This window comes from Dipodomys merriami, unplaced genomic scaffold (assembly GCF_024711535.1).
Source record: "Dipodomys merriami isolate MVZ:Mamm:240054 unplaced genomic scaffold, mDipMer1.0.p SCAF_21, whole genome shotgun sequence".
Classification (NCBI taxonomy): domain Eukaryota; kingdom Metazoa; phylum Chordata; class Mammalia; order Rodentia; family Heteromyidae; genus Dipodomys; species Dipodomys merriami.
In genome coordinates, this window is record NW_027203493.1 from 4,166,671 (window position 1) to 4,238,759 (window position 72,089).

Genomic DNA, 72,089 nt, shown 5'->3' on the forward strand with positions numbered 1-72,089 from the left:
TGTTGGGAGATGTATTTAGAGAATTAAACAAAGGTAGGCCCAAAAGCCGGAATGCAGGAGAAAGGATGCCATGTTGAGCAGCTGGCCTTTCTGACCAAAGGTAAAAATAATAGGGATGGAGGATGGGGGGAGGGAAAGTAGAACAAAAATGAGGGAAGGGGTAACAAGTTTGACAAGAAATGTACTTACCTTATTTATGTAACTGTAGTCACTGTGTACATCACTTTGATCTCTCTGATACCTCAACTGCAAGTTATAAAGGGGAGAAAGTATGACCTGATCATAAATGCTACACATACAAACACATGTGAACACCGACACATCAACACAAACACTAATACACACCACACACAGATATATTTCCTTCCATTCCATCATAATGTAGAAGGCCTTTATGCACACCAAGGCTGGGATAAACTTTCTCTTCTAGAGATGTTGCTATCTGGCTGGAGGATATAATTAAATATAAATATTGGAAGGTGATCATCTATGGGCCTAGCCATGAGGGACCTCATAACTGTCTTGTTTATATATTATAATGAAACATTTATTCATATGTTTCAGTGGTCCTGGGGATAAAAAGCCAGAGCCTGTGAAAGCTATGCATATATTCTCTAACAGTCTTCCTAAGTCACTTTGCCAGTGGGTGCTAAGATAGTCTCATAATTATTAGAGGTCTCCGTCAAAGGTCAGTAAACTTTGCAGTCCACTGTCACTCCATTATCAAATAAGGAGATTTGATATCATGTATGTTAATGTTTGCAGCTATTTTTGGTTTCTGTGTCCTCAGTGTCATAAGTGATGTCATTAAGATAAATACCAGGTTGCTTTTCTCTTGCTTTCTTTTCAATGTGTTAGAGTTGAAGGTAACATGCATGTCGTTGAACCATCAGGAATTCATTTTCATTCTTGGTTTGAGATCTGGTTTGATTTCGTTCTTTGCGGATGAGGGATGCAGGTGTTTTAACCCCATGTATTGAGGACACCTTTCCCATTGTTATTCTCACATGTTTTGTCAAGGCTTAGTGCAGTGGTTTCTTTTTTTTGGGGGGGGGGTTCAAAATTTTATATAGAAGTCTCTCTTGCTGATCGTAATATATTGAGTATTCAAGGCTTTGAATAAATCTGAATTTTTTTCAAAAAATTTCTGTAAAAATGACATCTTGGTATTATGAGAATGGAGATTACTTTTTTTTAATTTTAATTTAATTTTTTAAATTGTGAAAATACCATACATGGGGGTTACAATTACATGGGCAAGATAATGAATACATTTCTTATCAAGCATTGTTGCCTCCTCATTTGTTTCCCCTTCCCATCCCTTCCTCTCTGCTCCCCCCATCCTCTGCCCCCTCCCCCCATCCTCTCCTCTCCCTCCCAGCCAAAGTTGTAAAGTTTGTTTTTCGACATAACGTCTTGTACATCTCATTGTCGTAATGGGTCCACCTGTATCCCTATTTAAACAATTTGTTTTTGCCCTTCCCCTCCACAAATTATACCAACATCAAATACAGTGAAATCAGGGATTTTATACCATGTGGGAGGGACATACAAAGCAACAAAAAAATCATCTTATAAATATGTTAGAAACAATCACAAGAAAGAAAAAACATTTGAATCCTTATCTTGGAGTTCGTTTCACCTAACAACTTGGAGATTACTTTTCTAACCAGATAAGTCAGATCAAAATTCCACATGCTCTGTAATCAGGTGGAATCTATACAGAGGCTAGGTGTAGATAAACAAATCTTGTTTCATTTCACTTACTATGGTAACAGAGAACAGAGAATAGAATTGTAGAATTACAGGTCATAGAGAATAGAGAACAGAATTACAACACCAGAAGCTGGGAGGTGGGGAAGTAGGAGACTGAGCAATGTAAATACTCAGTTAAAGATAAAGCAGGGTGAAAGGCATAGCTCAGTGGCAAACTACTTACTGAGGATGAAAGATGATGATATTATCCTCGGCAACACACACAGAGATGCACATACACACAAATACACACACATACACCTGAATAAGTACTGAGGATTAAATGCATAGAATCTTGAGTGTACTGAATAACACTGAATACTGAATAACACTCTGTCACACAATTAATACACAGTGAAACACTTGAAACGTTCTTAGGAAAATGTTGGTATGACGTTAGCCTTAAGATGGCACGAAAGGACCAAAATATCATACTAGAGAATATTAACATGATTCTGAATTATACCATTGTTTAACTTAAATGGCTTCTTGGTGGAAGTCCAGCCATTATTGTCCCTTACGGCTCAATTTATTCCAATTAGTTAGACATTGTTCTTCTCTCCTGTTATAAAAAATACTCTGTTCCCATCCTCTACACAACTGACATTTCCCTGCACTTTCAGAAGTGAAGATGGCCAATTCAGGAAGTGTTGAGTACATTTGCCAAATCCAAAAGCCACCAGGTAATAAAGTCCTGGTCTGAACACACCCTTTCAGTTATGAAATTCCACCAAAGCCAGACCTGTCTGTGCTCATGGAAGACATGGTTCCCTTAGGTGGAGATAAGAACATACAGAATGGTCCCCACTAGTGCTCCTGTCTCTCCTCAGCTGAAGCCACAGAGGGATACAGCCAGATGAAGTCATCATGTAGCCAGCTCCCTCTGGCATATTGACATGGTATTGACACAATTCCAAAAGTGAACAGAGAAGCAGGAGGAGACTCCTGAGACTCAGGCTTGCAGTCCTTATGGGGCTGTGAATACTGCAGCCTATTGTTAGGCGAAATGAACCCTAAGATAAGGATTCAACTGTTTTTTTCTTTCTTATAAGATGGTTTCTTTGTTGTTTTGTATGTCCCTCCCCCACGGTATAACCCCTATTTCACTGTGTTTGATGTTGGTATAATTTGTGGAGGGGAAGGGAAAAAACAAATTGTTTAAATGGGGATACAGGTGGACCCATTGCAACAATGAGATGTGCAAGAGGTTATGTCGAAAAACAAACTTTACAACTTTGGCTGGGAGTGGGGGGAAAGGGATGGGGAGGGTGGGGGGCATGGGGAGGGGAGATAGGAAGGGAAAACAAAGGAGGAGGCAACAATGCTTGGTAAGAAATGTACTCATTACCTTGCCCATGTAATTGTAACCCCTTTCTACAGTATTTTCACACAAAAAATATACTTACTAAAAAAAAGAAAAAGAAAAAGAATGAAGCCAGCTTCCTTTTTCAAGGCAGAAAAATGAAGTCTACTCTTGAAATCTGGAAATCCACATAGAACTGTGGCTGAATTTTCTGGTCCTCAAATCTACAGGTGAAGTGTGCATGGATAAACATTTTCTGTTCTATTTTTCAACATAAGAGCTACACTAGTCTGTGATACTGAGATATGATTAGCACACACCCAAAAGTCAGAAGAGCAAAACCACAATTGTGGCTTTCATGTTGCAATCTGAATCTTTCATCAGGGTCTACTTACCTGAGAGATTTTCTGTAACACACACACACACACACACACACACACACACACACACACACACACACACACACACACACACACACACACACACAGATAAAACAAAGTAGAAACGTCTTATAAAAGGTACTCTGATTTCATTCGAGGCTCCTCCAGCTCTGAGAAAATAAGTTGCAATGAAAAATGAACTTTCTTGAAAAAAACTGATTGAACCTAATGACCTTGAGTTCTGTCTTTCAGATTAAGGTTCCATTTTGGCAATTCTTAATAAGCCTATATGAAATTATGCATGTCTCTCGTTTTAACTTTCTGAAGAGACTGGTCTCAATCGGTGCCAGAGGAATGGAGGTTTTACAGTTTCCACTTCAGTCTCAACAACTGTTCTTTTATTCTCTGAAGTACAATTTCTTTTTTTTTTTGAATCATACAGTTATTTTATTTGACAAAATTGATGCCAACCTCTATAGACATTCGTGTTTCAAAACCAGAGCTGCAGACACACAAACTGCTGTGAGCACAGGAATTCTAACAATGCTTGACACATGAGACAAAGTTTTGTTTTCTGTTCTTCTAGACATTTGTGGGTTTTGAAGTCATTCTGAAGGCTGAGCACTGTGACATCTTCATTTTCTGGCATGGCTTACAAAAATCCTAGAGGAGGGATGAGACTTGCAAGGCTAATACACTCTGTCCAGGTGAGGAGTGAGTGAGTTCAACAAACAGTACTTGGCCCATGATAGGGGCTCATCAAATGTTTTTAACTGGGACTAAAAATCTCAACGAAATCTATTGAGTATCTATAGTGGCTTTAAGATTTTATTAGCCTACCTGTCTATCTCATAAATGTAGCCAGTACAATTTCTTATAATGACTGTGGTTTAATCAGCTGTATGTTTAATATAATTTCAATGTTTCCAAAACTTTGAGACCTTCTGTCTCATCTGAGACAGCATACTACACTCCTGTTTGTTGATCACCTCATTTTCTGAAATTCATTGTGTGTTCTCCAGGTAAGACCTTTGTAAGTAGTTTTCTTGTGGTGTAGTGTTTTCACATTTTTTCTCTGTTGAGAATCATAGTTTTAAGTTATTCTTATACTTCAGGTATCTTTGTGTCATTTCAGTAGTTTTGTTTTGGAATCCCTTCAACATGGCCCCAGAAACTTCACCCATCACTTGCCTTTTCTGTGATTCCATCTAAAAATCGAAATTTATTATATCTTTATCTTTTCATTTTTTCTCCACCTTATATTTAAGAAAGATGTTGAAATCAAACTGAGATGCTTTTCCTTGTGCAAACATAGTGTAGTAAATTTTACAGTAACTATTTAGAGAAAAGTCAAAACTCAACTTTTCTACATTATTTAATAAAAATAACTGCCTAGGTAATATTATCTAAGCTTTAGTAGACTAAGAAGAAAATCAGTATTCAAAGGCTTGAGGGAACAATTTTTTGTTTACTTGTGCAGTTCCAGAGATTTGTATTAATATTATTATTTGGGGAAATCATTTTTGTCAATTGCCTGATTTAAGCTGAAAGACAAAGAATGATGTAAGACAGGCTTATAAAGATAATACAAGTCCACTGTAGAGCCACAAGTGGAAGCCTAAGTACATGAATTTAGGAGTCTGCACCATCTGTATTAAAAGAGGTAGATTATAAACTAATGGAGGATAGAAGTGTCTTTGGAACTCCCAGTGGTTTTTTACTATTATGCCTTCTCTGAACATTATCAAGTCTATTTGAATGATGATGACTAATTCTCACTTACTATGAAACAAAGCCCTTGTACCTAGGGGTAGAGGTCTTGAATCCCTTTTAGTTCCAACATTTACATTGGCTTAGCTCAAAGTTAAATGATTACATCATAGAAATCATCAATCACATTTTCTTGGTTTTCAGATTGTCCTCTCTTCTTTACTAGTGAGGGACCAGAACTGTTAGATACTCAGTTAAATTGTTCACAGGGTGATAGTTAGCAGTATATTTATTAGAAATTGATGTAATTAAAATAGGTAGTTTATTTGTTTATTTTAGAGCTTCAGGATATATGTTATCGCTTCAGTATTTTAAAATTAAAACTGAGTTGAGTCCTTCCACATGCTCAGGCACTGGAATATCAGGAAATGCTTTACTCAGCTGGGTGCCGCAGTGAATCTTGGCAATTTCAACTCTTCAAGAGGTAAAACCCATCAGGTCAGGTTATAGACCATTCTCATCAAATTTAGCCCTATCATTTTCTCAGAATGGTTTGAGTTCCTTCTCAGAAACATAGACATACACATATAACCACATACACACATAGATGTGTGTGCTCACATGCACACAGATATACACATATATACACATACACACATATATTTGTGCACTCACATGCACACATGCACACACATGCCTAGTTTCATCCATGCTTGGTAATCCTCATGCAATTAACTCAGAGTAGAATGGAACAAAAAGGACACTGAAGAAAATATTTTTGAAAATAATTTTAATTGGCAGAGAAAACTCATATTACTGGTTATCATCTCAGTGTGTTAACTATGACTGAATGGGAGGAAAAAATTATCCACTTCTAAGACTGATTCCTGGCTTTAAATTAGAAACAAGTGTTTTCAGTGAGGAAAATTCTGGGTTCATCTTGGGGCCACCCTGTTTATCAGTCTATGAGGGCTGACCTTCGGTTTAAATTCCATGTTTCAGTCTTGCCAATGCAGTAAGATTATTCTGCTCAGAGTAGTTATTGGCACATAGTAAGTAATGCAAATTTCATTTAATTTTTAATATCCCAGTATTGAAGGAGCACAGCAAATTGTTATTTGTACTGCATCCAGTGGCAAACACATAGGAAGTTCTCATTAACTTATTTAAGAATATTAATTGTTTAAATGGAAAACTGTACACCAGATACTGGGCTGAGAATTTTTTTCCATTAAAAAATAGCTTTTACTACTTATGGTTTGGATGTTTTAAAGTGTATCCTCCTGAATCAAACAAAAATGGCCAGAATATAACAAGCAGTAATCTCTTGAAATAAGTTATTTTTCTCTCAGTTTGATAAGGAACTGGCCTGGCATTCACAATAAAAGCCTTAATTTCAAAGATTTAATTCTTATTCCAATTCAGAAGAATTTCAGAGCTGAAAATTTAAATCAGATACAACTATTAAGTAATTAAATGGATAACTTTTTAACCCATTCATGACATTATTCTTTCTTTTCTTTTGTTGACAGTACTGTGAAATAAAACTGAGGGCCTCGGGTTTGTTACTCAAGTGCTCTACTCTTCGACCCATGCTTCCAACTATACTCATTTTTCTTTAGTGCAAATACCGCTAGCTTAGTCTTTCTTATCATCGTGTTGATAAGACTTTGTTCACTGTGGACATGGAGGTGGGAAATCGCACAGTCCTGACTGAATTCATCTTGCTGGGTTTCTCCGCCAACCCCCAAATGCAGCTGATTCTTTTCGGCTTGTTTCTCTTGCTCTATTTGGCAACCATGTGTGGGAACATGACTCTTGTGGTCTTAATCTTGATTGACTCTCGGCTGCACACACCTATGTACTTTTTCATTGGAAATCTGTCCTTTTTGGATTTCTGGTATACATCTGTGTACAGCCTTAGAATATTGTTCACTTGTCTCTCAAAAGACAAACGCCTTTCCATTCCTGGATGTGCTGCTCAGTTTTTCTTTTCCTGTATGGCAGTCTACACCGAGTGCTATCTGTTAGCATCCATGTCTTATGACCGCTATGTGGCCATTTGTAGCCCGTTGCTTTATTCAGCTAAAATGTCCAGTTCTCTCTGTTCAGGGCTTGTTATTGGTTCTTACATAGGAGGGATTTTGAATGGCATAGCCCACACTGCTAACACGTTCAGGATGAGTTTCTGTGGAGATAACACTATTGACCACTTTTTCTGTGATGTTCTGCCACTGATAAAGAAGGTCTGTACAGACACTCGTGCCTATGTGAAAATAATTGCTATTTTGGATGCCATCACCGTCACCTCCTGTCTTCTTCCCATCCTCATTTCTTATTTAAACATCCTGGTGGCTATTCTGAGGATCCGCTCAGCTTCAGGGAGGCGCAAGGCTTTCTCTACTTTTGCTTCCCACTTGGTCTCCGTCACATTCTTTTTTGGATCCTTGCTCTTCATGTATTCAAATCCTGGTTCCACCACCCACCCAGAAAGCAACAAGGTGGGCTCTCTGTTCTACACCCTCATCAACCCATTGCTCAACCCAGTCATCTATAGTATGAGGAATAAGGATGTCAAAGAGGCCTTCAAGAAAGCAATACAGACCATACGACCACAGTCATAAAAGTTGACATTTGTTTATACAAAGATTGACTGAGAGTTTTGTATGTGTATACTGTGTAGGTGATTCATTTTTGGGGATTTTTACTTCTAACAATAAAATGTGGAGCCAGACACTCTGTTGTTATTATTATTACTATTATTGTTGTTATTATTATTATTACTTTCTTTTGATATAAGCTTTGTAAAACCTATAATACTGTTTTTGTTAAAGACGTACATGTGTTACTTTGACTCTCTGGGTACTTTCTGTTTCACAGAATATATATTTCCTGCTGTTCTTTCAGAGACGTTGGGAAGGTAATATGAATGACTTTGTTTTAAATGGTGTAATTTTGAATTTTGGCGAACAAATATTTTAGATAAGGAAGCTATGCAACTAGGTTTACTGAAAATTTGTTTCAAATCGTATAAATATGTGTCTTAAGTGACATCACTTTATACTTGCTTCTCAAATCTTTAATTAAACATATATTTGTGTAAATATTCTACCTTAATATCATAGAACACACACACACACACACACACACACACACACACACACACACACACACACACATATATATATATATATATATATATATATATATATATATATATATATATATATAGAGAGAGAGAGAGAGAGAGAGAGAGAGAGAGAGACTCTGTCTTGAGCCAGGCTGCTGGTGGCTCACTCTTATCATCCTAGTTACTCAGGGGGTTTAGATCTGAAGATCATGATTCAAAGCCAGCCTAGGCAGAGAAGTCCATTAGTCTCTTCTCCCACTAACCACCAGTAGTTGTGGAGTTGAGAGGGAAGGGATGGTAGGGGAAAAACAAAGGAGTAGGCAACAATGCTTGATAAGAAATGTTCTCATTACTTTGCTCATGTAATTGTAACCCCTCTGTACAGTATTTTGAGAATAAAAAAGGTACATAAAAACCTGAAAATAAAGCTGTGGCTCAGTCATCGATTGGTAGCCTTGAGCAAAAGAGCTAAGGAAAAGTGCCCAAGTCCTGAGTTCAAGCCTCATGAGAGACTACCTGAGCTTATACAGCATAAGCCCCACAGAGACAAACTCAGATCATCAAATGGAGTAATAGGTCACAAACAAAACTGTCCATTACAGAGTAGATTTAGTGATGCTTTATTCCTCCTAAAGAATTTAAATGTAGAAACTGACAGTGCTATACCACCCAGCTAAAGCAGCAAGAGAAAATTAAGCACAGAAGCAATAGTGAGAGAAAAACTCACTTTCCTAATTCCCATTTAGGAGTAGACAAATGTTTTATGGCCCATGAGATGTAGACCATTCCTGTAGTTTAGAATGGAGAACAGTCCTCCCAGAATTTCCAAGAAGATTATTCTAGTGACCCTGCTGAAAGTTTTGGTACACTTATCAAAAATTTCCAAATGGGAAAACCACATTGAGAGTCAAACTCAAACATCATAGAAGAAACAAATTACATTCATTATGCAATAAAATGGTGATATTTCTTTATTGTAGCTGTCTATTTGACTTTCTTAATTATAATGGGTTTATTTATTGCTATGATTTTTATCTTATTTATCCATCAAAGGCCCATGTATTACAGACACAGTTCCTGGGTTGATATTAGTGAAAATCTCTGGATAGGCAGAGACAGGTATAATGTGGTTTATCTTTGAAGATGTTTATGGACTCTTGAACTTTTTGTTTTCCTCCTTCACATTCCAGCCCTGAGGCAAAAACTTCACCCACCATAATGTTGCCCAAGGACCAAAGCAATAGGACCAAGGAATCATCATAAATGAAGAGTCTATAAATCTGAGTTCAACTAACCTTTGTTTCCTTATAATTTGTGGCAATTGTTTTTGGCATAATGGAAATCTAGCCATTAAAATATACTTCACATGTATATTATCATAGTTATCATCTGTTTGATGCATAAATGTTGATGCAGACACTGGATGTAAGATGGAAGAACAGTATTCCTGCCCTTAGTGCAGTCTTTGCCTACAAAATACTAAATGACCTCCAGCCCTTGATCTTTGTAATTGTCAGATTCAGCCACATATTTTTTCAAATACTATCATCAAAAGGTGTGATCCAAAGTTTATCATATAGCTGTTGATTTTTCATAGATTTATTCTATGAATTCTGTGGAGAAATATGGACATTAATTGGAACTTTTCTCCAAGGTATCAAATTACATTGGACTATTGGGCCCTCTCCACTACTCAGAAGTCCCCTGGGTTTTTAAGGCCAGAAGACCTAAAAGCCCATGAGGATGTAAAGTCCATGAGATATTTAAACTATTTGTTTCTGGTGCTCATTAACATATACTCAGTTCCTAGAATTTTAGCTGGCATAAAATAGACCCTAGCAAGTATGTATTTAATGAATGACTAAGTGAATGCACAGGTAGACTTGCTATGAAAGAAAAAGAAGTCAATGAACTGAATTTGTAGAAGCCTTCCACAAATGTCATTTTAATTGGAGATGACTGTATTGTCTCATCCTTTTTTTAAAAATCACAATACTTACTGGTGTTTTATATGCTTTAGTGACAGGAATAAAGAAATTTGTCTACAAAGTGGCTGAATGACACTTTTGCAAATAAAGTGGGCCTAAGAAGAGAGGGAAAAATTACTCTTCATGTTAGCAAGATTGTGGTTCTATGCTCCACTGGGGAAAATGAATATTAGGACTGACTTCTTGTAGTAAAACAGCAGGGCTATTATAGAATAGTCATTTGCTAAGAAGGGTATTAACAAAGATTAAGTTCTAGGTGTATCTTATGGCAGACATATAATTTACCTCTCTTAAGGGTTACTATGAAAAATTAAGCAAAAGATTATGTATATCTATTTATATTTTTCTAATTCATTGTGCATGCCACACTATCTGGGTTACTTGTGGAGAGAATGTCTTTTATTTGACAAGACTGACTTAGAGCTGAGGTCTTTTCATTTTTTGCCTCTTGAGTAGCTGCGATTACAGGTTTGTAACACCATGGCTAATGACTCCTAAATCTTTCAATAGATTTCTTGTTTGGCTTAGCTCCTTCTCCCAGTTGTTCATTGGCTTATTCTTTATAATTTAGTTTTTTGAGTTCCTTGTATATTCTGGTAAATTCACCTTTGCGAGATGTAAGTTCTCCCATTTTCTAGGTTATAAATTTTAGCTTGTAACTGTATATTTTATTATGCAGAAACTTTTGGCTTGATGCAATTCAATTTGTCAGCTCTCTCCTCTATTTGTTGAGCTCCTGGAATGTTTTTTGCATCTGCCAATGTGGTGTTCCCTTTACTGATGTACTGTTTTCAAAGTTTCAGGTCTTATGTTGAGATCTTTGATTCAATATGAATTGATATTATTAAAATATGAGAAACAGATCCAGTTTCTAATTTTTCACAGACCCAATATTGACATAGATATTTTTATTTGATTTCTCTCTCTTATCTAAGAATGACATTGGAATTTTAATCAAAACCACTTAATTTGTTGATTGAATTTGGCTGTGTGGCTATTTTCATGATATTAACTTTGCCATTCTATGAACATAGGAAGCCTGTCCACTTCCTTGTTTTTTTTAAAATTTCTTTTCCAAAGATTGAGTTTTTATTATAGAAACAATCCATTTTTTTTGTTGCTTTAGTTCAGTCAGGTAACACTGTAGGTTTCTTCATAAAATTTCTCTAAAAATAAAACAGTCATGAATTCTAGAACATATAGGGGAGTTTTGATTGCTTAATTTTATTTTACTTGATGATGTGAATTTACCATTGTCCAACGTTAACACTGATTGACCTCAGTAGTTTATTCTATGGGAGAGCACAATCTTTCAAGATAGATGTATGCTCCTCAAAATACATTGTTTGCTATGGATTAGAGCTTTGTTTTTACTTCAAATTAAAGTATTTTAAAAACTATTTTCCAAATTATTCTATGTTAGAAAAGACAAGATTTATACAAATATATATATAATTAGAATTTTGCAAAGAAAATAGGAGATCCCTTACTGAAATCTAATAGTGGTAATATCTTAATTTTTGAGTTTTTACAGTTGTATAGCCTACTTGTCAAATACAGTGTGCTCAACCTAACTCATTAAATTCAATAATTTAAAACAGGGCTTTTCCAATTCCTACTTTCTCTTCCCAATACCCATGAAAGAAAAGAAAGGATAAGTTTTATGAAGCTGTCACTTGTGTAGTGAGACAAGTGTGCATATAGTAGAACTGTAACAACCCAGTAATAGAGGCTTTTCAAAGCTTACACTAAAGGAGAATAAAATAACAACGAAAGAGTTTCAGGCTCAATATATTTCACTGGCACAAGCACAGAGTTTCAATAACATCAACTACACAAGTGCCTACCACACTATAGATTAGATATCAGCACAATAACATCTCAATGACCACTTTCATCGTTGTGGCTCTACAGTCTGCCTGGCTTTTCTGAAAGCCTCTTTGACATCCTTGTTTCTCAGACTGTAGATGAGCGGGTTGAGCAGGGGGTTGATGAGGGTGTAGAACATGGCGCCCACTTTGGTTGTCTCCTTGTGGTACTGGGAGCTGGGATTTGAGTAAATGAAGAGCAAGGATCCATAGAAGAGCGTGACGGAGACTAGGTGGGAGGCGAAGGTGGAGAAAGCCTTCTGCCTTCCGGAGGCTGAGCGGATCCTCAGGATTGTCAGGAGGATGTTCAGATAGGACAGGACGATGGGAATCAGACAGGAGGCGACGGTGACGCCATCCAAGATGGAAATTATTTTCACGTAGAGGGTAGTGTCCGTACAGATCATTTTGATCAATGGCAGTACATCACAGTAAAAGTGGTCAATTGTGTTATCCCCGCAGAAACTCATCCTGAATGTGTTGGTAGTGTGAGCTATGGCATTCATAAACCCTCCTAGATAGGAGCTCACGACAAGCCCAATGCAGAGAGAAGTGGACATTTTTGCCGAATAAAGCAACGGGCTACAAATGGCCACATAGCGGTCATAGGACATGACAGCCAACAGGTAGCACTCTGCATAGGCTGCCACACAGGAGAAGAAAAACTGAGCCGCACAGCCAAGGAGGGAAATGCGCTTATCTTCGGAGAGACACGTGGCCAGTATTCTAGGCGAATAGACCGACGTGTACCAGAAATCCATAAATGATAAATTTCCAATGAAAAAGTACATCGGCGTATGCAGCCGGGGATCATTCCAGATTAAAAACACCAGAGTCATATTCCCAGCCATGGTGGACAAGTAGAGTAACAGAAATAGTACAAATAGAACCACCTGCCAATGGGGATCTGTGGAGAAGCCCAGCAAAATGAATTCTGTCAGGCTGGTGTGATTTCTGAGCTCCATGTCCGCAGTGGAGAAAGCCTGATCAACACGATGAGGGGGAAAGGATCACTTAGTGATATTTTCATTTAAAAACGTCCTTAAGTGTGGGAAGGGTAGCTGCAGTAGTAGTGTAGTTCTTGGTACACAGAAGACTCTGCTTACAAAACACTGTACTGTTAATAAAATGACAAAGTGAAAAAAGAATAAGGGAGTAATTAAGTAAACAAATTATTAGAGCACTCTATTTATTAAAATTTGTACTCATCAGACTTCATTTGTGGTATTGGAAACCAAAGAAGAGGAATGCAATTTTGAAATGAAATCTTTCTCATTTTTTCCCTGTTATTTTCAGTTATTGTGAGGGTCAGTTCTTTATCAAACTAAAGAGAAAATATGATTCAAGAGGTAATTACTGTATTACATTCTTATCCTATTGCCAATTAAGCAAAGATAGACACAAAAATACTTAAGCTAATGTTCTGTACACAACTTGCACCTCCCACCAAATCAATATTCTATAAATCAATGAGAACTTCTCTTTTAAGCATCATGATATTTGTAGAAATGCCAATTTATGGTACTCTTTCTATGCTAATATTTGTACAACTTAAAGACAAGTCCTATGATGTCTAATTTCATTCAATGCTCTAAGTAGAACAATATTTTCATTGCATCGGTAATATTGAATCATGGATTTTGAGCAGAAAGTTGAAGGACACAGAGTTTACAAACAGCCTGGCTCTGAGCTGACCCAAATTGTGCTAACTAAAAATATGTTCTCCCAATTTAAGCTGTCTACTAATCTTAGAACTGAATAATTCTCTCATTTTTTAAAAATAGAGAACACTATGAGAGAACTCTCAAATTGCCTGAATACATTTTTTTGCCTGAATACATTTTTACCAATTAAAAAACTTTTTTCAAAATATTATTTTATGTGTTCTTTTTTCTAATTTCGTCTAAATTACTGGATTAAAATTATGAAATCCATGAATGAAGAATTGTGTGTGTGTGTGTGTGTGTGTGTGTGTGTGTGTGTGTGTGTGTGTGTGTGTGTATGTGTGTGCTATGGATGGAACTCAGTCTTTTGGGTGTATGTTTTTAGGTAGGATATATTTGAGCTATGTCTTCAACACTTTGTATGTATGTAAAGCAGAGTAGGAATTTCAAAGCAAGAAGGATTATTACTAATTTCTATGTTGTAATCATATAACTGGGAGCCAAACCCTAATGCTGAAACTAGATTATAAACCCAAGAGTTCTACCCTTTGGTATAGTATCCTGGTTTGAAGGCCATGAGAATTAGTTATCTCTCAAAGAGAGCTCCTCATGTTTAGAGAAGACATGATATAACAGAGAAGCCATAACATAATGGATTATATAATATTAAAAACAACTTGGATTCCTGAAGATTCTTTGGTGCATCTTCACTATATAATATGCTTCTTAGTACAAATTTAATACATGCTTCTAAGTATATGTGCTTAGTCCTCCACCTGTGGCTTACATTATCTTTATACATTTGTGTTTTTCATTTGTCTTTGTCCATTCAGGACATTCAGCCTCATTAGGTTATTTGCAAAACTGATCTTCCCCTACACAAATTCTACATACCTTCGAAATTGCATAAGTTGATATCATATTTCTTTACTACTACATCTTATTCTGAGTCTCCCTAAGCTTGAATAAAATTATCAAGGCAGTAATTTAAGGTTTTTAATTATTAGCATGTAGAATATTGGATATTAATAGTTATGCTCTCAATACTATGAATTTTATTACACCATCATTTGTCCATATAAGTGAAGACTTCTGATTTGGAGTTTAAGCTCTTTTCTAATGTAGCTGAAGAAATAAGTTCATGAATTGTTAGATAGAAACCTAGGAAGTCTAACAATGGTTAATGTTTCCAGTGCAATATTGAAAGAAGAAAAAAAATCATTGAAATGATACAGGAAGAATAAGAACAATTTAAAGCTATGATTTCCAGTTTAAGAAGAAAAGAAATGGGGAGAACCACTTCAGCACAAGAAAACTACTGAGGTTACACCTAGAGAATGTCCAGTGAGTTTCAGAAACTGAGGAGATAAATAAATAGGAGTGCAGTGTGGTGTCTCAGATGAGACACTGAAGTTATTTAAACAGCGCAAATTAAACGATAGCCATGATAAGGAATTGTAGTTCAGAGAATGAGAGAAGAGAGCAGCTATTGAGGCTGAAGTGGAAACTGTAAAATCCTTCTTATCCTGTATCCCTAGGGAGGGTAAAAAGAGAAGCATGTGCGATTTCACATAAGCTTACTATGAATTGCCCGAAATGGAACTTAATCTGGAAGGCAGCACTCACGGTCATTAGTCTCAAACATTCCACTTCAAGAGTTGAATTTTCACTGCAATTGTATCCTTTTAGGCACCATGAGAGCCTAAAAAGACATCTAGGTGTATTTTAAGAACGTGTCTCTAATTATATATTTACAGAACAAAAAAGCTATTAGGAAAATGAATCTGATGAGAGATACAGAGCACAGCATTAAAAGTGCCATTATGTTGTCAATTTTCTGGCTGTTGTACATCTGTTAATCGTATTTTACCACCCACCAAAGATTTAAATTTAAATGGAAAGGAAAAAGTCTGTCTATACAGAATTCACAGCCCCCTCCGGCCTCCCCCCTACACCTGGGCACAATTCTTCCTGGATTTCCAGCTTTCAAGAGTAGATTCCAGTTTCCACCTTGCAGAAGGGGAGATGGCTTCGTTTTTTTTTTTTTTTTCAAACAGGCTTCATCGGTAGCAGTCCCATGAGGATTGCAAGCCTGAGTCTCAGGAGTCTCCTCCTGCTTCTCTGCTCACTTTTAGAATTGTGCCAATACCATGTCAATATGCCAGGGAGAGCTGGCTAGATGATGGTTTCATCTGGCTGTATCCCTCTGTGGCTTCAGCTGACCAAAGATAGGAGAGTGGAGACCCAGCCTGTATGTTCCCACCTCTACCTGTACTGAGGGAACCGTCTCTCCCATGAGCATGAGCACAGACAGGTTTGGCTTCGGTGGAGTTTCATAAGTGCAGTGATGGCTTTCGGATTTGGGAAAGTGTATTAAACCCTTCCTGAACTGACAATCTTCACATCTGAAAGTGCATGGAAATATCAGTTGTGTTTAGTTAAAATGCATAGCCCAGAGGTTGAAAACAACATACACCTAACTTGTTGTAATTCTTTTTATAACAGGAGCAAAAAATAATGTCTAACTAATATGAATAAATTGAGATGTAAAGGACAATTATGGTCCAACTTTCACCAAGAGGGCATTTAAGTCAGATAATGATATCTCCAGTATGATATTTTTGTCATTTACTCTCTTATCTTTTTTCTTTTGCTAGTCCTGGGGCTTGAACTCTGGACCTGGACACTGTCCCTGAGCTTCTTTGTGCTCAAGGCTAACACTCTACTACTTGAGCCACAGCAACACTTCCTGCTTTTTGCTGAGTAGTTTTGGAGATAAGAGTCTCATGTGGACTTTCTTGTCTGGACTATTCTTGGACAGCGATGCTCAGATTGTAGCCTTGTGAGTAGCTAGGATTATAGGTATGAGCACTGGTATCTGACTCTCATATTATTTTGTTCTCATATTATTTTGAAAGGTAACATTTTACCACAGTTTTCATGGTGAGAATATTGAAAATATCAAGTATCTAAAACAGTGTTATCCAGTGTGGTCACAACACTGTGCATTCAGTTCATACTATTATTCATATGTGTATTTATATGTGTTTCTGTCTGTGTATGTGTGTCTCTGTGCATATCGGTGTGTCTGTGTCTGTGTCTCTGTAGCAGAGGGAGGGCTGAAGATTAAATCAATATTTCACATATCCTCAGTAAGTACTCTCCGATTGAACTGTACCCTTGCCTTACGTATCTTCACCTGTTTACACTGCTCTGTGAGTACCAATTCCTACTTTCCAATTCTTCATATTCTATCACCATATTCTTCTTTTCTATGATTCCATGGTAAATGATATCCAACAATGCTTTCATGTCTATATCTGACCTGTCTAGATTCTCCCTGGGCATCTGAATACAGAGTACTTGACATTTTTCTGATCCAGTGGGTCAGGTAATCATCTTCTCCATGCTCATAATACCAGAGTGTCATTTTTACAGAAATATGAAAAAAATCCTCAAATTTATTTAAAGCCACTACATTCTATATATTACCATCAGCAAAACAGATGTATATGCCCTAAATATGGAAAGCCAGAAAGGTGCCTATTGCACGCAACCCTGAAATTACAGGTAAGGATAACAACAGGAAAAAATCTCAATATGTTAAGACACTGAAGTCTCCCCATGCAAAAAAAAAAAAAGAAATGAAACCAGACCTAATATCAAGCCAAGACTGAAAGACACAGGCAGGCTTGGGCAGGTAATGAGAGCCAATGAAAAACATATGTGTCTGTATCTGTCATGTACCAAATGATTTTTACAACCCATGGGTCAGACCTTCCCCATCCCTGTTGTAAATGAAGATCAGGCATGTCACTGGACAGACTAGAAGGGAATGTGTTTCTCTCTCTCTCTCTCTCTCTCTCTCTCTCTCTGTGTGTGTGTGTGTGTGTGTGTGTGTGTGTAAAATGTGTGGATGTCTATATGTATATCTGTGAATAATTGTACTTGTGTGAGTGTAGTACAAGATTATTCCATTTAAATCCAGGTCATACAATTTCCCCATTTGTAATTGCAGAGGAAACAACAGAGAAACTAATTTGCTTGGCTGATCCTGAATCACTGGATCTTACCTTTAGTCAGAAAGGCCAGCTCCTGGAAGTAACATCCTAGTGTTTGCTTGCTGACATCAGGCAAACCTTTGTTTCATGCACTATATACCTCTTCTCAGCAGCCCCTGGAGATTTATCCCATACACTAGGGAGGAACGATATACCTCATTTCCCAAAGGTGTAGAGAATTAGGAATTTGAAAATAGTACATTAATTAGGATATGATGAAATTATTGCTATTGATTGAAAGATGACACAGTTACAATATAATTATTAAGAATTTCGAACAAATAACTTAATGAAGCCTCTCAAATTCTCAGAAAAAACAAAAAAAATCAAACCTCAAAAATCAGTAGGTAAATAATAGATACCTTTTAAGAACACAATGAAATAGAGATTGAACAACAGTACACAGAATCAATGCAAGGAAGAACTGGTTATTTGAAAACATAAACAAGATTAAAAACCATTAGCAAAATCAAGTTAAAGAGAGATAGGGAAGAAACAAATTAATAAGATCAGATTTGAATAGGGGACTAACATGACAGATGTCATTACTATCCAGAGAATTACCAGAAATATTTTGAAAACTTATATTCCAATATTTTCCGATGATTTTCCTACATGATTCTATCTTTTGTTTCCACCAGCCTTTTAATGTGATGTGTCCCATTTATTGATTTGCATATTTGAATATTACTTGCCTTTCAGAGATAAATTTCACTTGAATTTCATGGATAATCCTCTTAATGTTTCCAATTCAATTTTTCATTATTTTGTTGAATATTTTTATATCTATGTTCACCTTTATTATCTTTCTTCTTAAAAATTATTTATTTTTATTGTAAAGGTGATGTACAGAGAGGTTACAATTACATAAGTCAGGTAACGAGTACATTTCTTTTTGAATGATGTCACCTCTTCCCTCATTTCTCCCCAGGTTTTCCCTTCTAGATTCCCTCCCCACAAGTTGTAGAGTTCATTTTCCACAAAGTGTCTATGGAGTATCATTGTTGCATATGCCCACCCTTTGTCTCACCATTTCTGTGTCCCCCTTACCCTCCTTCAAAGAGTTAGACTTACATATGAAAAAAGATACAGAAGTCAAAAACAGTGACAAAGGAGGATAAAAACAAAAGAAAACAAACAAAAAAGCACAATAACAAAAGACCTCTTGTTTCCATTTCTTGTATTTCAATAAAATCATTTTATATGGTGAGATACACATAGCTATTGAGCCTTTTTGATCCTCTCCTAAGAATGACCTCCTTTGCTTTCACTGTGTGAATGTTTAGCCAAACCCAAAGACATAGGTTGTATGATTTCCCTTATTTGTAATTAGAATATGCCTATGAAGCTACGAGTAAACACACTGTATGGTAAAAGACAAAAAATGACATTTTCACATGATAAATTATAAAGGAATATACTTAAAAAATGTTCCCTCTTATGAGTTTCCTATCAGTGTAATGTTGACCTTATATAAACTTATATAAACTATTTGGAAGTACAACCTCTTTTATTGTTTTTAGAAGATTGAGATGGATTTATATTAGATTTTCTTTCACTGCTTATTCATTTTTGATATTTTTATACCTGTTTATTCTGTCTTTATACATCACTTGTATGTAAGTTGTATAGTCTACATTGCCTAAAGGTAGCTATCTGTTTTCAGTTTTGGCTCTGTTTTGGTAAAATATCCTTTGATCTTCTGTGAGTTTCAGTCTATAAAGTGTGTACTTAGTTGTAATTTACTTGTATTTTTATCCATTGCATTTGTGGGAGTTTTGGAAAATTTAATATAGTATGTTCAATAATATTATTAATCAGTTATTTATAATTATTAACAGGTAATCGTATGATTCTGAAAATGAAAATATTAAAAATGTACATTTTATAACCCAATAATTAAATATTGAAATTAATAAGCCGATAATATGAACAGTCTCAAGATGACTGCAGCATGATTTACAATAGCCAAAATATAGAATCAAACCAAGTCTCTCTGAGCGGATGAACAGAGAAAGAAACTGTGGTATCTATTTGTAAGGGAATGATATTTCTCCTTAAGAGAGAAAGAAGCTGTCATTGTCAACATAAATGGAATTTCTGAACCTTCAGTAAACTGAAATTAGACAGCTACAAATCACTCAAAAGTTCAGAACTTCATATACATGTGAAATCTATGACTGATGGCAGGGTAGAAGTAGACAGTTCAACTAATGGCAGCCACAGAAAACTCCAGAGAGCGACAAGTGGGGGATATTGAAGAAAGCATAAAAAATCTCAGTGGACAGAGGAACAAAAGTTTTTCAGTAAAGAATTTTACAACTTTGTGACTACATCTGACAACAGTGTTTCATGTAATTCCAAATTGTAAAATCTCAAATATTTTCATCACGAAAATAAGTATTTGAGGGAAACATGCTAATTTGTTTGAAACAATTCACCAACTTCATCAATCATCTTATCACTTTCTATCCCATACATCTTTTTCAACTGTAGACCATTAACTTAGAATAAAACTTAGTAAAACAAAAACCAAATGAAACATTGCCAACAGTGAGTGAAGAATGTACTACTAAATTTAATTTTTTTAGTGATCTAAAACATGTTGTAAAATATTGGGGCCAGATGTTTGATGACATTGTATAATTTCTCATTATTTTTTCTTTTCCAATGTTTATTACTAGCTGCACTGTCTGTTTTTGGGGGTGTTGGTTATATGAATTAAACAGCTATGCAGGGATGGAATAACTCTTGTACGCAGAAAGTAAAATTAACATTCACCAACCCAGTCACACTTAGAGTTCTTAAGTACATTTTGAATCTTATTTGAAAGAAAGAACTAGATTGTTTCTTCTAAAAAAATGAATGTTAGAAGAGCCCTCATATATAAATCTTCTACTAGGAGCTGGGAAGGTGGCTCAGTGGTAGAGCGCTTGCCTTGCATGCATGAGGCCCTGGGTTGATTCCTCAGCACCACATAAGCAAAAAGAAAAAAGCTGGAAGTGGTGCTGTGGCTCAAGTGGTAGAGTGCTAGCCTTGAGCTGAAGAGCTGAGAGACAGCACCCAAGCCCAGAGTTCAGGCCTAGCGACCGGACCCCCCTCCCCAGAAAAAGAGAATCTTCTACTAATAAGTCATTGACTTTTTAATATCTAAATTTTAGCTTTGGAATTCCCTTTAGAATGGTGTAATATCTAGTCCCAGTAAGCTAACATGAAAGAATTGATTTCCTTCTATGTTGATGTGTATCAGTATATATATTGATAATATATATATGCACACACACATAACCTCATAATACACCAATCAAGCACAGTAAAATATTGTAACGTGAAGTTTCAGTTATATTTTTTAACTACAGGAGATACAATTACAAGGATCACAATACAAAGGGTGCATGGGCATAATTAACTTCCATTTATTAAAACATAATCTAAATCAAATTTGGACCAGTCTGGACCAGTATTTCATTCTCTGTGTGAAGTTGGTGCATGGGCATAATTAACTTCCATTTATTAAAACATAATCTAAATCAAATTTGGACCAGCCTGGACCAGTATTTCATTCTCTGTGTGAAGTTTCTATACTTTCTTTTTGAATAACTCACAAATTCTTGCAGATTCATTCTCTACTAATGACGTTGATAGAAACAAATCCATATTTATGTTTATAAACGTACATTACATTAACATAGTTTTACCATGACATACTGTAATATTTTACCATTGTATGTATTTTTCATATGAATGCTCCATATGCAATCAATTTTTTGTTCTGTGCATACAAGAAATTTTATCTTATAAAATTTAATAAGATGATTTATATCTTACTGTGTTTTATGTCCATGCTCATTATGCAAAAACTTGGATGTAGAAGCCCTTGTCAATTCACCTCTTAAAATAAATAAAAAATATTTGGAGTCATAAAAGACATAAACCTTGTATCTATGGGATTTCGGTGCCTTTGTTTCCATTTCCTTAGAAAGGTATGATATATATTTATTTATTGATAACTTCAACTGGAAAAGTTAAGATCTTTTCAACAGCTCATGAATAGGCTAATGGACATATAACTACAATTATATCTGAAACATGAAAACATTTCAGTAAAAATTGTTTTTGAAAGATAAGCATTGAAAAAATGAGAAATTTACAAAAGAATAGATTAAATTTCGAGTCTGACCCTTACAAAATTTGCACTCTAAAGAATTTGCCAATGATAGAGGAAAAATACGTAATATGTTATTTAGCTATATTTTTTATTACAATTTTTATACCTATTAACTCACAGATGCCCTTGTTTACTAATTCTTTTATTGGTAAACACAGAGCAATTGCTCTCTCTTTGTTTGTCCACAGTTTATTGCATTTTTAAATGGAGAAACATATGTTGGACATAAATATTGAAGTTGGTGTGTTAATACTTACATTTCAGTAATGTAGACATAAAATGTTTATGAAAATCTCATTATAGAAATAGAAAGTCAGTTTGTTATTTAACATTATGAAAATATTAAAACTTTTTTTTGCCAGTCCTGGGGCTTAAACTCAGGGCCTGAGCACTGTCTCTGAGTCACAGCACAACTTCCAGCTTTTTCTCTTCATGTGGTACTAAGTGCTAGGCAAGCACTCTACCACTAAGCCATATTCCCAGACCAATATTAAAACTTTAACTCAGTATGGTTTGATTATGTCACAACAGCTCTACATTGCTGGTATTCAATATAAAGTTACCCAAATCTTATTAGTTAAAAGTAATGAAATCTTATATTACTCTAGGAAGGCACAAAGGATAGTGAACTTAATCAGGTGCTGATGACTCATGATTGTAAAGCTCCTCACTCTTAGGATCCTGGTTTGAAGCCATCCCAGAAAACAAATTGTTTTATCTCTAATTAAACACCAAAAAAGTCCTAGGAGTAAAGGTATGATTCAAGTGACAGAGCTGCAGTCTTCAGTGAAAAAGCCATACAAGAGAAAGTACCAGAAAAATAAATGTAGTGAGCACTTATGTCACTTTGGGAAAGAACAAAAGAAGATATTTGAAGGTAATTTGTGTATTTGTTTTAAATTTAGAATAATATGCATTTTAATTAAATGGATAAAATTCATGTTAAACTTTTATCTTCAAAATTATTTTAATTTTATCTTAGGTAATTAGATAATACCTAAGTTATCTTAGGTATCCTAACACAAATGTATATGGGAAGAGTTGAAACACTATAAATTCCATTATTATGATAGAATTCATCAACATCTGTTTTTATTTCTTTACTGAGATCAAGTAATTACATGAATTTCACAGTATTGAGGCATAGTGATACTTAGCTAAAGTCACCAACACATTGTAACCTTCACAATGCTAATTGCCATCTACAAAGCTTACGAACTCTACAGACTTTAACAATAAAACAATTTCTTCTTAATTGGGTAGTGTACACTTCTTTCCTTTTGCTTAGTGTCAGCTGTTTCTTCTTTCTCTCTCATTCCCTCCCTCTCATCACCACCCTTGAGTTGCTTGATTCACTTTCATCTATGTCCAGTAGGAGCAGCTCTGTTTGCAATGCAGTAACTTAAAAAAACAAAAATAAACCTCTTCAGAAAAAAATAATTGTGATTTATTTGAAGAGTTTGTTCATAGCCTCTTTTACATCTTTATTCCTTAGACTGTAAATCGCTGGATTCAACATGGGAAACACCACAGTGTAAAATATAGAAACAATTTTGTCCCTGTCCAAAGAATAACTAGATCGAGGGCGAGCATAGATGTAGAGAATGGAGCCATAGTACAAGGTCACAGAGGTCAGGTGGGAGGAGCATGTGGAGAAGGCCTTGAGGCGGCCCTGGGTGGAGCGCATCCTCAGGATGGTGGCGATGATGAACAGGTAGGAGGCCAGGATGAACACAATAGGGGCTATGACGTTGGACAGCAGGAGGAAGAACAGGACAGCTTGGTAGCTATCTTTCTTGCCACAAGCCAGCTTCACCAAGGGTGGGATGTCACAAAAGAAGTCATCAATTACATTGTCCCTACAGAAGTGCAAGGAAAATGTGTCTTTGGTGATGATGACAGAGTTAATAAAGCCACCAAGGTATGAAGCTGCTACAAAGAATACACATAGCTTTAGAGGCATGGCCTGAGAATACAGCAGGGGCTTTGAGATGGCCACATACCGGTCATAAGCCATGGCTGCCAGCAGGTAACACTCAGTGTAGCCCAATGCAGCAGAGAAGAAGAACTGAGCCACACAGCCACCAAAGGAGATGCTCTTGTCCTCAGAGATGCAGGTGATCAGGATCTCTGGTGTGTAGACAGAAGACAGCCCAAGATCCAGAAAGGAGAGATTTCCAATGAAGAAATACATGGGTGTGTGGAGCCTGGGGTCATTGCATATCAGCACGATGAGGGTGAAATTTCCTGCCATTGTTAATGTGTACACCAGCAGGAACACCACAAACAGGACTCGCTGCTTCACAGGGTCTGTGGTGAACCCCAGCATGATGAACTCTGTCACTGTGGTATTATACAGCTCCATGGTTGTGTGGAATCTCACCTGAGAGGAGAGACAATCGAGTTCACATGAGATCACTATGCTTAATCAATCAGAACATGTCCAATGAGTACATCTTACAAAATGTCCTCATGGACAATGTTTATTTTCTTCTTTAGGAGAATTTTGCTCAGTGCAAAAAGAGGACTGATTAAAAGGTATTAATGATCACTTTGTACTTGATCTGATTATATATTATGTACATGATTCTATGATACAATTTGTGACAATATCTATTCAGTTCTCCAACTTTATAGGGTATCTCATTTCCTGTTACATAGCTTAGATCCAAAATGAGTGATTTATTTGGCTGCCCAAACTTTACATATAAATCCTTGTAAGAGATGAACTGAAGGTAATCAGAGTATATAATTCATGACTTTTCATATAACAAAGTCACTTCAGAGAAGCATGATCTGTGAGTATGTATTTGCACCCCTGTAGATTTGGACTTAGCTTATCCTTGAGATCGTACAGACATATTTTAAAAACCACCAGCTCCAATATCAAATTTCTTCAATTTAGAAGATAGAAGAAATTTAGTATAATAATTAATTTGAAATTTTGTTATTTGATACAGTTTAATGAAGACACCATACAGTTGGTAAACTATTTCTTAACCTTCTCCATTGCTATTGTTAATTAAGTTCATGAGAAATTTGTGTGTGCCATTCTATGTAGTACTTTGAAAGTGTCATCATATTGAAATTTAAGAATAAATAAAGTCATATATATGTTTCTGTTCATTTTACCTATGAACTCTCTGAGAAATGGAAATTATGCATACTTTGTGAAAAACCATACAATCTGGGAGAGACCCAAGGAAGGGGTGATATGATACAGAAAAAATGCACTGTTTACCTGACTATGTAACTAGAACCCCTCTGTACATAACCTTTTCAAAGGCACCTGTTTTTAAAGGCACACAATTAAATTTGAGGCTTCTTTAATGTCAAGGTAATGTACAGAGGGCTTACAGTTACACAAGTAAGATAATAAGTACATTTCTTGTCAAACTTGTTACCCCTTCCCTCATTTTTTCTCCTACTTTCCATCCCCACAACTGCCCACCCGGTTTACAGATCATTTCTTGTGTATACTGCTGTTGAATTGCTTCCCCTGTTATCCTTTGTTGAGACGATCTGTACTCTCACAGCCCATCAACTATCCCCAAATCGGCATATCTGTCTAAAACTACTATTTCCTAGACACTCTATGTGAAAATAAGGAAAGAGATAGATCCCATCTCCTAGGATGAGATGAAGACAGTATATAGGTTTAAGTATTTCTGTAGGGAACTGGGTATCTTCTATTTCCTTTACATTACTTGACATTGATTTCCACACTACTTTCTCCTCTAATAGATCAGTCTATAAAAACTGTACCAAGTAATTTTGCCAGTATGGATAGAAATTGCAAAGAAGAGAAGGCTTAGGTCAGAGTTCTAATCCCCATGCTCCTCCAATGAGGGCACTGGAGACCACGTTCATCTCTGTACAAACACAATAGTTCTTTCCAGTCACACCACCCTCTCTGACACCATATGACAAATCTCCGTGTCTATTTCTGCCTCTCTATTTCTATCTCTGTCTCTGTTTTCTTCTTTCTTTCTTCTCTCCCTCTTATTTCCTCCTTCGTTCAGAATCCAAGTTTGGATCCCAGGAAAGGAGCCCTCATTAGATCTGATCATGCTGACATACTGATCCTGAACTTCAAGCTGTGAGAACTGCTAGAAAATAAATTTACATTGCTAAAGACTCCACTACATGGCATCCTGTCATAGTTATCTACACTTTACAATTTTGAAAACAGAGATGCAAAACTTTCAAGCTGAATAGAAGTAGAATGAGGTTTAGAGTCACAGATTTGGGTAGAATTCTCATTCCAACCCTTTGCATTTAGTCACCTTTGAAAAGTGACATGATCCTCTTGATAATTTCCTTATCTGGAATATAATGCACATTATTTAATCTGTTAGATTTAACATCATATATAAAGATTGTAAAAGAGTCTATTATTGGACATTTAATATCATGTTGGTGACTAGAGTCATTTAATTATAATGCATTTGGATGTTACTTTTATGCAAGGAGTGAAAAACTTTGTTATTTTCATCTTGGTATTGTTAGGGTTTAATAGATGACTTTACATTACAGGTTTTTATTTTCATATAGATGTTTTCTTCTGGCCATTATCAACAAGAGACAATGGAAACTCACCAGTCACAGTAAGATATTGTTTTATATTCTTTTAAAATGTGTACTATATACCAGATTTTCTTGATCCATTCATCTACTGAGGGGCATCTGGGTTGGTTCCATATGTTAACTATGGTAAATAATGCTAAATAAGCATAAATAATAGTAAATAAGCTGCTTATTGCAGCTCAAACAAGACCATACTAAAGCTACCAGCACAACTATGTTTATTGTAGCATTATTTGTGGAGGGGAAGGGAAAAAACAAATTCTTTAAATTGGGATACAGGTGGACCCATTGAGATGTACAGACCCAACAATGAGATGTACAGATGTTATGTTGAAAAACGAACTTTACAACTTTGGCATGGGGAGGGGCGGGGAGGGGAGATGGGAAGGGATGGTAAGGGGAAACAAAGGAAGAGGCAACAATGCTTGATAAGAAATGTTCTCATTACCTTGCTCATGTAATTGTAAACCCTCTGTATGGTATTTTCACAATAAAAAAAGAAGAAAAAGAAAATGTGCATTGTGTCCTTCTCCCTTTACCAAAAAATGTACAGGAATTTTAAAGGTTTTAGGATTCTTAATCTGTCACTTTAATCTGTCATTCTGTTGAACTTTTGAAGTACAACAGCTTCTTTCTTTGATCAATGCTTTCCAAGGGCTTTTCTTTCATTTGTAGAGTCAATTTATGTATTGATTCTATAACTTCCTTTCACATAAGCTATTATTTGCTATCATAAATAGAAGGGGGACTTAAGACTCTTTTTTGTTTTCCAGAATTTTAGAAATTAATATAGAACTAAGAAGGAATTTATGAGAAAAGAAAGATTTGAGTGTCTGCCATGCAACAGAACGCAAACATTTGTTGAATCATCACAAGAATAGAACAAAATTGCTTTGGCACGGATAGTATATGGATTATTCCACTTACCAAACTGCAGCAAACACTTCGATTCAGTATTCAGAGGTACGAATGAGATACTTCTAGCATCTTTTATAACAATTATTAAATCTCCAGGGTTTCATTCTCATGCTTGTCAAGCTTAGGGAATTATAAACAAGGCAATTATACAGAATCTGTACAATTGATAAGTTGGCTGTATTATCATTTGATAAAATACAGAAAAAAATTTATTTCAAGGAAGGTTGTCCCCATGAACAATCATTTATTTAATCATCATAATTTCTTTATATTCTGTATTGTTTTACTGACTTCAAATGTATACATAGATTTGGTTGGCTATATATACATGTATATATATATATATATATATACATGTATATATTTCTCACCTCTCCATCATCTATGTTTCTATGTATTTATATATGTATGCATGCATGTATCTATTTATAGATCTATCTATAATCATCATCAGCATCTATATCCACCATCTATCTATTGCCATCTGAATAGTGGTTAAGTATATAGGTTTAAATATTTCCATTGGGAAGGGGCTGAATATCTTCAGTTTCCTACAATTTTTTTCCTACATCATTGTCATCATTTCCAAATTCGTTTCTAAAACAAAATATCAGTTTGTAAGAATTCCACCAAGTTATCTTGCCAGGATGGATAGACATTGAAAAAAAGAACAGGCTTAGGTTAGAGTTCTAATCCCCAACCTCTTTTCCAATGGGGGATATTGTTCATCCCTGGATGAACAGGATAGTTCTTTCCAGTTATACATACCACCCTCATGACCTCCACATGAAAAATTTCTCCCACTCTCCCACCTCCTTCTTTCCTTTCTCCTCTTCTTCCTTCAGGTCTGGGTAAAAGGATTATAGGGAGGGAAAAGATTATATCACTTAGAGTATTCCCACATTCCATCAACACCTTTCTATGGATCCCCCTTTTACTACCATTCTCCTCTACGGTCCAGGCTGAGTGGGAATCTTTTTCCAGACAGGACTCTGAACAATAAAGTAAACCATATTAGGAATATCCCTGGAATCAAAGCCTCACACTGGATTCCTATGGGTTATTTTTTTTCACATAGTTCAAGACTATAAAGATATGTATATTGCTAGGGAATGGAACATGACACGAGGTGCCATTGTGATCACTTAAATCACCACCAGTAATGCCATAAGATAAATTAGAAGTAGAGGGCTCAGAGAGACACCTCTGGCCTACATTGTAACCATAAACATATTGAATCTAGCAGTCATACCACAGGGGTTTGTGCATTGAAAACCATATACATAATATAGATAATGTATAACATGAAAGAGCATTGGAAAAACCAATCCTCAGCTTTGGAGGAGCTTCCTGTCTCCTGTATGCCTTTCAGGAATAATGTGGTTGAGGTTCTAGCCAAAGAAGCAATGTGAATTAAATGCTAAATGCCAATGTTATTATGATCAATTTACATAAGTGATGGGGGAGAAATGGGACCATAGATTATGGGATTGAGACATAGGGTGAAGGTATTAGGTAGTAATAAAGATACTTGTCTGCAGGGGCAAAAATTGTCACACAACCCCCCCCCCCCCACATACCTTGGAAGGAAATTTAAAAACCATCTATAACTGCATTAGGGAGAGCAGTTTCAAGCTAATGCAATATTTTCCTCAGTCAGAACAGCACTCCTTATTCCTCTTGGTGAGAATTAATATATAGGATTCACATTTATATAGAAAGAAAGCCAATACCAGCAGTCATTTTGTGCTGTCTTCTTGTCCAGGAAAGGAGAATGACAGTCTTGGTAGTCTATCCCATGAATACAAATAAAGAGCCAAGGCTAATCTACCCACATTCTCTTCCTGGAAAATCACTAGATAAACTCATTAAGTAGACAGAGAAAATGAGCCAAGAAATGTAGTCAAATACAGATAAGCATTCAGGAGCAAAGAGGTTAGATGATGGAAGGATGGATTTAGAAGGACAGATGACTGCCAAAATATAACAGAAAAACAGACATTCTACATGAAAGGATGTACATACCTTTTTTAATAACCCCTCTGTATACCATCTCTATAGTAACAATAAAATATATTAAAAAATGAAAAGATAGAAACAAGAGAATATTTGGAGCCTGTATTTTACTTATATAAAATTAGTACAATTACTAGTTATATAACTTATATGTAACTGTTAATAACTATAACTATGATAATGAATATAGATAGACATTTATTAAAATATACTTTTATATTTATTATATGTATATAAAATAATTATACATCTCTATATCCATCAATCTGTCTGCATATCTATTTTTCTATCATCTATCTACACATCTCAAAATACAAGGTATTTGAAAATCATGATTACTTTTTGTTACCAGGGCTATATAGTCTCCAAAATGTTTATCTTGTTTAATAATATTCAACTTGTTAACACACAAATATTTAATTTTTCTGTTAGTTCCTCCCCAAACTATGAAATCTTGAGAGGGTTTTAGCAATCCACATAGCCCTGGAAATCCCGCAACTTTTATAAAAGATTCTGGGATAGGTATATTTGTAGTCCAGGGAGAACTTACTGTTTTGGAAAAATTCTTACATAAGTTCCTTTATTTTCTATTATCAGAAAATTTTATTTGTTTCTCAAAATAAGTCTAGTAACCCTTTACATACACACACACACACACACACACACACACACACACACACACACACGAGAACTTAAAAAGGAAGGCTCTTTGTAGTATCTTCATCATTTTCCTTTATGTTTCTAAAAGAGCTTAAGTTTCACATATAGAAGCTTAATTGCAGAGTGTTAGACACAAATGAAGAGCAATTAACAATATAGGAAAATGCGAGGAAAAACTCCAATTTCACAGCCAACACTCCACCCTACTAAAATTTAGTAACAAAGAAAGAACTTTTGTTAGTATCTCAGGAGCACGGATGGATAAGAAGGAAGTAGGAGGGATTATTAGAGACAAATGACATCAAGAAAAATTTAAAGTCCCTTTGGTATGATAATCTTCAAGAAACTGCGATGCACCTGGTCCTGTCTGTCCTCTTCCTGAAAGTGTACTCTTCAAGAAACTGCGATGTACCTGATCCTGACTGTCCTCTTCCTGGAAGTGTACTCTTCAGTCTTGCTGGGAAACACCACCCTCATCATGCTCATCTTCAACAACTCGCAGCTCCACACACTCATGTATTTCTTCATTAGAAATCTCTCTTTTCTGGACCTCTGTCTACAGTCTGGAAAGCCTACTACTTGCATCTTGAAAGATAAGAGCAGCTACTTTGTTGGCTACATGTTTCAGTTCTATTTCTCTGCCAGACTGAAATGTACAGAGAGTTTCCTCTTGGCAGTCATGGCTTATGACGGCTATGTGGCCATTTCCAACCCCCTGCTCTATGCCCAGGTCATGTCAAGGAGATTGTGCATCTGTCTGGTTCTATATTCCTACACTGGGAGCTTAATCAATGGTGTCCTCTTAACCACAACACGTTCACTTTCGATTTTTGTGCAGGCAATGTGATTGATGACTTTTTCCTGTGATGTCTATGATCAAGTTGGCATGTGACGTGAATGACAGCCATCAGTCTGTGCTCTACTTTCTTCTACATCTTCTACTTCTTCATCATCAGTGCCATCTTGAGCATCCCCTCCACCCAGGGCCGCCTTGAGACTTCTCTACCTTCTCCTTCCCACATCATCTCTGTCACCTTGTACTATGGCTCCATTCTCTACTTCTACTCCCATCTAAGTTGAATCTACTCCTCTGAGAGAGACAAGAAATTCTTGACCTTTAATACTGTATTGTTCACCATGTTGAGCCCCATGATTTGCAGTCTGGGGAATAAAGACATGAAAGAAGCCCTGAGAAAACTCTTCAAGTTCACATAGCCCAAAGTCTAGATCCATTCCCAAGTGCTAAGTGATAAAAAGCTACTCAAGGGAAGTTTTGGGATATGGATTAAAAAAAGAAAAAGAAAAACAATAAAAAACAACTTGTAAGAAAGTCTCAGCAGGAAAGAAGAAACCTGAGAAAATGAGAGCAAATACAAGGTTAGTGTCTACAAGGATTTGAATTTTTTATGATTGTCATGAATTTTATAAATGTGCACATATCATCAATTGCAATCAATTTTTTTCATAATAGAATTCTGACCTCTAAGCTACCAGCTCCTCATGTGTAAACTTGACTAATACTCCCTGGCTTGAAGTTTTGTAAATGGTATTGAATAAAACATCAAACCTGCCAGGTCCTGAAGAGACATTCTGAAGATTTCTTTTAATAATTAAAATATTTTTCCATTGGAATAATGCTAGCACTGGGTCTAGAAATGTTCAGTCTCTTTGAACCTGTACTTAAAGATTCTGCAAAAACATTGCATGGAACTTTCCTTGAAACAATAACACAAGCTCTCCACACATTGGTAATGTTGGGATCCACAGCAAGAATAATTAAATAGCAAGCATATCAGTACACAGCATTTGTTAGGAGAATTAAAACACAAAGGGTCTGTAGTGAATTGGTAACAAGACAAGAGCTGCATTACCAAACTGTGTCCACCAATGAGGGAGTGAGTTACTGAGTGACAATAAGGCTTAAGGTGATTGACTTAGGGCCAGTTCTGGGTTCATCAGGTTTTGCAACTTATCTTCCCATCAACAATTCAATGTATGCCCTACAAAGTTAAGAAGAGTGAGGGTAAGGGTGAATAGAGGAGGGATGGAAGAGAGAGGAGGTTGAAAGGGTTAATATTGATCAAGAGATACTGTATTCATATGTTGTTAAATGACAACATTTTGTATAACTAATAAAAGATAATTTTAAAAAGAATAAAAAAAACAGTGGAGAAGATAAAACAATTCTTAATGTTTATGCCCAAATGACTTTTATGGTATGTATGTAGGGGCAGTTCTGGGACTTCAACTCAGGGTCAGGAACTGTCCGTAAGCTTTTTTGATCAAAGCAGGCACTCTACCACTTGATCCACAGCCCCACTCTTATGCTGGTTAGTTGGAGATAAGATTCTCAGGGATTTTCTTCCTCGGGCTGCCTTCAAACAGTGATCCTCAATTCTCAGCTTTCTGAGTAGCTAGGATTACAACTGTGAGCCACTGGTGTGTGGCTTGAAAATAATGTTAATTAAGCCATGGTAAAAATGACTTATTTAATTATTTTAATATTTTGTAATTTATATATTGTCCTCAAATTCAAGATGAATTATAATGAGTCCTTGGAGACTGAGGCACATATTCCTGCAGTGTGGTCTGGGTGGAATCTCAAGAGACTATGAAGGAAATGCATATGAAGTTCAACCACAGCATGACAAAGAGAAACCACAGATCAGGGAAATATTTGTTGCTTCCAGGAACTGGCCTTTCTCAACAAAGGTAAGTACTTGGTTTGAGATTCAATAAAGCTGTTTTTCTTCTCTGTAATTTTTACCTATGAGTTAAAAAGCAACTATAGTCTGTTCTGGCCCTTAATGGGTCATTGCTGTGTTCAATATGCACAGCTGCATTGTTGCCTTCACTCCTACGCATGTACTCTCTTCCTCATAAATCCATTTGCATTTGATAATATGGCTGCTGCTCATCTATGATTTGAAATTCAGTCAGAGAATCATGTTAGACCATACATATTGTTACTTAAGCAGCAGAGAAATTAGAAAGACAAAACATGTGACACAATTTTTACTTTAGTTGTTTTTCCTTGTGCTTTTTAGCCTATTAAGACATGAAGACTTCATTGCTAGGTACCTGTACAAAAATCTCTAAGTTAGATCTCAGATTTGAATCACTATTAGAATCTTCTGTTTATACAAATAAGAATACCAAGATCTCTCAATAATTGCTGACTTTATGGGTTTCTTCTTCATTTTTTTTTGTAAATGTAAACCTTCTAACTTATTTTTCCCATCATGATATAAACCAGGCTTTCCCCTTTGTGGACATGGAGGTGAGGAATCGCACCATCCTGACTGAATTCATCTTGCTGGGCTTCTCCACAGATCCCCATTGGCAGCTGATTCTTTTTGGAATATTTTTAATTATCTACTTGTTAACCTTGTCAGGGAACATGACCCTGGTTATCTTAATCCGTATTGATTCCCGGCTTCATACTCCTATGTACTTTTTCATTGGTGGTCTTTCCTTCTTGGATTTCTGGTATACATCTGTGTACACCCCTAAAATATTGGTCAATTGTGTCTCAGAGGACAAGCGCATCTCCTTGGCTGGGTGTGGGGCTCAGTTCTTCTTCTCCTGTGTGGCGGCCTACACTGAGTGCTATCTGCTATCAGCCATGGCGTATGATCGTTATGTGGCCATTTGCAACCCGTTGCTTTATTCAGCTACCATGTCTGCTTCTATTTGTACTAGACTTATTTCTGGCTCTTACTTAGGAGGTTTTTTGAATGCCATTGCCCACACTGCCAACACCTTCCGGCTGAGTTTCTGTGGTGAGAAGGTCATTGACTACTTTTTCTGTGATGTGCTGCCATTGGTAAAAAAATCTTGTACGGACACTAGGGTCTACGGGAAAATCCTTTCCAGTATGGTGGGCTTCACTGTTCTCTCATGTCTTCTTGTCATCCTCGTTTCCTATTTCAACATCCTGCTGGCTATCCTGAGGATCCGCTCAGCCTCGGGAAGGCGCAAGGCTTTCTCCACCTGTGCCTCCCACCTCATCTCAGTCACGCTCTTCTTTGGATCTTTGCTCTTCATGTATTCGAGGCCCAGTTCTAACTACTCCCTGGAGAGGGACAAAGTGGCTGCTCTGTTCTACACCATCATCAACCCCCTGCTCAACCCTCTCATCTACAGCCTGAGAAACAAGGACGTCAAAGAGGCCTTGAGGAAAGCCACAAGAATGGTACAAGCACAATCATGAAGGTTACCATGTAGACTCTGTAATTTGCAAATTGTGTGCAGTAATGTTTTTGAAATAATTTGACAAGGTAAGACAATGAAAACCTGAGCAAGCCTCCATTTCATCGTGATTCTTATGTTATTGTGACCTAAGTCTCTTAAGTCTAGATTATTGGATCCACTTTGTTTCTTGGTAATAGTAGATTTTAAAAATTTACCTGGGAGTTATTAGAAAGAGAACTAATATTTGAACAGGTTTTCTACAGCTAGTTAGACTAAAGAATTTTGTGATGTTTATTATATAAGACCATGATATAAAATAGGAAGATTGATGGAAATTTGCTTAATATTTCACTTACATGTATGTTTTTATAAGATGCTGTCTTCAAATTTCTTCCTGTGGGGTAGTTGAACTTCTAGAATATAATTTTGTAAGTTGTGTAGAATTTATATCAAGATGGTAATAGGAAAATTGCTTTAAGAGTTGTCCAAATTAAGAAAGAAAGAAACAAAAGCATTCTAATAAATGATTTGTTCATAGGGGTTGACAAGGTTCAAGCAAAGAGCATTTCTTGTATAGAAAGCTCAACTATACTCTCTGATTTTGCACAATAAAAATCCCATCAAATGGACATATATGTGTATATATGTCTAGCATCAAATGGAACACAATAAAATTAATGAATTAATTACATTTTTCCCTTATCAGAAATTTTTGTCTACGTCAAATTAATGATTGTAAAGTTATATATATTAAAAACAAATTGCTGCTCAGAGTTTAAGAACTTTTGTTATTTATGAACATTGCTATGATGAGGATCAGCTTAATTTCATTAGGCACTTACATTTTTAAAATGAGGACAAATGGATGTAACCACTTGGACCTTTGTATTTGTTCCAGAATTTCTTTTTTTTTTTTAAATTTTATTTGTGAACATACTGTACAGAGGGGTTACAATTATATGGGCAGGATAATGCGTACATTTCTTACCAAGCATTGCAGCCTCCTTCTTTTGTTTACCCTTCATGTCCCTTCCCAGCCTCCCCCCTCCCCCCAATCCCAATCCTTCTCCTTCCCCCCATTGCCCCCCCCCCCCCGCACCGACGTTGTAAAGCTCGTTTTGGACATGACAACTTGTAGTTCTCATTGTTGCAACAGGTCCACCTGTATCCTTAAACAACTGGTTTTTCCCCATCTCCTCCTCAAGTTATACTGACATCAAATATAGTGAAAGCAGGGGTTATACTGTGGGGGAGGGACATACAAAGCAACAAAGAGATAATCTTATAAATGCGTTAGAAACACATGCATGAAAGAAAAAAAACATTAAAATACATATCTAAGGGTTCATTTTCCTGAGATCACATTATCTGACCTTTTCCGCTTGACTCATGCATATACTAGATATTGCAAATAAGGGAAACCATTGGACCTATGTTTCTTTGGGCCTGGCTTACTTCACTTAATATAATTTTTTCCAAGTTTTTCCATTTCCTAACAAATGGGGCAATGTCATTCTTTCTGATGGAGACATAGAATTCCATTGTGTATATATACCACATTTTCTTGATCCATTCATCTACTGAGGGGCATCTGGGTTGGTTCCATATTTTAGCTATGGTAAATAATGCTGCAATAAACATTGTTGTGCTGGTAACTTTAGTGTGGTCTTGTTTGTAAACATTTGGGTAAATGCCCAAAAGTGGGATTGCTGGGTCATAGGGGAGTTCTACGTGAAGTCTTTTGAGGAACCTCCATACTGCTTTCCAAAGTGGTTGAACAAGTTTACATTCCCACCAACAATGAAGTAAGGTTCCTTTCTGTCCACATCCCCTCCAGCATCTGTTGTTAGAGTTCTTGATTTTTGCCGTTCTAACTGGGGTGAGGTGATATCTCAATGTTGTTTTGATTTGCATTTCTTTTATGGCTAGGGATGTCGAACATTTCTTTTATGGCTAGGGATGTCGAACATTTCTTCATGTGTCTATTGGCCATCCTTCTTTCTTCTTCAGAGAAGTTTCTCTTTAAGTCTTTCGCCCACTTATTTATTGGGCAGTTGTTTCTTTGAGGATTTGTTGTTGGGGGGTTTAATTTTTTGAGTTCCAAGTATATTTTAGATATGAGACCCTTGTTCGCTGTATGGCTAGTAAAGATCTTCTCCCAATCCGTGGGCTTTCTACTGATCTTGCTAGCTATGTCATTTGCCCTGCAGAAGCTCTGCAACTTTATGCAATCCCATTTGTCCAACCTTTCTTTGATTTGTTGTGTTTCCGGGTCTCTATTCAAAAAATTTCGGCCTGAGCCAAGGAGACCTAGGGTTTCTCCTATTCCATCCTGTAATGTTTTCAGAGTGTCTGCTTTGAGTTCAAGGTCTTTGATCCATTTGGAGTTGATTCTGGTGCAGGGTGATAGATAAGGATCTAGCTTTAGTTTTCTACATGTAGTTAACCAATTTTGCCAGCACCATTTACTGAAGAGGCTGTCTTTGTTCCATTCTATTGTTTTAGCTCCCTTATCGAAGATTAGATGGCTATAGGTCTGTAGGTTCAATTCTGGGTTTTCAATTCTATTCCATTGGTCCTGAGGTCTGTTCTTATGCCAATACCAAGCTGTTTTGATTACTATGGCTTTATAGTAGAGTTTGAAATTTGGTATTGATATTGAATTTCTTTTTTTTTTGTTTTTCTTTTCCTATCCCTTCCCTCCCACCTCCTCAGCTATACACCCCCCCCCCCGTAAAGTTTGATTTTTGACATAGTATCTTGTACATCTCATTGTTGCAATGGGCCAATCTGTTCCAAAAATTCTGATATTTTCCTTTACCTGTGTTTATTCAAACTTTCCTTATTTCATTGTTCTTCTAATACAAGAGAACTTGGTTAGTACTTGATAAGAAGTTCTGCTCTGTTGCCCATGTAATATTATATCCCCTCCTCAAAACATCAACATATAACATATAAAAGGAAATTGGCACAATCTTAGTGGAGGGAGCCACTTAAAACTTATAAGGATTCTACAAGTATGTCTTCTGCCCTTTTAAAAACAGGTCCTGCATATTTTAAACAATCTTTATGCCAGGAGAAATAATATTCTATATTTTTGATTACAGATATATCATTAATAGAAATGTACAAAATTCTTTCTTGGCTAATTTATTTCCCTATCAAAAACAGTGAGGATCACAAAATATTCAATTTCTCAACCTTATCCTGAGCAGCCTGCCATCACTTAGAACTAATTTGAAGTAAATAGTCTCAATTTAGATTCTGTATGGAACAGAGAAGAATATAATTTCCTCAGCCAATTTAAATGAGGTCATAATCTGAGCAAAACCCAAGAGATGTAGTTAAGTCATTAATATCAAACAGCCATTTTTCATTCTTTGGTGTTGTATATGGGAATTTTCATGGCCTTAACTATTCTTTTAATAATGAGAAAGTCCTAAGGTGGTGTGGCTTTATTCCATTTCTTTTTCCCCAGAAAGCATTTCTTGAGTCAAGTGTGTTCTAGATCCTGAGAAATTCCAGTGAGGACACTATGCCTGTTGCTATTCCAGACATGAGTGACACATGATTTTTTAAAAAATACTGAGTAAAGATAGATTTTCATTTCCTGTTTAATGCTATTGAGAAAATAAAATAGCACAATGGGATGGAGTAGGAAATGAATTAACTAAACGTAGACATGGCAACAAGAGATAAATGACTCTATTAAATGGATCATGTACTTTAATGGTATTTCTCAGTATTATAAATGGTAACAGAAATATGAATAGTGTGCTATTTCTAGTCATCAGAAAAATGTAATTTAAAATCACAATGAGAGAACACACTACACCTATTGGGATGGCTATTATAAAAAAATACCAGTTAGGCTGGGCTCAGTGACTCATGCTTGTAATACTAGCTACTTGGAAAATATAAGAGGATCATTATTGGAAATCAGCAAAAAGTGAGACTCCATCTCAACTAAAAGCTGGCATGCTAGTATAAGCGTGTCATCCTAGGTATATAGAAAACATGAATATGGACTTTGAGCTCTAGAAAATATACTTCAAAAATAACTGAAGGAAGAAGTGTCAGGGATGTAGCCCAAATGGTAAAGCGCCAGCTTGACAAATGAAAGCTGGCATGCTAGTATAAGCGTGTCATCCTAGGTATATAGAAAACATGAATATGTACTTTGAGCTTTAGAAAATATACTTCAAAAATAATTGAAGGAAGAAGTGTCAGGGGTGTAGCCCAAGTGGTAAAGCGCCAGCTTGACAAATGAAAAGCTCGGAGTTCCTAACTCAATATCGCCCAAAATAGATAAGGAAATAAATAAATATGATCAATTAAGTTTGGTAGAGGCCATTCAGAAAAAGGAAATGTTGTACACTATTTGTAGGAATCCATATAACTAAGAACATTCGACAAACAATATGGTGTTCATTCAAGAGTGGTTATTTGCTTTGATAACTCCCCAAAGAAATACATTTTCATGTGAAAAGCAAGCTTATATATAAAAGAAACCAATTCATTTCTATTTTCATGGTGGTGTTATTCACAATAGATAAGAAACAGATTCATTCAACATGCATATCAGTGAAAGAATGGATTAAAATTTGGTATGTATCCACAATGACAAATCACTCAGTCTTAATAATCATGCCCTTTTCATAGTAATGTAACAGTGGCAGGATGAATCATATCAAAATACATTATCTACATGTGTGAAAATGATATGACGAAGTTTAAGATTGGTTTGGGAAATGGGGAAAGGTAAGAAGGAGAGTGATGAAGAGGATGTCTGATCAAGGTACATAGTATGCATATATTAATATGTCAAAATAAAGACTCATATAGATAACTTGTGTCAATAAAAAAGAATGGCATGTGACCATCTGTGATAACCTGAGGAAATCTAATAAACATTTGTTAAATGAAAAGCAAACACCATTTAATTTTATTTATATGCAGAATCCAATTAGAATCTTTAACTGATAGGTAGGATATTGATTACTGGAGGTTAATATTAGGGGTAGATGGGTGGAGAAAGACATGTTGTTCAAAGTATACAGAATTTATTTAGATGAGAAATAACTAAGTTATTGTAACCTATTGCATTGTACTGTGACTATCCTAAATATCTTTTTTATTGTACTGCCTATGTGAAGTTGCTAGAAGATTAGATTTAAAATATTCTCAAAGCAAAGTGAGTTTTGTTACTTAGATTAAATTAATTGTCCTACATTGCATATAGGCATCAGAGCATGACTTTGTAGTACAAAATAAAACAGAAATAAATTTGAACATTGAGAGAAGAATGTCTTCTCATTTCCTGGTGGGCACTGGGAAAGTCATTTGTAAGTGAACTGAGGAATATAATACGATGGAGAACGTGGAGGAAAGATCTTCCACAGCACAGGCTCCTTCAGAGGCTTTGGTTATTCATAATGCAGAAATGTCCATCAAGATAGTTCATGGTGATGGTGGATATGCACAGCATCCTTTATAGAGTACATTCTTTGGGGGCAGCAACTGCAGCTGCCAAATGATAGCACTCAATATAGTCTATTGCAAAGAGAAACAGACTCCCAGCTCCAGTCATGGAAATGCACTTCTTTTCTTCTCTTTATAAAACCTTTTTATTATCTTAAGCAGCTGCACGAAAGAGGGACCACTTAGCAAAGCAGTCTATGAGTACAATGCATCTTAATCAGTGTCACGCCTTCACCATTCTCACTCTCGTTTGTTCCCCCCCCTTCCCTTTACTTTTCCTAATTTTATGGTATATTCCATGAATTCTTGGCAGCATTCTCCCTATTTCCTGCCTTCATTCATCTCCTCCTCTTCCTTTGGCCTTATCCTTCAGTTGGCAAGCATCCATTTCCTGCTGCTTATCTAAGGCCAATTTTGTCAACCATTTTACAGTAAACATATCATTATACCAGGACTAGGGATCCTGTGTTAAATAAAATTAAGTCTTGTGTTAAATAAAATATAAGACAATTGCTTCTGTTTTCTTTTACATGCAAATGTAAAATGTAGAAATGTAATTACTAAAGGCTGAGGGAGGTGAGGGAGAAGCAAGTAGGAGTTGGGCCGTGAGTGTCAGAGCGTGTTTAAATAGAAGTAATGTGCTCTAATGTCCTGCAACACAAATGGGCGACTATAGTTCATAATATCTTATTAAATGTTTTGGGAATTACTACAGAGAGGACTTGAATTTCAAACATTAAAAAGATGAAAATGTTAACCAGTCTGATTTGATTGGTGTGTTTCCATATGTGTATTCAGTCAACATATTGCTTCTGATAATCCAATATAATTAATAACTGTTGGACACCATCTTAGATATATTTAAGGAGGTAGACATGCAAACTACATTCATTCTGACCCATGCACATTTCCGTATGTTTTGGCTTTTCTAACTGTGCCCAATAAAATGTGTAATAAAATAAAAATTGCTTTACATAACTGAAGATTTGAAAAAAATATAATAGAAAAATCCATGGAAGATACATCCTTGAAAAAATGTATAGTTCTGTGGAGGCAGATCTCAACTAGATGAAGCAGCATCAGGTTCCTTGATAAGGTTAATGAGTACTGCATTGGAAATATTCCACGGAGAATTATCTTCCCTTGGGAATATGCTGAGAACTTCATCCAGATTAATTCAGGCAAGATAGTGAGATTTCTCACAAGAGATACATAAAGATCCCTCAATGAAAGCAGGTGAACAAACTTGAGGTGCATTCTTTATTTCTTAGCATATGTCTCACAGATAAAATCATCCATGAAGTCGCTTTCTCTCCTGGCCTTACAAGGCAGTCATGTTCCTACATGGCATTGGAACCTGGACCCAACGAACAGTGAAAGACAGCCTATCAAGAATAGAATGCACTCCAGGTTATCCGAAGAGGAGAATTAATAGTCATTAATTTCATAGTCAAACATGTATATAATAAAACACTGACAATCAGACCAGCATTTCAATCGTTAAAAATCTATAAACAACTATATGGCTTTAATCATAGAAATCAAATTAGTCATTGAACAATGTAATTTCAAGGAAGATATAATAACCAAAGATAGCCTTTCAGATAAATGTGCATTGAAAGTAAGCCTGGTAAAAGAATTTCCTTCTGCAGTTTACAGTTACTTTTTCTATGGATATAAAATTCCTCCATGTAGTTAAGTTTATTTTACTTTTAAAATGGATGGGCACTGTAATCATAGGTAGTGAAACTCATTCATGAATGGGCTGAATAAAAATTGGCTGTGTGAAGGGCTTTTTATCATTGCCTTCAGTATACTTTAATGATCATTGCCATTTTGCTTTGCTTTTATTAACAATTGCCAAATCACATAGAAGCAAAAATGCTTCTATGATTTAAAATATATCCTAAGAAGTCAATGTGGTTTTTATTATGAATAATTTATTTAAACCTTAGATATTAATATCATCTCCACAATCTCATAGTTCAAGAAGATATTACAATCCTAGTTTAGCAGGGAAATTTTCTTCACTTGGAGAATTTCACCATTTTGGCATGGAAGCAAGGAGCTCTATCCATCAATGTACTGGACAATGAAGCACATTTCAATTAACCAGGTGCTGCTTCTGTAAATACGTTTTACAGAATGAACACTTGCCAATGTTTAAATAACTAAGAATTTCAACTGTGTAGCACTTATTATTATTGATCAAATTGGCATGTATTTGCAATTGTGAATTTTTCTGTGTGGTCTTGAAGGTATAAGCCTAAAGAAGGCCAAATCTACAGCTGTTGTGTTGAGCAGTGCAGGTATGTATCTCAGAGCTAGCCTTGTTACCTGCATGATATGTCATGAAGGTAGTGCTTAATAAATCTCTTTTAAGAGATTCATAATGATCTTTAGATTATATTTAATAAAAAGAAAAGCACAGAAGAGTATGAAAATGTGCCTTTGAATGTGAAGATTTCACATTATCTATTCATATATGTCACTGAAAATAGGTGAAAATTCTCTAGGATGCAGAAAAAGTAGTAGGTCCACATTGAAGCATTTGCTTAGTCTTACATTGTCCAGCCCGTGGCTATTACCAAAATCTGAATTTAATCTTTAGGTTCATGAGCATTTTGCATAGACTTTAAGTTGACAAGGTGAATTTAGGTAAGATAATTAGGTGCAGACTTAAACAGAAAAGAAAGAAGAGGAGGAGGATGAAGAAGGGGAAGAAATGAACCTACATACATATAGCCATCTAATCTTTGATAAGGGAGCTAAAAAAAATAGAATGGAAGAAAGAGAGCCTCTTCAGTAAATGGTGCTGGCAAAATTGGTTAATCACTTGTAGAAAACTAAAGCTAGATCCTTATATATTACCCTGCACCAGAATCAACTCTAAATGGATCAAAGACCTCGGAGTCAAAGCAGACACTATGAAAACATTACAAAATGGACTAGGAGAAACCCTTCGGTCTCCTTGGCACAGGCTGAAATTTTCATAAAAGAGACCCAGCAACATAACAAATCAAAGAAAGGTTGACAAATGGGATTGCATGAAATTGCAGAGCTTCTTCATGGCAAAGGACATAGCAGCAAGATCAATAGAAAGCCCATGGATTGGGAGAAGATCTTCACTAGCCATACAACGAACAAGGGTCTCATATCTAAAATATGCCTGGAACTCAAAATATTAAATCCCCCAACAACAAATCCTCAAAGAAACAATGGCCCAATGTGGGCTAAAGACCTAAAGAGAAACTTCTCTGAAGAGGAAAGAAGGATGGCCAATAGACACATGAAGAAATGCTCAACCTCTCTAACCATAAAAGAAATGCAAATCAAAACAACATTGAGGTACCACCTCACCCAGTTAGAATGACTATAATCAAGAACTCTAATAACAGCAGATGCTAGAGGGGATGTGGACAGAAGCGAACCTTACTGCATTGTTGGTGGGAGTGTAAACTTGTTCAACCATTTTGGAAAGTAGTATGGAGTTTCCTCAAAAGACTCCACTTAGAGCTCCCCTATGACCCAGCAATCGCATATTTGGGCATTTACACAAATGGGCACAAACAAGACCATACTAAAACTACCAGCACAACTATGTTTATTGCAGCTTTATTTACCATAGCTAAGATATGGAACCAACCCAGATGCCCCTGAGTAGATGAATGGATCAAGAAAATATGGTATATATACACAATGGAATTCTATGTCTCCATCAGAAAGAATGACATTGCCCCATTTGTTAGGAAATGGAAGGACTTGGAAAAAATTATATTAAGTGAAGTAAGCCAGGCCCAAAGAAACATAGGTCCCAAGGTTTCCCTTATTTGCAATAAGTAGTTTATGTCTGAGACAAGCAGAACCGGTCAGATAAATTGATGTTAGGCAAAATGAATCCCAAGATAAGGATTCAAATATTTTTTCTTTCTTGCGATTGTTTCTAACATACTTATAAGATATTCTTTGTTGCTTTATATGTCCCTCCCCCCACAGTATAACCCCTGCTTTCATTGTATTTGATGTTGGTATAATTTGTGGAATGGAAGGGAAAAAACAAATCATTTAAATAGGGATACAGGTGGACCCATTGCAACAATGATGTGTATAAGACGTTATGTTGAAAAACGAACTTTATAACTCTGGCTGCGGGAGTGTAGGGGAATTGGGTGTGTGTGTTTGTGGGAGACGGGAAGGGATGAGAAGGGGTAACAAATGAGGAGACAAAAATGCTAGATAAGAAATGTTCTCATTACCTTACCCATATAAGTGTAACCCCTCTGTATGGTATTTAAAAAATAAAAACAAAAACAACAACAATAAAAAACATTGTAATATCTTTACTTGCATTGTATGTATGCTGTATATGTTATTCAAATGAGTATCATGCACCCCATAAAATGTAGATACCCCAGGCCTCAATAAAATCAGTTTAAAAGTAGAAACATTGTACTAGCAATGTGGCTTTGCAGTAGAGTGCTTGCTCAGCATGTATGAAGCCCTGGGTTTGATTCTTCAGTAACACAGAAACAGAAAAAGCCATAAGTTCTGCTGTGGTAGATGTTAGCTAGCCTTGCACACAAAGAGGCTCAAGGACATTGCTCAAGTCCTGAGTTCAAGCCCTAAGACTGGCAACAAAAATTAAAAATATTAATTTCCTAAAATCATACATTTAAAGAGACATTTGGAAATCATATTATCCTAAGACCTTAAAACTTATCATGTAAGTAACCAAATTTCCTTAAGAGTTTGTGGTATCATTTTGAATTAATATGGAAGATTCTTCATCATAGATTTCAGATGGAAAATTCCCTATTGTAAGTAAAAGAGCTTAATTATTGTTCACTTAGCATTCTGTAAAGTGTTCTAAAGTTTCGATGCAATATGTTTAAGTGCAGTTAATATTTTTTTATGTTTTCCTAAGTTTATTATCAGGTATAGGGACACAGTGATAATAGTTATAGGTGATTATGCAGCCATGATAAATTTTCAATATAAAAAATGAAACCGGTTTACATTTGTGAGCATGTTGATTTTCTTTTTCTTTTTTTTCAATTTTCATTCTTGACAAAAAAATACCAGTAAAAGCAAGCCATATTTATACTCTGCCAACAAATAAAGGCAGATTTTGATATTATGTTGAAAATTTCATCAAGATTATATACTGCATATGACATTTATCTTTCATTTTCTAACTGTATTCTCCCTTTAAAATATCTTCCACTGGCTAGGACATGTTCATATGTTCTTATTTTCCCTTGCCTTAATATTCCTTTTCTGTAATAATTATTTTCATTATACTGATTGTGTGTATTTGTAAGCAACCCAAAATTTGGACACAGAAGTACAAGACTATTCATTGAACATTGTTCAATGAATCAAAAGTATTATACATACAAGGGGCTGGGAAGGTGGCTCAGTGGTACAGCACTTGCCTTGCATGCCTGAGGCCCTGGGTTCGATTCCCCAGCACCACATAAACAAAAAGAAAAAAAGCCGGAAGTAGCACTGTGGCTCAAGTGGTAGAGTGCTAGCCTTGAGCTGAAGAGCTGAGGGACAGTGCCCAGGCCAAGAGTTCAGGCCCCACGACTGGACCCTCCCCCCCAAAAAAGTATTATACATACAAAATCCCAATTGCTTCTCATTAAAGGAAAACTTACTTAAATAGCATATAGGTTAAAAATATTGTGGTAGTTAGGCACAATTTGTGTCAAAAAAATGTTTGGTTGCTTTTAAAAATCACTGTGCTAAATTTAAGAATGAAAATAAATATATCTAAAATGATTAAGATAATACTTAAGGAAAAGTGATAATTATCATAGTTAACAATTATAATAAATAATTAAAAATAATTCAACATGTTTATTAGTGACTGAAGTAAATGACTATGCATATATGATCCTACACATATCAAACAAAACTTTTGTTAATAATAATGAAAACTTCTCACTAGAGACAAAAGGGAATTTTGTAAGAGCTTTGTTTTCAATATAGAGCAACATGAAATTCAAAACAAATCTTATATTTTATATTCAAGTAATAGCATCTTAATTATTCAAATTATTTTCCTAAGGTTTATTGAACTATCATGTATAGAAGGATAAACACTTGGACAGACATTATATTTTGACAAAAGCCAATAGCATCTTGGCTGGAAATTTGATAACCTGATGAATGGTTATGTACTTCTCTAGATGGGGACAATTCATCTGAAGAGTTTATTCAGAGCCTCTTTCACATCTTTATTCCTCAGGCTGTAGATCATGGGATTCAACATGGGGAACACCACAGTGTAAAACGTGGAAACAATTTTGTCTGTATCCAAAGAATAGCTAGATTGAGGGCGCAGGTAGATGTAGAGAATGGAGCCATAGTACAAGGTCACAGAGGTCAGGTGGGAGGAGCAGGTGGAGAAGGCCTTGAGGCGGCCCTGGGTGGAGCGCATCCTCAGGATGGTGGCGATGATGAACAGGTAGGAGGCCAGGATGAGCACAATGGGGGTCATGACGTTGGATGTCAGGAGGAAATACATCAGAGCCTGGTAGCCCTCCATCCCCCCACAGGCCAGCTTTACCAGGGGAATCAAGTCACAGAAAAAATCGTCAATGATGTTGTCATTGCAGAAGTCAAAGGTAAAGGTTTTCTTGGTGATGACGGAAGAGTTAATAAAGCCACCCAGATAGGAGGCAGCTACAAAAAAAGCACACAGTTTAATGGACACAGCCTGGGAATAGAGCAGTGGCTTTGAGATGGCCATATAGCGGTCATAAGCCATGGCAGCCAGCAGATAGCACTCACTATAACCCAGCCCCGCAGAGAAGAAGAACTGAGCCACGCAGCCAGCAAAGGAGATGCTCTTGTCTTCAGAGATGCAGGTGACCAGGATCTTTGGGGTGTAGACAGTGGATAGCCAGAGATCCAGAAAAGAGAGATTTCCAATGAAGAAATACATGGGTGTGTGGAGCCGGGAGTCATTGCAGATGAGCATGATGAGTGTAAAATTTCCTACCACAGACAAAGCATAGACAACAAGGAACAAGATGAACAGTACCTTTTGCATTAAGGGGTCTCTTGTGAACCCCAACAGGATAAACTCTGTCACTGTGTGATTTTTCTTCTCCATTTCTATAGGGGCTTTCCCTTTGGAAGAGAGAAAATGTGTGAATCGTTGGGCTGAAAAAAACAGTAAAGATGCTACTATATTCCTCTTATTTACAGATCTGTAGAATGCTTTGAATTTTTATGGTATAGTCACAATGATTGAATGAAGCACTGCTCATTTTCAAATATTACATGAATGTCATTAAACTTTTTTTGAAATTTTTAAAATTTTATGTAGAGAATAGAGCCATATGGAAAAAACATGAAATTCAACTAAAATCCTCTATTGTTATTGTAAAGGTGATGTACAGAGGGGTTACCATTACATAACTAATTACATAAGTAATGTCATTATAAGGGTTATGTGTAGAGGGGTTATAGTTACATGTCATAAAAAGGGTACATTTGGTTTTGGACAGTCTCCCAGATTTCCCCTCCTATCATCTATCTATCTATCTATCTATCTATCTATCTATCTATCTATCTATCTATCTATCTATCTATCTATCTATCTATCTATCATAAGCATAGTAATTTTTCAACATAGTATCTATTGAATACCACTGCTCCATTTGTCCTGTCATTTGTCCCATCACTTAATTTAATTTTTTTCTCTTCTCTAGAAACTCTCTTTTTAATCTGCATTTGGTGTTACATGAAGCACAGTCTTATATAATGGGTTTTGCTAGTGTGATGTGATTATGGTGGTTCTTCACTTCAAGTCAAACACCTAATACAAAACAAGAACACATCTGGATCACAGTCCATAAACATTTGAAGAATGGACTGCAGAAAAACTTAAGGACTCCTGGATTCATTGTGAATATTAATACATTATACTTGTACTATAATATGGTATTCTTGTTATGACACCAGAATTTGCATCATTAATAGTCACTTAAGATTTTGAATAATTCACTCTGGGTCAAACATGTTATCCACTGTTCCACATAGAGCATTTCATTTAATCTTTTCATATTTTTGTTCTCTATCTTGATTAGTGGCAATACTTGTATAGATGACCTGTCTGAAGTGGAACACATAGTAAACAATCACACAACTATGCCATAGTAAGTTCTCTCTCAGGGTAGGTAGATGAAACCTAACTAATTTGGTGATTCTTTTTGGAACTCCCTGTATCGTTCATATTTTGGATTTGATATCTTGACTCAAAGCCAGTATGACAACAAGTGATTAAGGTGTTGTCATAGGCTACCATCTCAAAGATAGAAAAAAAATCCTCCCTGTGCCCAAGTCAGTTGCTGGCAGATTCCATTTACATTCCCACCCAGGCCAGGAGCAGACACCTGTAACACTTACCAGCACAAGCAACAGAGAACCATACCACACTATGGAGCCAAGTGATTTATTCCTGCCCAGGCTCCCTGGTGAATGCAATTTCTCAAGCACCTCAGGGGTTCAGAGATGTGAAACTTCTTCAAAAAAAGCAATTAGCCAAAAGAAAAAGGTGAATGTTCTTTCAAGAGGGTAAAATGACTAAATATGATGATAGGTAAATATGCAGTGTGAAAATATTCTTTAAATGACTTTTAACTGGGTTTGAATACAGATTCAAATATAAATATGAAAATTTCAAAATTTTCAAAAATGAAGTAAATGTGTAAAGAAGTTTGAAATGCATGTTGCAGTTGAAATTGAAGTTAAACCAAAAATGTCTGTAACAAGTAATTAGTCCCAACAAAATTTAGAAGTAAGTCAAATTAGGATCTGTGCTGAAAGCAACTTCAGCTTTGAATTCATGGTCATTTCCCTACACTTTTTTTACTGGTCAGTAGCTGACTTTTCCATGCTACAGGTTGTAGTAATGGAAACCCCAAAGATGTTAGTGTAAAAATCAATGCAGTAAAAGAGCAGGGGAGAACCCCGAAGGAAGTCCATATACTTACAACTAACTGATTTGGGGCAACCATATTTTAATCACATACTGAAGAATGATATTATGTTACCAAATGGTGTTGCAATACTAGATACAAAAGAATTTAAATCGAGGAGGAATTTTAATCTCTATATAAAAGGAACTTTAACTTAATTAAAAGTTAAAGGAAGAAGGCTAGGAAGGTAGCTCAATGGTAGAGTGCTTGCCTTGCATGCAGCAGGCCCAGGGTTCTATTTTCTTAGCACCATGTAAGCAGAAAAAGCCGAAAGTGGTGCTATGGCTCAAGTGGCAGAGTGCTAGCCTTGAGCTGAAGTGCTGAGGGACAACACCCAGGCCCACAGTTCAGGCCCCACGACTGACAAAAAAAAAAAAGTTAAAGGAAATAAAAATTGCAACTACTAGAAAAAAAACTTAAATGGCATGCTTTACAATTGTAGTCTAAGAAATGTTAGAATATGAAAGAAAAGCAACAGCATTAAAAATAGGAAAATGTAGGGTTACATTTAATATATTTTATTCTATAATCACAGAACACTAGAAGAAAAGATGAATTTTAGCATGTTCTCCATAAACAAAAAGTGACTGAGGAGATAGATTTACTCAAACAGTTTTGTACACAAACATGTTTATAGTTATAAATACATAAGTACTTTGGGGTTGTATGCAAATATACACAAATTTATTAACCAAATTATTGACAAAAAGAAAGAAATATAGTATTTGCAGGAGACAATTCAAATGGGGTCATTCCTTACAAAACAACAATGGAGCGTGAGCACAGGGTTTCACAGTCTCACTTGACTATTTCATTCATGGCTGGTGCTTTACCATGTCAACCATATCTCCAGTTCTGGTTCTTTGTTGGTTAATTGGAAAGAATTTCAATATATTGTCTGCCTAGGCTGCTTTCAAACTGATCCTTATATCTCAGCCTCCTAGGTAGCTAGGAGTATAGGTGAGAGCATCACCACCCAGCTCTTAATGCTATGTTCTTAATTCCAGTATATGTATGTGCAAATATATATACATATATGTATATATCCTACATTTATTTTGTGAAATGTTGTAAATGTTTGTGAATATATAAATGCTTTTCTACATTTATTATCGGCTTCATATCTGGGTGACATTATTTAAACATGATTCTAGAGTCCAGGTAAATATTTTATTCAAAAACATGAAATGTGTTTATTCTTTTTCATTTTGTTTTTTATTTTTTAAATTTAATTTTATTGTCAAGTTGATGTACAGAGGAGTTACTGTTACATGTGTACGATAGTGAATATTTATTTTCCTTGAACATTGTTATTCCCTCCCTTGTTTTTCGTATTCTTAGGTTAGCCAAGCTTCTATATCTGTGGAAATGTTGATTGTTGTTTTGGAATAGGGCACTGGGGTGCTTTCCCTATGATTATTTGAATTAGTCCCTGGACAGTAATTGGAACATGTGTTTGTAGTTAATGTGTCAGTGCTTAAAAGTATCGATCTGTTTGTACACTCGTTAGCTGGGTGCTCAGAGCTCACATCTATAATCCTAGCTACTCAAAAGGCTGAGATCCTGGAGATGACAGTTTGAACTCATCCTAGGCAGAAAAATCCATGAGACTCTGGCTCCAAAATAACCACCAGAAAACAGGTCTGGAAGGAGCAGCGTGCCAGCTGGGCAAGCGGGCTGAATAACTACGACACCATAACCTCTAAAATCATATTTCCCCTCCCAACAAAGGAATATTGTTACCACACCCGTAATAGTTTTACACTTTGAAATCATTTGTTATTCTTTATTATCTTTAAGTAGTTTTACAGAGGAATTGCTATTCAACAAAGCATTTTATGAATACAATGTCTTAGTCAATGTCACTTCTTTGAAAATTCTTACCTCTATACTCCTAGCTACTTAGGAGGCTGAGATATAAGGATCAGTTTGAAAACAGCCTAGACAGACACAATTAACCAAAAGAACCAGAACTGGAGATATGATTGAAATGGTAAAGCACCAGCCATGAATGAAATAGTCAAGTGAGACTGTGAGACCCTGTGCTCATGCTCCATTGTTGTTTTGTAAGGAATGACCCCATTTGAATTGTCTCCTGCAAATACTATATTTTTTCTTTATGTCCATATTTTGTTAATAAATTTGTGTATATTTGCGTACAACCCCAAAGTACTTAGGTATATATAACTATAAACATGTTTATGTTTAAAACTGTTTAAGTAAGTCTATGTCCTCAACCATCATCTTTACTTTCCTTAATTTTGTATCATATGAATTGGATTTTTGACTGCATTTCTTCCTTTCTTCTCTTCATTTGTTTATCCCCCATCTCTCCTTGAGCCCATTTTCCTCTTTAAAGTTCCCAGTGCTTATTTTATTGACCTTTGTTTTAGCCTTTCTAAGGAATTACACTGAGTTCTCCCCTGAACCTACCTTTCTTCGTTAATATATTTATGTACACTGGCATACCTCCTAAAGTATTTACTCATATATTTATAAACTAATTCTAATTTCCACAAATGAGAGAAGACATGCAACCTTTGTCTCTCTGGGGCTTACTTACATCATTTAATGCAACTTTTTTTTTCCAGGTCCCTCCATTTTGTTGCAAATGATACAATATCATTCTGTTTTCTTGATCCATTTGTCTGTTGTGGGTCATTGTTTCAAGTTTTGTAGCTAGTCTTGCCCTCTCTAATTTTTTTGTTACATTTAATTGACATGAAAGAACCAATGTGGTATATTGTTATATACCACTTTTAATGTTATTTTTTAAAAAGCATTTTTACAGCAATTATATTATCATCAGCTAGAAGCAGAAAAAATCATTAAAATAACAGAGACTGAGTTGGCATAACTTTCCACATAAAACATCTTAAAATTACACTAGAAGTTCCTATTTCTAAAGAGCTACAATTTGTTTCCATGATTACAGATTATATTCTTTGACCTCTAAGCCAGGTCAGCCAGTGTGAGCACTGTTGCAAAATCAGATATTCCAGCACTGTGTGGACCTCGGATGTTTAAACATTATTTTACATAAAATAAAAACATTTACACAATATGTTTGCTTAACTCATAGTGCTCTCTTTTCATTCTTTCTGAGTATACCAGTGAAAGAGACATATCTATGCTTTACACAGACTCAACATATGAATATCATCTTGTTATAAAACAAATAAAAGTGGTATGGACCATATAGTACTGACCCTTTAATTTTGTCACTATGTATTCTCTGGCTAAAATATGCTTATGTTTTGCAAATCATTGTACTTCTCTGTTTTTTTAAATAATGGTTGTTTGCTTAAATCACAAATTGGATACAGAAGCACAGGATGTTCATCTTTGTGAAAAGAAAAAGTGGTGCTTCAGTAGTCTTACAGTGAGTCACTAATATCATCTCTCTGGATTCTCAACTGGATTTTTATCTTTTCTAAATGGTATTCTATTGTAAAGATGCTCTACAGAGGGGCTACAGTTACATGAGTAAGGTAAAGAGTACATCTTGTTGAGCATTGTTACCCCTCCTTTGTTTGTTCTTTCTTTTAAAAAGTATCTTTAAGTAGTTGTATAAGGGAGCTACCATTCAACAAAGCAGTTTATGAATAGAATGCTTTTTGATTAATGTCACCCTTTCATTATTCTCCCCCATCCCTCATCAACATAAATCTTCCCTCAGAATTCATTTAAAAAATAGGCATTGTATTTTATGATTGCATTCTGTCTTCCTTCCTGTCTTCATTTATCTACCCTGCTGCACTGAACCTTTCTCCCTTGCCTTCCCAGGTCCCATTTGTTGTTGTTTATTTTGTTAGACTTTGAGTTAAGCATTCTAAGGAATTCACTATTTCTATTCTCCACTGAATCTACTGTATTTCAGTTAATATATTTACAAACTCTTGAATGTTGCTCCAAGTTCTGTACTAACACATTTATAAATTATTTGGAGAACACATGCATCCTTTGTCTCTCTGGGCCTGATTTACTTCACTTTGCATGATTTCCCCCCCCCCCCCCAGGTCTTTTGCAAACCAAATGCTTTTCTTTAAGAGAGAGAACTGGTATTAGCACCTACAATTTAAAAAGAACATACCTCTTGGGACCAATTTTGTCCATGTTATTTTGGGGTGCCTCTACCTCTTAGTGGTAATATTTCAGGGTGAAAAACTTAAATATAAATGTTTAGAATACTGTGTTAAGGCAAAGTGGTAAAAATCACAAGGTTACTAATCATAGTAAACCATTAAACTCATTCAAAATGTTTCTAGTACTTGGGGTCAATGAGTGCTAGGTACTATCCTGAATGTATCTATCAGTCAATCAAATCTTCTGCTAATAACAAGCACTCACTTTACAACTTTGGGGGAGCACGAAGGGGTTAGGGGGTGAGAGGTGAAGGGATGGGAAGGGGAAACAAAGGAGGAGGCAACAATGCTTGATAAGAAATGTACTCATTACCTTACTCATGTCATTGTAACTCCTCTGTATTGTATTTTCATAATAAAAAAGAAAAGAAAAGAAAAAAATCTTCAGGGGAGAGTTTTTTGGTTCAAGAAAGATTTTTGTTTTTAAAGTAACATGAAATTTGAAATAGTGAATTTTTACATCTTTATGCAAATATAATTACCTAAAATCTCCTTTCTTTTTTATCTGACTTATATAAAAGAGGAAACACTTAAACTTACATGAATGTAAAAGCAAATATTTATACATATATTATATTTTGACAAAACCCAGTAGCAACTCTCTTGGCAATGTAATAACCTGATGAATGGTTATGTACTTTACCAGATGGGGACAATTCATCTGAAGAGTTTATTCAGAGCCTCTTTCACATCTTTATTCCTCAGGCTGTAGATCATGGGATTCAACATGGGGAACACCACAGTGTAAAACGTGGAAACAATTTTGTCTGTATCCAAAGAATAGCTAGATTGAGGGCGCAGGTAGATGTAGAGGATGGAGCCATAGTACAAGGTCACAGAGGTCAGGTGGGAGGAGCAGGTGGAGAAGGCCTTGAGGCGGCCCTGGGTGGAGCGCATCCTCAGGATGGTGGCGATGATGAACAGGTAGGAGGCCAGGATGAGCACAATGGGGGTCATGACGTTGGACGCCAGGAGGAAATACATCAGAGCCTGGTAGCCCTCCATCCCCCCACAGGCCAGCTTTACCAGGGGAATCAAGTCACAGAAAAAATCGTCAATGATGTTGTCATTGCAGAAGTCAAAGGTAAAGGTTTTCTTGGTGATGACGGAAGAGTTAATAAAGCCACCCAGATAGGAAGCAGCTACAAAAAAAGCACACAGTTTAATGGACACAGCCTGGGAATAGAGCAGTGGCTTTGAGATGGCCATATAGCGGTCATAAGCCATGGCAGCCAGCAGATAGCACTCACTATAATCAAGCCCCGCAGAGAAGAAGAACTGAGCCACGCAGCCAGCAAAGGAGATGCTCTTGTCTTCAGAGATGCAGGTGACCAGGATCTTTGGGGTATAGACAGTAGACAGCCAGAGATCCAGAAAAGAGAGATTTCCAATGAAGAAATACATGGGTGTGTGGAGCCGGGAGTCATTGCAGATGAGCATGATGAGTGTAAAATTTCCTACCACAGTCAGTGTGTACATGACAAGGAATAGCACAAACAGTACCTTTTGCATTAGGGGGTCTCTTGTGAACCCCAACAGGATAAACTCTGTCACTGTGTGATTTCTCTTCTCCATTGCTGTAGAGACTCTCATTTTAGGGGATAGAAGATGAGAACTCAGCCTTAATGATTGTACTGAAAAAAGAAAACAGATACTAAATATATCATAACAAATCCTAGTAATATTAAGCCTTCTTAATCCTTCAGTATTTTCTAATTTTCTAAGCAAAATTGGGTTAATGAATATGATTTCTATCTGTATGTCCATTTACACAGGACTGTTACTACCTCTTACATGACTTCTTATGATGTTCTCCAATCAACATAATACAGTCTACTGTCCTTCAATTACTCTTACCCTATCTTATTATATTATTATTCTATTCCTTGTCAGTTCACTAGTATTACGGTTATTCCAGAAATGTAAGTTCACTTTTTTTCTACAAAATGCACATCTACATCTTTTTAAAGTTGCTATGCAAAGGGATTTTGATTGCTCTTCTAAATCTGTCTTGGGTAAAAATCACAAGCTAGTTTAATATGCACCTTTAATTTATTATGAGAAAACAGTTTGCTTTGAAATCCAACAAAGCAGAGAATATTTTTTAGAAACCAACAGCACTGATTTCTTTGAACACATTGAAAACATTTGGATTCCATCTGAATATCCACATCTTATTCTTCCAGTGTGACCTGCTTGCCCTTCTGCAATACCAGAAGTTGAAACCTATAAAAACAACCATTGATAATCTTATACCATTTTCTCTGAGTCCAGCACTGTGCTTAGTGTTTGAGCTGTAGCATTTCATTTAATCCTCTCTACATGTACATCCTGTATGTTTAAATACGAGTGGCAATAATCACACACATAGCCAAAGTGAGTTTCAAGAAGTAGTTAAAAAAGTGACACTATTCAGAGGCGTCTGCAGACTTGGTCTTTAACCAGGAGGCCAGCTCCATTTGTTTTGCCATCAGTTGGATGTTTGGACCTGGATTCCAAAGACCCCTCACATTTAGAATTGAACATCTTACAGCCACTGGGATAAGCACTGAATCAAATGCCAGGGGTGAGTGTAACACATACCTGGGTCAGTAAGAGCTTCTAAGCCTTGCCTACAGCATCTTAGTGCAGATGACATGTCCTTTTCATTAGAAGCCAAGCCTGACTATGAGTCCAGAAACATTCCCATGTCCCCTTCCTGGCCAGGAGCACTTAAAGTTTCACTGTCGCCCTCACAAGTAATAGAAACCACACTGCAGTGCCAGGTAACTTATTCTTGCTCAACTCCCCTGTGTGTTAGATTTCTCAAGCACCTCTGAGCTTCACAGCTTTGAATGTCTTTGAAAAGCCAATTAATGGAAAAAGTGCTTTGACCTTTATTTACTTGTAAGTTGCAAGAGGAGAAAATGATGTAGAAATGATGATGATAATGAATATGTTCTTGGAGTCGACTCTTCAAATAATATCCCTAGATTCGACAATTTTAAGTAATAAAAATGTCAGAAAATAAATATTAAAAAAATAGCTCATGACAGTATGTGCTACAATTCACACTATAGTCAAGAAAATATAGAAAGAACAATGAATTGGCATGCATCAATTAAATTTTGAGATAGATTTTACATTCAAAATAATTTTGGTTTTCAATTCATGGTTATTCTCTCTAGTAAGGACATATCAAGCAAAGAGGATTCATTCATCCATGGCTGCACTGGTTTAGAGACAGACTTCTCTTCTGAGTTTCCACAGAGAGATTTTTACAAAAGGCATTTCTGCTCTCAATTTTCGGCTCACTGTTTGATTTTGAAGTCATAAGGAAGCTGAATTATCAGCTCATCTGACCATTTTGGCTACCATAACCATTTTAATCAGTGTAACATCTGAGTTAAAATTAAATGGCCAACTTTCTCCATTATCCATCACAATAAGTGATGAATTGACCGAGCCTTTTGTATTTATGATCATTTTCTACGTACCAGACACATTCATAAGTACTTTAAAAGTGTCTTTTCAAATGAGTACCTCTAAAAATATATAGTTGTTATTTCTGATTTATAGATCAGTTATCTAAACCAAAACAATTGAAGATATGGGCATAGTTTAGGCCACATAGCTGAAAGCTATGGAAACGTGATTCAAAATCAGTTCCTCATTGCTCATCATCTGTTCCTCGCCCGCATATATTTCTGAGAATAAGAAAGAAAATGAAACCAGATTCATGCTTTTAAGGAGGATGTAGTTTCTTGGGAGGATCCAAGAAAACTACAAACTATGGGTTGATTGCAATAGGTTTAGTTTAAGTTATCACTTTTATGGTCTAAGACAGGACAGAGCAAGGACCATGCTGGTGTATATAATAAAGGTTTTTACACAGGACTAGTAAACATGCATCTACTCTTGAGGAATAAATGGACTGTCGCCATGTGGAGCAGAGTCATTTCTGGAGAAGGAAGTTACACTTCCTAAGGCACAGAAGCAGGATCCAATGGAGCAATGGTTAGAAACAGTGTTAGAAAATTGTTCTATCTTCCCAGTGGGCAGATTGCATTTGTTAGAACCCTGGGCATGAGCCCTTGGGCAATCAACAGGAAGCTCAATGCTATAACTGCAGCATTGTTAGAGTTTGCATTAATTACTCTATGAAAAAATTCCATGTCTTAGTATTATTTCACACCCTTGGGGTTTTGCTAATCCTAAAGTTTGTCCCTCCATGGACTAGCAAATTCTTAGATATAAACCTCAGCATTCTTATCAACAAGAGAAGATTTTGAATATTTAAATCAGTCAGCAATCTGCTTTGTCTAACTTTCACAATATGCTATTATTTTCCACCTGTGTCACTTCAGAGACAGTGACGTGCATATGTATTTTTACAGGAAAAGCGACAGGGATGTAGTTTCAGTCTACCTGTAGATACGGTTCTTCCAACAACCCTTGTTAAAGAGGATGCTATTTAGCATATACACTTGTAGGAAGAAAAGGATTTCATCTTAAAATATACTTTCTTCTTCTTTTTAATTGTGAAAATACTGTACATAGGGGTTACTATTACATGGGCAAGATAATGAGTATATTTCTTATCAAGCATTGTAGCCTCCTCCTTTGTTTCCCCTTCCCATCCTTTCCCATCCCTTATCATCTCCTCCCCTCCTCCCCCAATCCTCTTCCCCGCAAACCAAAGTTGTAAAGTTCATTTTCCACATAATGACTTGTAGATCTCATTGTTGCAATGGGTCCACCTGTATTCGTATTTAAACGATTTGTTTTTCCACTTCTGCACCACAAATTATACTGATATCAAATACAGTGAAAGCAGGGGTTATACCTTGGGGGAGGAACATACAAAGCAACAAAGAGATTATCTTATAAATGTGTTAGAAACAATTGCATGAAAGAAAAAAAAACATTTGAAAACATATCTTAGGGTTCATTTCCCTAACATCACCTTATCTGACCTTTTCTGCTTGACTCAGACATATAGTAGATAATGCAAATAAGGGAAACCATGGGACCTATGTTTCTTTGGGCCTGGCTTACTTCACTTAATATAATATTTTCCAAGCCTTTCCATTTACTAACAGATGGGCCAATGTCATTCTTTCTGATGGAGACATAGAATTCCATTACATATATATATACCACATTTTCTTGATCCATTCATGTACTGAGGGGCATCTGGGTTGGTTCCATATCTTAGCTATGGTAAATAATGCTGCAATAAACATAGTTGTAGCTGGTAGCTTTAGTGTGGTCTTGTTTGTAAACATTTGGGTAAATGCCCAAAAGTGGGATTGCTGGGTTTTAGGGGAGCACTATGTGGAGTCTTCTGAGGAACCTCCATACTACTTTCCAAAGTGGTTGAACAAGTTTACACTCCCGACAACAATGCAGTAGGGTGCACTTCTAGCCACATCCCCTCCAGCATCTTTCATTTTACAGCCATTTATAGCCATTTATAGCCATTTATAGCCATTCTAACTGTAGTGAGGTGGTATCTCAATGTTGTTTTGAGTTGCATTTCTTTTATGGCTACTGAGGTTGAACATTTCTTCATGTGTCTATTGGCCATCTTTCTTTCCTCTTCAGAGAAGTTTCTCAAATCTTTAGCCCACTTATTTATTGGGCCATTGTTTCTTTGAGGATTTGTTTTTGGGGGATTTAATTTTTTGAGTTCCAAGTATATTTTAGATATGAGACCCTTGTCCATTGTATGGCTAGTGAAGATCTTCTCCCACTCCGTGGGCTTTCTATTGATCTTGCTAGCTATGTCCTTTGCCATGCAGAAGCTCTGCAACTTCATGTTATCCCATTTGTCCAACCTTTCTTGGATTTGTTGTGTTGCTGGGTCTCTATTAAGAAAATTTCGGCCTGTGCCAAGGAGACTTTGGGTTTCTCGTATCCATCCTGTAATATTTTCAGAGTGTCTGCTTTGACTGTGAGGTCTTTGATCCAGTTGGAGTTGATTCTGGTGCAGGGTGATATATAAGGATCTAGCTTCAGTTTTCTACAAGTATTTAACCAATTTTGCCAGCACCAATTACTGAAGAGGCTGTACTTTCTTCTACTACATTTCTACTCTCCCTTATTTCTCTTCCCTTCTATTCCTTAACAGTCTCCTTTTATTTCTGTCTTTTTCAATCCTATTTTTTCATGTGTTCCACCCACGAGAGAAAAAAATATGAACATTATCATGGTGAGAATGACTTAAATCCCCTTAAATTTCCTTATTGTATTGATATCCAGTTTCTTTCATCTTTATACAAGAAATATAATTTCATTCATTGTTTTATCTCAGAAAACTCAAATGTGACCATATATACCATGTTATTCTTTATCCACTAATCTAATCATTAGCATCTAACCATTAAGCTATGACCAAGTTTGTTACAATAATTGGGAGTATGCAAGTATTTCCATAGTGAGCTGACTTTGATTCTTTGGGAGCATATACAGGAGTTTTATGACTGGCTTATATGTAAATTGCATTTGTCTCTTCTTGCTCATAACCTGAGCTATTAGACACCTTTTAGTAATTCATGGATTATGCTATAAAGATGGAGTATCACTAAAGCATCCTTTATTATTTTTACATTTTCTTGTTTGGCATTAAGATCTGTGATCATTTTGAATTGTCATTTTTTCTGTATAAAACATTGTCTTTTTCCAATTTATGTTTTGAGCGTTTTTTCAAGAATTAGATGGTTGTAGCTGTTTTAGCTTATTATTGGGCCTTCTATTCTGTTCTGTTTGGCTATGTCATACTTTTGTTCAAGTGCCATGCAGCATTATTTATCATAGCTAAGGTATGGAACCAACCCAGATGCCCCTCAGCAGATGAATGTATCAAGAAAATGTGGTATATATACTCAATGGAATTCTATGCCTCCATCAGAAAGAATGACATTGCACCATTTGTTAGGAAATGGAAAGACTTGGAAAAAATATTAAGTGAAGTAAGCCAAGCCCAAAGAAACATAGGGCCCATGGTTTCCCTTATTTGCAATAACTAGCATATGTCTGAGACAAACAGAAATTGTCAGATAAATTGATGTTAATCAAAATGAACCCCAAGATAAGTATTCAAATTTTTTATTTTCTTTCATGCAATTGTTTCTAACATATTATAAGATGATTTCTTTGTTGTTTTGTATGTCCCTCCCCCACAGTATAACCCCTGTTTTCACTGTATTTGATGTTGGTATAATTTGTTGAGGGGAAGGAAAAAAACATTGTGTATATAGGGATACAGGTAGACTCATTGCAACAATGAAATGTACAAGATGTTATGTTGAAAATGAACTTTACAACTTTGGCCAGGGGTTGGGGGGCAGGTGGGAAGATGGGAAGGGATGGTAAGGGAAACAAAGGAGGAGGCAACATTGCTTGATAAGAAATGTACTCATTACCTTGCCTATGTAATTGTACCCCTCTGTATGGTATTTTCATAATAAAAATATTCCATGCAGCTTTGTAACCATGGTTCTGTATCATAGTTTGAAGTTTGATATTGTTATACTTAGAAGCGTTGCACATTTTCTTTTTTTGCTGAATGCTATCTATGGTATTCACAGTATTTTATACTTTAATATGTATTTTAGGATGCCTTTCCCATTTCTAGGAAAAATGTTTGAAATTTTGACAGAGATTTCAGCAATGCGGCTATTTTATCAATAGTAACGTTGCCTACCTTTGAATATGTCTCATATAGTGCTTTATTCAGTGCTTTAGAGTTTCCTTTGAAGAGCTCTTTAACATCGTTGGTTAAGTTTATTTCTTCATACTTTACAATGGATGGATTTGTGAATGAGATTGTTTGCATGGCTTATTTTTAGCATATTCATTGTTAATATATACAACGTATTCTGAGCTTGCATGTTGATTTTGTAACCTGAGAATTTGAAGGAAAACATCAAATCTCAGAGTCTTCTATTCGAGTGCTTAATTTTTTTTGAGTAGAGAGTTTGCAAATAGATACTTTAAGTTCTTTCTTTCTTATTTATGTTCAATTATTATATTGAATAGCACTGGGAATTGTGGACAATCTCCTATTCCTGATTTTTGAGGAAATGCTTGCAAGTGTTGCCATTCAGTATCATGTCAGGAATAGGCCACTCATTTGCACTGTATATGATTGCTATATTGCTGTATTGTCCTTTCAGATTTTTTTCAAATTTAATTACTTTCTTAATTAATTTGTGTCTGTCCCTAAGCATTTTTGCTCAAGGCTAGCACTCTATCACTTGAATCACATTTCTACTTTCAGATTTTTTTTCTTGGTTAACTGCAAATAAATATCTCACAGATTTTTCCTGTCTGGGCTTCCTTCAAACAATGACCCTCAAATCTCAGACTCATAAGTAGCTAAGATTGCATGTATAAGCCATTGGCACCTGGCTCTTAAATTTATTCTTTTAATCTTTAAAAGGTTGTACAAAGTGCTTGCTATTTAACATGTCCATTTAAGTATACAGTGTATCTTGATCTGAGTAACCTCTTCCTTTAGCCCTCCTCTTAGACCTCTTTTCCACGTCAACTTGATTTTCCCACTTTCTTTTTCAAATACTTTCATTTATTGTGACTATACTCTTCCACTCTTTCCTTTTCCATTTATCCTCCATCCTCATGCTAATCCTCCTCTATGAACACATGCTACAGCTTCCTGATACTCATTTTGTTGAAATGTAAAATGTACTAAGAGTTTTCACCATGGAGTTTCATTTCTGTATGTATAATACTTTCCTCATGTGAATAGTGTATGTACACATATACCTTTCTGTGAGTTCACCTATAAAATGGCATTTTGGGTCTAAGATCCACTTATAAGCAAAAGAACTAGTGACCTTTATATGGCTGGGCTTGTCTTACTTCACACAGTATGCTTTCATTCCAGATCCTTTCCTTAACCTGCAGATTATGTAATTTCATTCTTCCCAATGAATGAATGAACTTTAATTTTATACATGTATATTTACATCTATATATCATATACATTTTTTGTGATTCATTGGAGAGATCTTATATTTTGCATAATTTGGCTATTGTGAGCAGTGCTTCATTGAATTTGGGTGTGCAGATAGAAAGAATACATGTTCTAGACTTGCTGTGCCAAGAACGGAAAGTATTTTAGCATCATATCTGGTTCTAAATTCTTGTGGACAATGCTAATGGTCACTATTGTGGCCTGTATTTGAAATACTGCAGTTTCTCTGATGCTTTTCCTCATTTTCATCTGTGTGAAGCAGCATAGAAGAAAAGCATATAAGTTATGGAAAAAACCCAAAACAGAAATCAACAAAAACACCAACCAGGAATTCCTGTGAACAAATGATTATGTTATAATTATTGGTTTGGGACACTGTCCCTCAAGAATTAAAATTTCAGCCTAAGGGTCTAATATGAAAAAAAACTCAGATGACTAAAAAGATGTCATTGTATATATTCATTGTATTTTAATATTTCAAAAGGACAAATTGGATACTAGAAATATCTTGTCTGTAGTTTTCATGACAGGCAATTTATATCTGTGGAACTTGGTTTATTTATTTTTGTCTTTTATGGGGTTTGGTCTGCATGTGCATGTGGAGAAGAAAGCTATGAAACAGCCAATTTCCATACATTGTGTATAAATTTTGGGTATGTATTATCTGCAAAACTATATTTTCAGCAGCCTATTGAAAAGTAAGTCATCATCATTATCATCATCAATCATTGCCATCAGTAGCAGCAGTTATTAAATTGGATGCAATGGGTTACTCAGATTTAAGGTCAAAGTAAGGCTAACTACTAAAAACTCTGAGAAGTATGTATGTCTTCTTTCATTGTCAATATCTTCATGATTATATTTGAAATTGATAGGTGTCAGAGCTCCTGTGAGTGTGAAATTACTTTCTGAAACATACATTGAAGTAGAGAACTATGGAGTTAGCAATTTATACCAGGTTTTTGGTGTTCCCCTCTCCCCTTTTTGGATAACATTTTATTGGGGGAAAAAGTCATTTGTTTTTCTCCTTGAACATCAGAGGTTGTTAGCGCTTATTGTCAAATTTCTTATCATGGTATTCAGCTGATTTCAAGTCTAATTCTCTTAGGCATGGATTTCCAGGCTCCCTGGGTCTTTTGTTTTCCTCATACTCCTCCACACAATCAGAAGCAAATGCCAAGTTTTTATTCAAGATGATTTGTGAAAGTAATTTATGCTGAATGGAAAATTATCACCTACAGTGTAATTGTGATGTGTTACTTTTAACAAGCTATAATTTATATTTTGATATAGGTCAACATATAAATATAGCAAGATACAAATTTTACCAAGTGGTCATTGCTTTTCTAGCATATTTTAGACTACCCAGTAAACTTTGATAATATCCTTATTCAATTGCAGTAGTATTGTTTTGATGAAATTTTTATTTTTCTGAGATTTTCATGGGTACTGGTTTTAAATTTTATTTTTAACAGATTTTATTTTTTAATAAAAAATAGCATACATGGCATAAATTTGGGGCAATAGTGTTGAATCAAGTTTAACCTTATTTGTGCCTTTAGAATGATGTCAGCTATTACTATGTAAGATGAGTTTACCTAGCAGTTCTTCCACTGTTAGAACTCATATATGTTTATAGCAAATTGAGTAAATAGAAGTTTATATATTACTGCTATTATTTATAAAGTACTTCCTATGTGTCAGATAGCATGCTAAAACTATAAGCTAGATGTATATTCTGATATAGTTACCAAGAAAATACATAAACTAAACACTAATCTAAGCTCATATTTACACTAAAACAAACATAATCTTTAAGAGTTTACAAATTTGCTTGAGTGATCCAGAATGAAAGTGATAAAGTCAGGCTTCACATTCCTGCATTTCTTGTTGAGAGTTTACAGTCTTAGCTTCTGTGCTGTGTTGCTTTGAAAAATTATCTTCAGAAAATAAATCATTGCTATCTCTCCCTCAAATATCGTAGCCATTAGCCAAGTCAACTATCAAACATTATTGATAAGCAATGTAATGATCTATTTGATAGAATAATACATTCAGTTAAAGTGGATTGGATCACAAAGTTTAAATAGTTACTCTTTTTTTTAAAGTACTATTTTTTTTAAATGGTACAAACTCACTGTAGAAAACTTGGGAAAAAGCCAAAAGTACAGTTAAAGTAAAAAAGACATCTCTAATCCCACTATCTACTTGATAATGGAGATAGTACTTCAGGTAAGTTTTTGAAAAAGTTACTCTTTCTTGAAGTCATGAAAGAACATCTAATTTTTCTAGTTTAATATAAGCATTTTTGGGCTTCTTCCTATGACACTCGGATGGAAAGATCAGTCAACTACATATGTAGTAGATAACACGTGCTCAATACCAACAAATCTTATTTAAAGTTTAGTCATACATTTTACTGTCTTAGCATGAAGCTACTTGAACTACATTTTTTTCTTTTTAAACAATGTCAGTTGACTTGAGCATTAGCAGTTAGAGTATTAGCTATTAGAGTAAGTTAATTTGCCTATCTATATACTTCACCTAAAATCAGTACTACCAGGAGAGAAATGTAATTGGGACAGAGTGGGTGTCTTCTACTGTGATCTTATGTCTCTTTTGATTTCTTTGTTGCTTTGTATGTCCCTCCCCCATGCTATAAACCCTGCTTTCACTGTATTTGATGTTTTTATAGTTTGTGGAAGTGAAGGGCAAAAACAAACTGTTTAAATAGGGATACAGGTGGTTCCATTGCAATAATGAGATGTACAAGTTGCAATGTTGAAAAACGAACTTTACAACTTTGCTGGGTGAGATGGGGGGGGGAGGATAGGAAGGGGAAACAAAGCAGGAGGCAACAATGCTTGATAAGAAATGTACTCATTACCTTGCCCATGTAATTGTAACCTTCTGTACACTATTTTCACAATAAAAATTTGTTTAAAAAAGGAATCATGCCAATATTTCTTTTTAAACAAGTTTTTTATTGTAATAATACCGTACAGAGGGGTTACAATTACATGAACAAGGTAATGAGTGCATTTCTCATCAAGCATTGTTGCCTCCTCCTTTGTTTCCCCTTCCCATCCCTGCCCTCCCATCTCTCCCCCTCACCCCCAGCCAAAGTTGTAAAGTTCATTTTTTGACATATTGCCTTGTACTTCTCATTGTTGCAATGGGTCCACCTGTATCCTTATTTAAACAATTTGTTTTTTTTCCCCTCCCCTCCCCAAGTTATACCAACATCAAATACAGTGAAAGCAGGGGTTATATTGTGAGGGAGGGACATACAAGAGCACTAGCCTTGAGCAGAAGAGCCGAGGGACAGTGCCCAGGCCCAGAGTTCAAGCCCCACAACAGACAAAAAAAAAGCCAATATTTCTTATTTTATTTTTCTATAATTATCTTAAAGCAGTGTTAAAAATGGTCAATCACCACAATGGAAAGACCTGGAAACAATTATACTAAGTGAAATAAGCCAGACCCAAAGAAAAGTGGGTTTCATGGTGTCTTTCATTTGTAAGAACTAGAATATGTCTATGATATTCATAAGAGGGAATCTCAATAACCCAATTGCTAAGTGCATAGGACCATTTGTAATGAGGCATATCAACATGAACTCCAAGAATTGGAAATAAGGAGTTCTTATTATGTCCTGTAAAAAAAAACAAAAAAAAAGAAAGAAAAGAAAAGGAAGGATGAATCATTGCTTATTTACAGAAGCAGCTCTGTGTGCTGTTTGAAAGTTGTGGAAGGGGGCTGTACAGCCTTTCCTGTCCATTCCCATCACCTGCTTTCTGGAAACACAATAATGACTTCTTTCTCTTTCTTTTAGGTTCACCCTTCATTTATCTATCGACTTCACATGTTTTATTACTTAATTCGCCTCTTTTTGTAATTAACTGTTCTGAAAACCCTGATTAAATAAAGATTTTTGAGTGCTGTCTGAATTTAATAAATTCAAGTGATATCTTACATGATGTCGGACCTGCACATACTTATTGCTTGAGGGTCAACATGAACAAGATGTCTCATTTCTTCAGGAAACAGTTCATATCCTTCATTGTAACTTTTCCTGAACGGAACTGTAAGCTTCATAAAATGATCAAGAATGTTTGTTATTTTTATTAGAATATAGCCAGTCTCTGACACATACTAAAATATCAAAAGAAGGGATTTATTTAAAAGAAGAGGAGAGAAGGTTAAGAAGAAATAAAGAGAAATGAATGACCAAATGGATGGATAAATGACTGACAGCTTCTTAATCATATTGGGAAAATGTTTACCTTTAGGTTTCTTCTCCATTGCATACTTTTCTAGGTTACACAATTTTTCTTAGAGTTGGAAAGAAATTAATTAAGTAGTCTAACAGTAGGTATGAGTAAAAGTAAATTGGTACAGGAAGGGACCAATGGAATGTATTATCATAAATAGACCTAATACGTATGTATCATCAGTAAACACACAGTATGCTTTTTCTTAATGTTATATGTTTTAAGTAATTACCATTGGAGAAGTGAATTACAGATAAATACATCACCGTGTATGATGATCACCATTGATAATTGAAAATATTTATTCATCTTTGAAACAGACACAGCTTAATATTCTTTGGATACACTGTTTCACTGAATTATTTAAACCCTCAGAAAATTGGTTCTGTTACTAGTCTCATTTTATCTCCTCTTTTAAAATTTTTTATTTTATTGTCAAAGTGATGTACAGAGGGGTTACAGTTACATATATAAGGTAATAAGTACACTTTTTGTCAAACTTATTACCCCTTCTCTCATTTTTCTCCTCCTTTCCCTCCTTCCAACTCCCAAGCCCAAGTTGTACAGATCATTTCCAAAATATTGTCTTGTGTATATCGCTGTTGCATTGGTTTATTCCGTCTTTTTGTGTGGTACTAGCAATTTAACTTAGTGTCTTGCACTTAATAGGTAAGTGTTTTGTATTTTGAGCCAAGACCTCATCCTATTATTCTCATTTTACAAATAATGAAAACATTCCAAATCACACAGTATGGAAGTGGCACACTGAATGAGAGGTAAATGAGTGTGACTCCTGTCTGCTTTTTGGGTGTTGTCTCTCTTTCTAAGTCAGCAGGGTGACAGAGAAGAAGTAGAAGGCTGCTGTCCTGGCTTCACTGATCATTTATAGAACACTGATCATTTATGGAACAATGGCCTTCTTATTGTTCCTTGGGTGATATATTTTAGGTGCGCAACAACAAAAATGAATTAAATATTTTTAAGTACTTCTGGTTTAATTAAGACATTGGAGAATGATTAGAGTTTGGAATAGTTAGAAACAGGCAAATAGAAATTCTCCATTTTCAGAGAAGGCAAAGAATATCTACTTGATTCCATGGATAGTTATGCTTGATGATCTCATCTCATCAGAATATGCTCTCCAAAAGTCAAAGAAAATACTTTCCAGTTGCACTAAATCTCAGATAATGGAGACAGTTTCAGAAGCGGGTTTTCAAACCTACTTTCTTATGTCTTGAGTTTCCAAAACAGAAACATAAAGGGCGTTTACATTTTTTGTCTGCAGTTCGTGTGGAGGAACATGGATAAAATAAAAATGAATTTCACAGTGACTGAATTCATATTCCTGGGGCTTTCCTCTGATCCCAAGACACGGATCATTCTTTTTGTTCTATTCTTATTCTTCTATGTGTTATCGGTGGCCGGGAATATCGTCATCATCACTATTATCCAGTTAGAGCCCCGTCTCCAAACCCCTATGTACTTCTTCCTTACTCATTTGTCCTTTCTGGATATTTGCTACACATCTACCAATGTCCCCCAAATGCTGTCCAACATGGTGGGGAGAAAGCAGACCATCCCATTCTCCAGCTGTGCCACTCAGATGTACTTCTCACTCTCCTTTGGGATGATTGAATGCATGCTCCTTGGAGTCATGGCGTATGACAGATACGTAGCCATTTGCCGCCCTCTGCGTTATACTGTCATTATGGACCAAAACACCTGCCTCCAGTTGGCAGCCATTTCATGGTCCAGCAGCTTCCTGAGTTCCATGGTGATCAATGTCCTCACCTTGAGTCTGCCTTACTGTGGGCCCAATGTCCTGAATCACTTTTTCTGTGAGGTGCCCTCTGTCCTGAGGTTGGCTTGTACGGACACCTCCCTCACAGAGCTGGTTGTTTTTATCTTCAGCATCATCATCGTCTTTATCCCTTTCCTTCTCATCGTTGTTTCCTATGTTCGGATCCTCCACTCTGTTCTCAGGATGCAGTCAGCCTCTGGGAGGTACAAGGCGCTGTCTACCTGTGCATCCCATTTGACGGTAGTGACCTTATTCTATGGGACCGCCATCTTCATGTACATGAGACCTCAGTCGAAGTCCTCTAGGGCAGGGGGCAAGGTCATTGCCGTGTTCTACACTGTGGTCACACCAATGCTTAATCCCTTAATCTACAGCCTGAGGAACCAGGATGTGAAAGGGGCTTTGAGGAGAGTTCTTGCAAAACAGAGGAAATAGAAATTATCATTGGGACAGAAAGGTCAATAGTTCTTCTAAGATAATTACCCTCTAGTATAAAGAGAGTAAACAAAGCATGGACTGAGAATGGTGCTGTGGCTCAAAGTGGTAGAGCACTAACCTTGAGTGGAAAAGAATGTCTCAGGCACAGTGCCCAGGTCCTGAGTTCAAGCCCCACAACCAACTGAAAAAAAAAACAAAAAAGAAAGAATGCTTGGACTATCAACATCAGTTCAGCTCTTCATGAAAGACACATCAACTCTACTGCAAAATGAACAGAAAACAATGTTTTTCCTCCAGGATATGTCAGAATGTTGATGTGTCTAAACAGTTGTTACAGCTGGGGGAATACTATTTTGTTTCTCACAAAAAAAGTTGTTTCTGTAAATCTTTAAATTTGATTATTTGTTATTATTTCAGTGAAATGGTACCTGTTTCGTAACTCTGCCTAGAGAATACATGTCATTTTAGTGCAGAAGAATCTCAATGTAAAATGCCAGTATAAAACTTCAGAGTAAAGCTATTTTACATATAACGTCTGGGGTTAGTTTTGTAGTTTCCAAGGAAACAATATTTGGTTATTTTCTTTTCACTTTAAACCTTAAAATTCTTCATCTCTGTGCTTTGTGTAGTTGATTGAAATACCGCTTCACCTAAATTGTGCTGAACTAGTCCTTTCTCCAAATCCCACAACAGCTCCATTTCTTCATGTTTGTTGAGTGACGCTGTGATTCCTCTGGTGTGTGTTCTCCTTTTCAATGGATGAAATACTGTCTTATTTAACTACTAGTTTTATAGTTACTGGTGATCTTCCACTGAATGTGTGGACTGAAGAACAGCAAATTTTGGAGCAGGTCTTTTCATTGAATTAGGCCATTCATTGATAACCTACCAATAGCACCTCACATACCAGTTATCAAGTTAAAAATGTTTCCTGTCCTCATAGACAGATATTACACACTCATATGCATGCATAAATATGTATAATGGAAAAATGGTATATATACATTTACTGAAAAGTGACCAGATCATGAACATTGCATTTATAAAGGAAATAACCATCAGAGGCAGTGAAAAACCATAATAGCTGGGCAGCCTTCTTTAAGTAGACAGCATATAGGACCAGAAGCAGGAATAAAGAGGAAGGTTGACCAGAAGTTCATTCTAGCAGAGGATTGTTAAGAACAGTCTGCGGAAGGCATGAAAGTAGGATCCTTAGCTGAGGAAATGAGAGGAACCAAAAAGAAATGTGATGTCTATGTCACATACATGAACCTGGCCAACTTGTGAAAGGAGCGGTGCCTTCATTTTGAAGCTTTTAGGTATTGATATTTTCAAAGGCTATTGTGCTTTGGATGAAAAGATCAGCCACATGTAACTTAATGTTGATAAAGTTAAGTTTAATAGCGCCTTTGATTGACACATGACTAAATCAGAGGTGAATTGTTTCCAAATTGTTTCTCACCTTATTAATCTACAACTCAGAATGAGCACAGAAGGGAGGAGTATATGTTTCAGAGACAGACGGCACCTAAAATGAAATCTTTTCTTCCATTTAAGTATGAAGAGAATATCAAATCAGTATAACACAGGCACTTCAGCCTAAATTCTTCCCTTGGGAGAAGTCCGTATGTACCACTAGACAAAAAAATTAAGGAAAGCCCAGCTCCTATAAGAGAGATATATGATCTATGCCATTAAAGGTGATATTCCAGAGTCTACATGGGTCTACAAGCTTGATGGCTACCCTATTCAACGAACTTTACAGTGGTTGTCATACCAATGGATACATGCTAGGGTTTGAAGGAGCAGAGAGGAATGCTTTCTAGAATCCACAAGCAACATACTTCCTGCTCCTCTGAGGAAAGGAAAAATTCCTTATCATCCATTGGTACCAGATCACTGGGCTACTTTCCAGCTTTATCAGCAAATCCTCCAACTGGGCACCCAGCACAAGTGGGCTGTGGACTCGCCCCACTGTGTGTAACCACTTTGCCTTTATCGACCCTGTCTGTTCCCTCAAATACACATTTCCTATCTTTTGACGTTTTGTGCTCCATGCTTCAACAATAGCTCAGGGAACCTTACCCTTCTTGACTTTTCCATCATCTCCCAAAAGGATGTGTTGTATTTTTTTTCTTTTAACATGAGTCACTTCAGGAGTTTTGTGATTCCCTTTTTAAAATACTTATAGTTATTTTTCTTCAATATGAGACATTTGAACTCAGTGTATCTCCCCATAAATATAAACTCTTAGAGGTCAAGTGTATATCTCACATTGTATATCAATTCTGTTTTTAAAAATACTTTTTTATTGTAAAAATACTGTACAGAGAGGTTACAGTTATATGAGCAAGGTAATGAGTACATTTCCTATCAAGCATTGTTGCCTCCTCCTTTGTTTTTCCCCTACCATCCCTTCCCTCCTACCTCCACAACTACACTACCCTTCCCCCACCCCTCCTTGCCTAAATTGTAAAGTTGGTTTTTCAACATAGTGTCTTGTACATCTCACTGTTACAATGGGTCAACCTGTATCCCTATTTAGGTATTTTGTTTTTTCCCTTCCCCTCCCCAAATTAGAGAAGTGTATATACAAGATGCAGGGCACTGACATCAAATACAGTGAAAACGGGGGTTGTACTGTGGGGGAGGAACATACAAAGAAACAAAAAATCACATGGTACATTATAAATATGTTAGAAACAATAGAAGGAAAGAAAAAACCAGTTGTGTCCCTATCTTTGGGTCCATTTCACATAACATCATCTTATCTGGTCAGATGTACATAGCTTTTCACCTTTTCTGCTTGTTCCACGTTTCAATTCTTAAATAGATTTTTTTTCAAATTCTCACCAACTCAATAATAAAGGAAGAAGAATTGAATTTCAGCTTTATTTCACTATGAAATCTCTAGTCCTTTTTTTTTTTTAAGTGTGTCTGTCCTAGAGCTTGAACTCAGGGCCTGGGCACGATCCTTGAGCTTTTTCCTCATGGCCAGTGCTTTACTTCTTGAGCCACAGCTCCACTTCTTGAATCTCTGCTTTTATCTATTTATGCTTCCATTACTTTCATTCTTACTTACATTGAGTACAATGATTTTACAGACTACTACAGAGAATATGATTGATACGTTTACCTTTGTCATGTTATTATTTAAAAAATTAAATATGAAAGAAGAGTCAGTCCTGTTCAAACATAAATCTTTATTGATCCCTAATGTATGAAAATCAAGAGGATAAATAATGTATGAATAATAAGTAGTTGCCATTTTATTAATGAAGAAACTATGGAAATAATAAGGGATTTATTTGAAGCAGATGTTAGTGGAATTAGAACTAAAAGTGATTATTGTATTTTGTATCAGCTCTTCTCTTGGCATTATAAGTTATGAGTGATATGGAAAATAAAATACATAGAAAACAGAAGAATATAGAAAATATAATAACCACCCTCATTATATCTATACATATATAAACTATATAAAATATATTTACATATTTTATTATAGCATATCAATGGCATATTTTTAGATACCTACAAATATGAACAGGTCATTCATAAATGCAGAAAAAATA

At 35.9% G+C, this 72,089-nt stretch overlaps 7 protein-coding genes and 1 pseudogene across 7 annotated transcripts; 4 read left to right on the forward strand and 4 right to left on the reverse strand.

Moving 5' to 3' along the window:
- Positions 1-6,827: 6,827 nt before the first annotated feature.
- LOC138833571 (olfactory receptor 9G4-like) lies at positions 6,828-7,772 on the forward strand. Its single transcript, XM_070031851.1, has one exon. It carries the CDS (start codon positions 6,834-6,836, stop codon positions 7,770-7,772), a length of 939 nt encoding a protein of 312 aa, XP_069887952.1. The 5' UTR covers positions 6,828-6,833.
- Positions 7,773-12,160: 4,388 nt separating this feature from the next.
- On the reverse strand, positions 12,161-13,114 carry LOC138834140 (olfactory receptor 9G4-like). The gene has a single exon (XM_070032900.1). The coding sequence runs from the start codon at positions 13,097-13,099 to the stop codon at positions 12,161-12,163; it is 939 nt and encodes a 312-aa protein (XP_069889001.1). The 5' UTR covers positions 13,100-13,114.
- Positions 13,115-23,474: 10,360 nt separating this feature from the next.
- On the reverse strand, positions 23,475-24,392 carry LOC138833572 (olfactory receptor 9G19-like). The gene has a single exon (XM_070031853.1). The coding sequence runs from the start codon at positions 24,390-24,392 to the stop codon at positions 23,475-23,477; it is 918 nt and encodes a 305-aa protein (XP_069887954.1).
- Positions 24,393-30,614: 6,222 nt separating this feature from the next.
- Positions 30,615-31,423, forward strand: LOC138834141 (olfactory receptor 9G19-like; annotated as a pseudogene).
- A 2,035-nt stretch (positions 31,424-33,458) lies between these two features.
- Positions 33,459-34,421, forward strand: LOC138833573 (olfactory receptor 9G4-like). The gene has a single exon (XM_070031854.1). It carries the CDS (start codon positions 33,483-33,485, stop codon positions 34,419-34,421), a length of 939 nt encoding a protein of 312 aa, XP_069887955.1. The 5' UTR covers positions 33,459-33,482.
- Positions 34,422-46,088: 11,667 nt separating this feature from the next.
- On the reverse strand, positions 46,089-47,006 carry LOC138833574 (olfactory receptor 9G19-like). The gene has a single exon (XM_070031855.1). The coding sequence runs from the start codon at positions 47,004-47,006 to the stop codon at positions 46,089-46,091; it is 918 nt and encodes a 305-aa protein (XP_069887956.1).
- A 6,672-nt stretch (positions 47,007-53,678) lies between these two features.
- Positions 53,679-54,596, reverse strand: LOC138833575 (olfactory receptor 9G19-like). Its single transcript, XM_070031856.1, has one exon. The coding sequence runs from the start codon at positions 54,594-54,596 to the stop codon at positions 53,679-53,681; it is 918 nt and encodes a 305-aa protein (XP_069887957.1).
- Positions 54,597-67,575: 12,979 nt separating this feature from the next.
- LOC138834142 (olfactory receptor 2D3-like) lies at positions 67,576-68,511 on the forward strand. The gene has a single exon (XM_070032901.1). It carries the CDS (start codon positions 67,576-67,578, stop codon positions 68,509-68,511), a length of 936 nt encoding a protein of 311 aa, XP_069889002.1.
- The last annotated feature ends 3,578 nt before the right edge of the window (positions 68,512-72,089 follow it).

Bases quoted from the DNA above. Each gene is read 5' to 3' on its own strand.
- LOC138833571 (XM_070031851.1), top strand. From the start codon at position 6,834: ATGGAGGTGGGAAATCGCACAGTCCTGACTGAATTCATCTTGCTGGGT.
- LOC138834140 (XM_070032900.1), bottom strand. From the start codon at position 13,099: ATGGAGCTCAGAAATCACACCAGCCTGACAGAATTCATTTTGCTGGGC.
- LOC138833572 (XM_070031853.1), bottom strand. From the start codon at position 24,392: ATGGAGCTGTATAATACCACAGTGACAGAGTTCATCATGCTGGGGTTC.
- LOC138833573 (XM_070031854.1), top strand. From the start codon at position 33,483: ATGGAGGTGAGGAATCGCACCATCCTGACTGAATTCATCTTGCTGGGC.
- LOC138833574 (XM_070031855.1), bottom strand. From the start codon at position 47,006: ATGGAGAAGAAAAATCACACAGTGACAGAGTTTATCCTGTTGGGGTTC.
- LOC138833575 (XM_070031856.1), bottom strand. From the start codon at position 54,596: ATGGAGAAGAGAAATCACACAGTGACAGAGTTTATCCTGTTGGGGTTC.
- LOC138834142 (XM_070032901.1), top strand. From the start codon at position 67,576: ATGGATAAAATAAAAATGAATTTCACAGTGACTGAATTCATATTCCTG.